Source organism: Salmo salar, chromosome 27 (assembly GCF_965601325.2).
Source record: "Salmo salar chromosome 27, fSalSal1, whole genome shotgun sequence".
Lineage (NCBI taxonomy): Eukaryota > Metazoa > Chordata > Actinopteri > Salmoniformes > Salmonidae > Salmo > Salmo salar.
This window is the reverse complement of record NC_138317.1, coordinates 4,062,149-4,134,237: the sequence shown is the minus strand read 5'-3', so window position 1 is coordinate 4,134,237 and position 72,089 is coordinate 4,062,149. Positions and strand designations below refer to the sequence as shown.

The window sequence follows — 72,089 nt, the reverse complement described above, 5'->3', positions numbered from 1 at the left end:
TTGAAATAAATGGGAAGCGGTGTTTCATCACGTGGCATCTTGTGCTAGTGTATCATGCCCGTAAGACAACGTCCAGGTTGCAACCCAATCTGTTTTCTATACTGAGTATTGCCAACCCAGACACCAGTGGCGATTTTAGCATGTACATCTTGGTGGGGCCAAAAAATTTAACAAGTCGAATGCATGCCAGCAAAGCCACTACACAACACAACACTAAACAATACATTAATTGCACTATAACGGTGACAAACGGTGCCCACAAACGGCCTACCTAAAGCAATGCCAACATCTTACCACTGCTACACCTGGCTATCAGCGGAGCCTTGTCTGGCAGCGAAACAGTTCATTCAGCCTGTCACGTTGTAAGTGAATGGAAACAGGCACAGGAATTCGGTGACGTAGACCTCCGAAACTGGTGCATGGAATGAGCAGCAGTACCAGGGCATCCGTGACTGTACCCCCCCTTGTTGCAGTGGAATGACACCAGCCTCGGGGACGACCACAGGGATGCGTTGCGGGTCGGTCAGGGAGCCGATGGTGAAAATCCCTGGTCAGTGAAGCATCCAGGATGTCCACCAAAGGAACCCAGCACCGCTCCTTTGGGCCGTACCCCTCCCCTGATGCGCTGCACCAGCAGTGGGACGACACCGGCCTTGAGGATGACCACAGGAACGCGGTGTGGGTTGGTCAGAGCCAGTTGCAGCTGCCGAAGTTGCGTCGGCTTTGGACGGACCAGTTGCAGCTGCCAAAGTTGCGGCGGCGTCGGACAGGCCAGTTGCAGCTGCCAAAGTTGCGGCGGTGTCGGATGGGCCATTCCCGCTCTCTCCATTTAGAGTTGGTTATTTTGTCACATTGTATAAATGATTAGAGACAGGTGCAGGAATTTGTAATAGGGGGGTTTAATACTCCACCCAAAATATACAACATGCCATGAAATGGCACTGGGACGATGCACAAAACAAACACGCATACAAAAACACAGGGATGTAACCCAAACAAAAGAGCGAGGTAAAACCTCTAGTAAATACACGGGACGAGACCCGCAATATTTTACACGGGACGAGACCCATAAAAACAAGTTCACAATACACGCAGCACAAAAGCCAAAATAACAAAGCACAGGTACTAACAGACCAACGGACATGGGAACAATAACCGACCAGACAATGGTGAACAGAGGGCACATGTATACAATTACTAATCAGGGGAATTGGAATCAGGTTGCGTAATGAGACAGTTCGGTGACGCCTAGAGGCCAGTGACGTAGACCTCCGGAACTAGTGCATGGAATGAGCAGCAGCAGTACTGGAGGAATCCGTGACACAGCCTCATTTACTGCCTTAGAAAACAGAACTGAAATGGCTGACTTGCTTTAAACAAATGTGGTTTCTGATGACAATTGAGATGTACACACTATGGCAAAAGGGGACGATAAGCGGATAAGTGGCAATCCGCTAGGATGGACATAGTCAATATACATACTAGTTTAGCACTTTTGAAATGTACAGCAACAGAATTCAGAACATGGGCCGTTCTTACTGTGTTCTCCCTGTACACCAAGTCAGAACCATAGGATAAAAAGGGGCATATAAGCTCTTACAATATTCAATGATTACATGTCTCTAAAACAGGTTATAGGCACCACCAAATCAGAACAGTACGCGAAATTAAGAGGGGAAAACAGACCAAATTATTATGGTGAGTATACATATCATCCTGGCATATTACATAATTTATGCATCAGCATACAATACATTTTTAGACTCACCTTGTGCTGTGCTCACTTGAACAGGAAGGTGGCGTGGCGGTATTTCTGTCTGGCATTCTCTGGATTTATGGTGCTTTCAAAACAACTGGGAACTCAGAAAAAAACAAAGTCGAATCATGATGACATCATTGATCTTCAGGTTCTAGCTCTAGAAAGAGGCCGGATTTACAATTTCGAGTTGGATGACTGTTGAAAACGTATTTTCACAGTCGGAGCTCATTTATTCCCGACTTCCCAGTTGTCTTGAACTCACTGAAGTCAAGTTTTCGCAGTTCCGAGTTAACAGTGGTTTTGAGCGTGGCACAAATCATGCTTCATTGACAGCATGGCCAATGTTGAATGTTTATAATTTTAAACTTTTAAAAGAGCCCCTTAATCCCAGATTTGGGCACACAGCTACTCCACTGTCACTGATTCCTTCCAAACCACTCATTATTGAGTTTGCGATTTCCAACTTGTTGTGTAATGACAACTTTTGCAATGACGATCTACAGTAACTTCAACAGCACTGTCTGGGGTAGCACAATGGTGCAGCCGGAAGACAGCTAGCTTCCGTCCTCTGGCTACATTGACTTCAATACAAAATCTAGGAGGCTCGAAGGCCTCAGCCCCTTCCATAGACAGACATGGTAATTATGACCACGTCCGGAGGATGTCCTCCAACCAATCAAAGCTTTTGCAGTATGAACTGACATGTTGTCCATCCAATCATAGAATTAGGATCAGATAATTAACCTATTGAGTTGTATTGGGATTGTGCCACAGAGCATTATGGGGGTTCTATGTGTTGAGATGCTTAGCGATATTGTTGGATAGAGATTAAGAGTGAAACGTGATAGTTGAGAATTGTTTTGATATTATTCAATTCAAATTTGTTTTTTCAAATTACAGGAGACTGAAGAGGTATATTATAAATTGTTTTCTTTGTTTTAGAACTTTATTTTTCTGTCCAGTTAGTGCAATTTATTAAAATTAGAATGACCAACACTGCCGAAAATGTTGTGGTCTTTTTTTGAAGAACCCCTTTCATTCTCTGGGGTACACAGAAAGGGTGTGCATTAAAAGTGAGGGTTGACCTCTGCCTGAGATCAGTTTCATGAAGAAGGATGAAAAGGTGAGGGCATTCAATACCACCTTGTATCAAAAGTATAGCTGGTTAACAGGGAGCCGTTCATCAATACGCCTGTATTGCTGGCCTTGCCTGCGTTTTTGGGCATGCAAGCATTTGCTTTTAGAGGACACGACGAGATGGAAAGTTCCGCCGACAAGGGCAACTACAAGGAGCTTGCAGAGATAATTGCACGTTACGATGCTTTATTTGCTGAACATATCGAACTTTCGACTGTCTTTACTGGGATGTCGAAAACAATTCCGAATGATTTGATAGCTTCCATCGCATCATCCATTAAAAGATTAAAGAGAGAGTTTGACTCAGCTGATTTTTTTCACGTTAGCTCTAGTAGGCTTTCCACTTTCCTCCGGTATTTATTTAGCAAAGATGATAACACTCCAGACAGACACAAGCAAAAACTCATGATATAAATGTTGCAGAAGCTTAGGCTTCACCTAAACATTAGAAATCTGACATTCTGTATGGGATGAAAACGAGGCTTTTTTTCCGTGTGATCAACTGTAGGCTACTAACAAGAGCAGCTCCATACAGCCTATGCGCCTGGTCCATCTGGTCAGGGTAAACTAATTGGTAGCGTTATGTATTTATAGACCATTTGTGTGTAAGGAGAAAATGTCAATGTGATCAAATTTTGTTTATATTCAAAATTGGGCTGGCTAGGCTGCCTATATATTTTTAATCCATAATGATTAACTGGAATTAATCAATCAACATAGTAGTGATGATGGATGTGAGTAAATGTTTTGTAAGGCCTACAGTTGCATAGACCTGCATGATCAAATCAAATCACATTTTATTTGTCACATGCGCCAAATACAACAGGTGTTGTGAAATGCTTACTTACAAGCCCTTAACCAACAATGCGGTTTTAAGAAAATACCCCCAAAAATCACAAATAAAATACAAAAAAATTAAGAGATAAGAATAACAAGTAATTAAAGAGCAGCATTAAATAACAATAGCGGGGCTATATACAGGGGGTACCAGTACAGAGTCATTGTGTCGAGGTAATTGAGGTAATATTTACGTGTAGGTAGAGTTATTAAAGTGACTATGCATAGATAATTACAGAAAGTAGCAGCAGCGTAGAAGAGAGGGGGAGGGCAATGCAAATAGTCTGGGTAGCCATTTGATTAGCTGTTCAGGAGTCTTATGGCTTGGGGGTAGAAGCTGTTTAGACGCCTCTTGGACCTAGACTTGGCACTCCGGTACCGCTTGCCGTGCAGTAGCAGAGAGAACAGTTTATGACTAGGGTGGCTGGAGTCTTCGACAAATTTTAGGGCCTTCCACTTACACCTCCTCGGATAGAGGTCCTGGACGACAGGAAGCTTGACCCCAGTGATGGGCCGTACACACTACCCTCTGTAGTGCCTTGCGGTCGGAGGCCGAGCAGTTGCCATATCAGGCAGTGATGCAACCCGTCAGGATGCTCTGAATGGTGCAGCTGTAAAACCTTTTGAGGATCTGAGGACCCATGCCAAATCTTTTCAATCTCCTGAGGGGGAATATGTTTTTTCGTGCCTTCACCACGACTGTCTTGGTGTGCTTGGACCATGTCAGTTTGTTGGTGATGTGGACGCCAAGGAACTTGAAGCTCTCAACCTGCTCCACAACAGCACCGTCGATGAGAATGGGGGCGTGCTCGGTCCTCCTTTTCCTGTAGTCCACGACCAGCTCCCTTGTCTTGATCACGTTGAGGGAGACGTTGTTGTCCTTGCACCACACGGTCAGGTCTCTTACCTCCTCCCTATAGGCTGTCTCGTCGTTGTTGGTGATCAGGCCTACCACTGTTGTGTCATCAGCAAACTTAATGATGGTGTTGGAGTCGTGCCTGGCCGTGCAATCATAAGTGAACATGGAATACAGGCGGGGATTGAGCACGCACCCCTGAGGAGCCCCCGTGTTGAGGATCAGCGTGGCAGATGTGTTGTTACCTACCCTTACCACCTGGAGGCGGCCCGTTAGGAAGTCCAGGATCCAGTTGCAGAGGGAGGTGTTTAGTCCCAGGATCCTTAGCTTAGTGATGAGCTTTGAGGGCACTATGGTGTTGAACGCTGAGCTGTAGTCAATGAATAGCATTCTCACATAGGTGTTTCTTTTGTCCAGGTGTGAAAGGGCAGTATGGAGTGCAATAGAGATTGCATCATCTGTGGATCTGTTGGGCCGGTATGCAAATTGGAGTGGGTCTAGGGTTTCTAGGATAATGGTGTTGATGTGAGCCATGACCAGCCTTTCAAAGCATTTCATGGCTACAGACGTGAGTGCTACAGGTCAGTAGTCATTTAGGCAGGTTACCTTAGTGTTCTTGGGCACAGGGACTATGGTGGTCTGCTTGAAACATGTTGGTATTACAGACTCAGTCAGGGAGAGTTTGAAAATGTCAGTGAAGACACTTGCCAGTTGGTCAACGCATGCTTGGAGTACACGTCCTGGTAATCCGTCTGGCCCTGCGGCCTTGTGAATGTTGACCTGTTTAAAGGTCTTACTCACATCGTCTGCGGAGAGCGTGATCACACAGTCGTCCGGGACAGCTAGTGCTCTCAATCATGTTTCAGTTTTTACTTGGCTCGAAGCAAGCACAGAAGTTATTTAGCTGGTCTGGTAGGCTTGTGTCACTGGGCAGCTCACGGCTGTGCTTCCCTTTGTAGTCTGTAATAGTTTGCAAGCCCTGCCACATCCGACGAGTGTCGGAGCCGGTGTAGTACAATACAATTCGATCTTAGTCCTGAATTGACGCTTTGCCTGTTTGATGGTTCACCATTCCGGGTTAGAGTCCCGCTCCTTGAAAGTGGCAGCTCTACCCTTTAGCTCAGTGGGAATGTTGCCTGTAATCCATGCCTTCTGGTTGGCGTATGTACGTACAGTCACTGTGGGGACGACATCCTCGATGCACTTATTGATAAAGCCAGTGACTGCCATCGGAAGAATCCCGGAACATATTCCAGTCTGTAGTTTAGCATCTGCTTCATCTGACCACTTTTTTATAGACTGAGTCACTTGTGCTTCCTGCTTTAATTTTTGCTTGTAAGCAGGAATCAGGAGGATAGAATTATGGTCAGATTTGCCAAAAGGAGGGCGAGGGAGAGCTTTGTGCGCGTCTCTGTGTGTGGAGTAAAGGTGTTGTAGAATAATTTTCTATCTGGTTGCACATTTAACATGCTGATAGAAATGAGGTAAAACTGATTTAAGTTTCCCTACATTAATGTCCCCGGCCACTAGGAGCATTGCCTCTGGATGAGCGTTTTCCTGTTTGCTTATGGCGGTATACAGCTCATTGAGTGCGGTTTTAGTGCCAGCATCGGTCTGTGGTGGTATGGAGACAGCTACGAAAAATACAGATGAAACTCTCTAGGTAGATAGTGTCATGACGTTGGCCTGTGGGTAAGGTTTATGACCCCCCCCATAAATACCTTTCTCCCTTCCCCTCTCTGACCCTACTGAAGGACTGCTGTCCTGAAGGACTGCTGTCCTGTTAAATATAGAGAGTCTGGGAACATCAAACAAATGTGGAAAGGAACCATATTTTGGTAATAGAACCAGTTGGAAATATGCTTTGGAACGTAAGGAGTATGGATGTCAGTTCGGTTGTCATCTGAGACATTATGACTGATGACAGGACGACATAAACTGTACCTGGGAAAGTATACACCCTCTAGTTATCAGAGTCACATGGAATTGTTATGCAATTGAAATGTTTGATATTGAAATTGTTTGTTAGGAGATTAAATGTAATTTTAGCTTCCAAATGAGAGAATTGGGTTTTCATAAGGAAAGTGCCCTGCTTGATCAGTGGCCCACCCCTGTGAAGAGACAGGGGTTATAAACGATGAAACACATCCTTCCCCCTCTCCACTATATAAGCCTTTGATGAGAAGATAACCACATGTTCCAGTACGTGAGGTCTGCAGCCTCTACGTTAGAAGGACACACGTCAAGTACAGAACTAAGCCAACCTCAGCGTGAGCTTTGGTGGCAAATGGTATGAACTTTGAGCTTATTCACTACAGAAGTGATACTTCCTAGCCGTTGAGTTAGCAGCGGCCGCTGTAGACGGGGGCTAGGAAAGGACGGACGACGGATCCAGTCTAACAGACGGACGAAGATACCACCACGTATCCAATTTACCACCAGAGACATTCTTCCGAGGACAGGAAGATCTGTTGGCCAACCCGGCCAGCATCTACGACCAATCTACCGAAGCGCAGCTCAGAGTAAATATTTATTGCATTTTCCTTTTCCTTTTCCAAATGGGCGGTAATTTAGAATGCATAAGATAATGTATTTACGATAGCATAGCTGCTGTTTCTTTGTTCCTAAATCTTCCCGCTCTTTCATTCAAGCCCAACCCCCTTTCCTTTGTGTAACCAGCCATCATGTATGACATCATTTGTATTCGGTGTATTTGTAATTCTGTGTGATTAGTTTAGGTATTTAGTAAATAAATAATTAAACCCAATTTTGTATTGCTGATTCAACTTGTTAGCCAGGGTTCGTGAAGATAGCCAAGAATTTACAACTTTCATTATGAGACTGAAAATAAGATCAGGGTTAATATTGACTGCTATCGATGTAAAGTATTACTAAGTATTTTAAGAGTTTATTCGGAAGATAACGGCTCTATAAACGTTCTTCCGTGGTGCCCCGACTTTCTAGTTAATTACATTTACATGATTAGCTTAATCAGGTAATATTAATTAGAGAAAGAATTTTATAGGTTAGCATGTCATATCACTTAATCCGGCATAGCCAAAGACACGACAATAGTGTGGTCTACAGCTTATCATGAGATACTATACCTCAGGTGAGCAAAACCTCGAGACTTCCTTAGATATCATGCACCAGCTGTTGTTTACAGGACAGATGGCAAAGGCAGATTAGCCACTCGTCGCCTGATCCTCACAAGGCACCCTGATCGTTTTCCGCAAAATCTCAATTTCCTTCTCCAGCGAATGACGGGGATCTGGGCCTGGTCGGGTGTCTGTAGTAGTATATCCCTCCCGTCCGAGTCAATGAAGAAAAACTCTTCGTCTAATCTGAGGTGAGTAATCACAGTTCTGATGTCCAGAAGCTCTTTTCGGTCATAAGAGACGGTAGCAGCAACATTATGTACAAAACTAGTTACGAACAACGCGAAAAAACATACAAAATAGCATGGTTGGTTAAGAGCCGATAAGACGGCAGCCATCCCCTCTGGCGCCATCACGAACATGCTTAAAGCAAGCTCAGCCCTGTGAGTTATATTGTCTATCAGTTGTTGTCTATGTGTCTGGGTAGAGGAAATCCCCCTCCTAATCTAGTCTAAATATAATTTATATGAATAAATATAAGGTAGATGCAGTTTGACAGTGTTTTCACCCCCCAGGGCCAGGAGTTTTTTTCAGGAGTTTAAAATCATGTAACCTGATTATTAAAAACTGGTCCCATCATAGCCCATTTCAAACTTTTTACAACTGATTAATCACGGTCTGTCATGAATCCCGCTTCCTGAGTCTGTTTTCTGCCTGAGTTGCCTGTTTTCTGTCTTGGAGTCTGTTTCCTGAGGTTCCTGAACGCACCCTGTCTGGTAGCCGGGAGACGAAGCTAGGCGGGAGATCTCTCGATTACCAGCACCTGCATCTCATCAGCTATCTGCACACCTGGTCCTGATCATCACCTCTCCACTTCATAAGCTCTGACCTGACATCCATTCCCTGCTGGATTGTTAGCAATGAACAGTATGTTGTGTCAGCGTATCAGCCTCAAGTTTACTAGAGTTAGTTTTGTTGTTCTGTACTTTTTGCTTGCCGTTTACTCTGTCTACAGTCATTCTCCCGGAACATTCACCCCACCCCTGCCTGGTCGTCGGTGGCTTCTGTGACATCATGGGATCTGCCTATTCACTCTCACCAACTCACCTCCGCTGCCCGCTCCGTCTCCTGGATTATTCTGCTTTCACATTTGAGTCTGTAAATAAGTACTCACCTTTGTTCAACTCACCTTGTCTGGGTCTGCTTCTGGGTTCTGCTTTAGAGAATCGTGACATGTTCATACCTTATAGGGTCCAGAGCCTTCCTAGTTAGGTTAACATATGGAGAAACTCCATGCCCCAGGGAGTAAAAATTGCCCCAACGCTCTGGGACCTATGGTGGCACCAGTCTGCTTGCATTTGTCAGTTATCGTCAGGTATGTGGATGATCAGGGCTTTATTCAGGAACGTTTCTTGGGATACTTTGTGTCAAGTGGGCGAGATGCGCAGTCTGTGTTTGACTTTTGAATTTTGAGATGTCTGAGTTTAAGTTCATAGAGAAACTCGTTGTCCAAACCTAGGATGGCGCAGCTGTAATGGAATGTATCTGCTATTTGTATTTACAGCTAAGTCCCCTCCAGTTCACTGATTTAAGAGGTGATGACTACTCCACTGCACTACCTTTGTCAACTTTCTCCTGACATGAACTGAAGCCATGACGTCTCATGTGCCCATTCATCCACTGGCACATTGAATGTTTACCCTCCATGCACTGAGTACCCCTATACATTTTCTCTCATTCTTGTATGTAGTCAATCACATACAGTCACATTATTACACATCAATGATTTTACACCTTGCTTGGACTAACTCATTATTAACTCTTTTGTCTAACTGTGTAATGTGTTGTGTTGTTTTTTTGTCTTCCCAGTCAAATCCTGTCCTGCACTGGTCAAGCCACTGAACACCTCAACTCATGCCTCATACCCTCATTCAATCACTGCTGTGATCCCTTTCCAAAACGGTGTAAGTAGCCCTCTCATTCCCATTGCCCATAATATTGTACTATAAATGTCTTTATTAAATGCTTTAGGTTAAAATAATTAGTCTTTGCCGATTTTTGAAACACACTTTGTCGTCTCTGTGCGTTACACGCCTATAGCGTAGGTCTCCCAGCCTCCTCAATTTTTCAAGTCACCAGCCTCCACTGGTCCCCATGGGTGACAGAACACTGAGCCAATCACGGCGCAACGCCCTGTATTTTCTGCTGGCTTGCCCCACCACCACAGAAAGCACTAAGCTAAGCTGAAACACCTGCATTTTGGAGACTCAATGATACATTTTTTTACATTGGTTGTGAACTGATATGTAACACGTATTAATGGCAAAATAACATGCAAAACAGGCCCAAACATTTCTGCCCCAACTGCTCTGAATGACGGGTTGCCACTGCCAGACAGTCTTTCTTGAGACTAGCAGAACAAAAATATAAACGCAACATGTAAAGTCACCAGACATCAACGGCAACAACGTTGCCTATGGGCACAAACCCACCGTCGCTGGACGAGACAGGACTGATAAACAGTGCTCTTCACTGACAAGTCGCGGTTTTGTCTCACCAGGGGTGATGGTCGGATTCTTGTTTATTGTCGACGGAATGAGCGTTACACCGAGGCCTGTACTCTGGAGCGGGATCGATTTGGAGGTGGAGGGTCCGTCATGGTGTAGGGCGGTGTGTCACAGCATCACAGGGAACTTGTCTGGGAACTGTCTGGGAACTTGCAGGTGCCTTGGTGGAAGAGTGGGGTAACATCTCACAGCAAGGACTGGCAAATCTGGTGCAGTCAATGAGGTGATGCACTGCAGTACTTAATGCAGCTCGTGGCCACACCAGATACGGACTGTTACTTTTGATTTCAACATGGCACCTCTTGGCAAAGAACTCTCTGAGGATCTGAAAAAAAGAATTGTTGCTCTATATAAAGATGGCCTGGGCTATAAGATTGCCAAGACCCTGAAACTGAGCTGCAGCACAGTGGCCAAGACCATACAGCGGTTTAACAGGACAGGTTCCATTCAGAACAGGCCTCGCCATGGTCGACCAAAGAAGTTGAGTGCACGTGCTCAGCGTCATATCCAGAGGTTGTCTTTGGGAAATAGACGTATGAGTGCTGCCAGCATTGTTGAAGGGGTGGGGGGTCAGCCTGTCAGTGCTCAGACCATACGCCGCACACTGCATCGAATTGGTCTGCATGGCTGTCGTCCCAGGGAAGGAAGCCTCTTCTAAAGATGATGCACAAGAAAGCCTGCAAACAGTTTGCTGAAGACAAGCAGACTAAGGACATGGATTACTGGAACCATGTCCTGTGGTCTGATGAGACCAAGATAAACTTATTTGGTTCAGATGGTGTCAAGTGTGTGTGGCGGCAACCAGGTGAGGAGTACAAAGACAAGTGTCTTGCCTACAGTCAAGCATGGTGGTGGGAGTGTCATGGTCTGGGGCTGCATGAGTGCTGCCGGCACTGGGGAGCTACAGTTCATTGAGGGAACCATGAATGCCAACATGTACTGTGACATACTGAAGCAGAGTATGATCCCCTGCCTTTGGAGACTGGGCCGCAGGGCAGTATTCCAACATGATAACGACCCCAAACACACCTCCAAGACGACCACTGCCTTGCTAAAGAAGCTGAGGGTAAAGGTGATGGACTGGCCAAGCATGTCTCCAGACCTAAACCCTATTGAGCATCTGTGGGTCATCCTCAAACGGAAGGTGGAGTGCAAGGTCTCTAACATCCACCAGCTCCATGATGTCGTCATGGAGGAGTGGAAGAGGACTCCAGTGGCAACCTGTGAAGCTCTGGTGAACTCCATGCCCAAGAGGGTTAAGGCAGTGCTGGAAAATGATGGTGGCCACACAAAATATTGACACTTTGGGCCCAATTTGGATATTTTCACTTAGGGGTGTACTCACTTTTGTTGCCAGTGGTTTAGACATTAATGGCTTTGTGTTGTGTTAATTTGAGGGGACAGCAAATTTACACTGTTATACAAGCTGTACACACTACTTTACATTGTAGCAAAGTGTCATTTCTTCAGTGTTGTCACATGAAAAGATATATTCAAATATTTACAAAAATGTGAGGGGTGTACTCACTTTTGTGAGATACTGTATATATATATATATATATAAAAATTACTGAGCCTTTCCATAAGTCCACGCAAGTTTCTTCAACTGTCTTCTGACTGTTATTAGAGGGATGTTGATGTTGTGCCGTGATGCCAGCAGATTACAGATGGCCTTTACCGATTGCTTATCATCTTCATTCATCAGTGAGTCAAGGGCTTGAACAGTCATTGACTCACTCACGCATTGAAAAGGGCGAGGAACGAGATGGAGTCACAATCCATGCCAGGCACACCTGTGAGCTCGAACTCCACCTCCGACAGGCAGAGTCAACATACGTGGCGGGTTCATCAGGTCGTCGGTTCACCCTGACATTTCCATTCCTCTTCTGACAACAGAACTTGACCAACTGCTCACCAGGCACAGCAAGGGCTGCCCGGACCGTTATGCTGTTCTGCTATTCCAAGGATGTGTAACCGAAGAGAGAGACCACGAGTGGGCACAGATACATAGCCTTCCCGCTGTGGACATCTATTTCAGCACCGTTTCGCGCTGCTCTAAGACAAGCATGGAGAAATGAAAATGTTCAAATAGTCCATGATATTCTTAAGATATGTGTTGACTGAATATAAGCAAGTGATGTCTGCTAAATAATCAAGTTGTTTCTCCAGAAATAAATAATTCTAAATAACAAACTGGCTTTATTTACAAATTAGTGTCAAGGGGTGTACTAGAGGCGAAGTCAGGTGCAGGAGAGCAGAGTAATGATAACAGGCACACTTTTATTTTCGTTCCAAAACGAGAGCATTACATGAATCAAACGCGCTCAAAACACGAACATAACAAAAGTAAGGCACGTAACAAAACACCACAATAACATGAAACAATTACACACAAATACATAATGGGAAACAGAGGGTTAAATACGTAAGGCTGATCGAGACCCCCTGACGTTCCATGAACGCCTTCCAAACTCAACGTGAACTGGGGACCCCGATCCGACACTATATCCTCAGGCAGCCCGTATTGCCGGAAGACGTGAGTAAACAGGTCTTCCACAGTCTGTAGGGCCGTAGGAAGACCGGGCAGAGGGAGGAGACGACAGGACTTAGAAAAAAGATCCACAATGACCAAGATCATAGTGTTTCCCTGTGAAAGAGGAAGATCTGTTAGGAAATCCACTGACAGATGTGACCAAGGTCGTTGTGGAACGGGTAAGGAATGTAACTTACCCTTGGGCAGGTGTCTCGGAGCCTTACACTGGACACACACCGAGCAGGAGGAGACATAAACCCTCACGTCCTTAGACAAAGTGGGCCACCAGTAGTTCCCAGTCAGACAGCGCACCGTCCGACCGATCCCCGAATGACCAGAGGAGGGAGACGTGTGGGCCCAATAGATAAACTGGTCATGGACAGCAGACAGAACGTACATACGCCCAACGGGACACTGGAGGTGAGCGGGCTCTGTACGCAATGCCTGCTCAATGTCCGCATCCAGCTCCCACACGACCGGCACTACCAGGCAGGAGGCCGGGAGTATGGGAGTCTGATCCATGGGCCAGTCCTCTGTGTCATACAGCCGGGACAGTGCGTCTGCCTTCTGATTCTGGGAACCTGGTCTGTAGGATAGGGTAAACACAAAACGGGTAAAGAACATGGCCCACCTTGCCTGACGAGGATTCAGTCTCCTTGCTGCCCGGATGTACTCCAGGTTGCGGTGGTCAGTCCAGATGAGGAAAGGGTGTTTAGCCCCCTCAAGCCAATGTCTCCACGCCTTCAACGCCTTAACCACAGCCAACAACTCCCGGTCCCCCACATCATAGTTACGCTCCGCTGTGCTTTCTTCTCGAAGAAGCTCAGCCCAGAGGCGGAGTTTCGGTGGCGTGCCCGAGCGATGTGAGAGCACGGCTCTTATCCCAGCCTCGGACGCGTCCACCTCCACTATGAATGCCAAAGAGGGATCCTGATGGGCCAGCACGGGAGCCGAAGTAAACAGATCTCTTAGCTGCCAAAATGCCCTGTCCGCCTCAGCTGACCACTGCAACCTTACAGGACCCCCCTTCAGCAGTGAGGTAATGGGCGCAGCAACCTGGCCATAACCCCGGATAAATCTCCAGTAGTAATTGGCGAACCCTACAAATCGCTGCACCTCCTTTACCGTGTTGGGAGTCGGCCAATTACGCACGTCTGCAATGCGGTCACTCTCCATCTCCACCCCTGATGTGGAAATGCGATACCCTAGGAAGGAGACGGCCTTCTGAAAGAACAGGCATTTCTCAGCCGTGACATACCGTTCATGCTCCAACAGTCGTCCAAGTACCTTGCGCACCAAGGACACATGCATCGGCGCATGTAGCGGAGTAAATCAGAATGTCATCGATATACACCACTACACCCTGCCCGTGCAGGTCCCTAAAATTTTTGTCTACAAAGGATTGGAAAACTGATGGAGCATTCATCAACCCGTACGGCATGACGAGGTACTCATAATTCCCTGTGGTGGTACTGAACGCTGCCTTGCACTTGTTTCCCTCCCGGATACGCACCAGGTTATACGCACTCCTGAGATCCAGTTTCGTGAAGAAGCACGCCCCATGCATTGACTCAATCGCCGTGGCGATAAGAGGTAGTGGGTAACTGTACCTCACCGTGATTTGATTGAGACCTCTATAGTCTATGCATGGGCGTAAACCTCCATCCTTCTTCACAAAAAAGAAACTCGAGGAGGCGGGTGAAGTAGAGGGCCGAATGTACCCCTGACACAGGGATTCAGAGACATATGTATCTATAGCCACCGTCTCCGCTTGCGACAGGGGATACACGTGACTCCTGGGAAGCGCAGCGTTTGCCAGGAGATTTATCGCACAATCCCCCCGTCGATGAGGTGGTATTTGAGTTGCATTCTTTTTACAGAAGGCGAGAGCCAAATCGGCATATTCTGGGGGGATGTGCACGGTGGAGACCTGGTCTGGACTTTCCACCGTGGTAGCACCAACGGAAACCCCTACACACCTCCCTGAGCGGCCTCGTGACCACCCCGTGAGAGCCCTCTGTTGCCAGGAAATAGTGGGGTTATGCAGAGCCAACCAGGGAAGCCTAGTACCACAGGAAACGCAGGAGATTCAATGAGGAAAAGACTGATTCTCTCCTTATGACTCCCCTGCATAACCATGGCCAAGGAGATGGTGGCCTCCCTGATTAGCCCGGACCCTAATGGTCGACTAGCTAGAGCGTGTACCGGGAAGGGTCTAACTATAGGAAAAAATGGGATCCCTAACCTAATGGCTAATGCTCTGTCGATAAAATTCCCAGCTGTGCCTGAATCAACGAGCGCCTTATGCTGGGAATGTGGGGAAAACTCAGGGAAACAAACAGGCACAAACAGTTGATCAACAGAGAACTCTGGACGAGTGTGGTGCAAACTCACCTGGGGTGACGCCAGAGTGCCCTGCCTGTTGCCTCGACTCCCAGAGGAACCAACACGGCACCGAGAGACGCATCCCACTGGAATTCTCTCCAGATGGGACGGGTGGAGACAACCCCGGTTGTGCTGGTCGAGGCACTGGAGAGACTTCCTGTCTCTCCCAGCGGTCCATGGTCTGGACAACGCGGTCCATCATGGCACCAATATGATGTAACATGGCCGAATGTTCCTGGACCTGCTCCAGCTGACTCCATTTGCGGTGTGTAATTCTGTCAAGGGGTGTACTAGAGGCGAAGTCAGGTACAGGAGAGCAGAGTGATGATAACAGGCGCACTTTTATTTTCGTTCCAAAACGAGAGCATTACATAAATCAAACGCGCTCAAAACACGGAACATAACAAAAGTAAGGCGCGTAACAAAACACCACAATAACATGAAACAATTACACACAAATACATAATGGGAAACAGAGGGTTAAATACAAGTAGATTGATTGGGGAAATGAAAACCTGGTGTGTATGAAACAAGACAAGACCAATGGACATATGAAGAATGGAACGGCGATGGCTAGAAAGCCGGTGACATCAATCGCCGAACGCCGCCTGAACAAGGAGAGGAGCCGACTTTGGCGGAAGTCGTGACAATTAGTGAGAATGACTCACCCACGTTCAAGAATTGCCTTTTTCCTCGCTCACTCCAGGTTAAAAGAAAACAAAATCTCCAAAATATCGTTACTTTTTAAACAAAGCGATTATTATTATTAATTAATTTAGAATTATATAAAAGCCACTTAGGATCTGTGAGAATATCTGACAATATCTAATGGAAAATGCCCCTTAGGTATTAATATAGAGTCCTTCAATCCTCAAAATGTCATTATTGGTGGAGAGTCACATCATTGAAAAAAATATTTGTAGATATTCTGTTAAAAATGGTCTAGGTCTTATTTATTTAAAGAGCATATTGAAGTTAGAAGCAAAAGCCTGCAACTATTTCAGCACCGTTTCACTCTGCTCAGACACAAGCATGGGGACTGGTCTTGATAAATCAATGAGATTTTCTCCATTTGGGTATTGGTTAGACAAAAATTAGAAAATTAGGGTGCAAATATGCTATGCTCTTAGTGTAACCTTATTTAACTAGGCAAGTCAGTTAAGAACAAATTCTTATTTACAAGGACAGCCTACTCCTTCCTCCAGTTGTACAGCACCATATTTTCCATTCCCAACCTAACGGAAACCCTTATGGTTTCGTTTTTTGTTTTTCTCTAAATAGAAACACCATATTAATCAAATTAATTAAGCCAAATTTCTTAAAATCAATCCCATATACTATGTTATTACAAAAAATATTTTAAATTCTCTGCTAATGCCAATATGGAAGACTATCAAATGCTTCTCAAAGATGCCCTCTGGTGGTCAAACTAGCAATAACTTGCATTAACAGAAAAAATGGCTGACAAATAGATTACGTGCCACAGAATGCTGCAGCAGCCCCCAAGGTGTGCCGCAGTATGACACAACTTTTAAAGGAGGAACCACTGTATGAACTGTAACTCAGTAAAATTGTTGAAATTGTTGCATGTATATTTTTGTTCAGTATATGTCCATTGCACTGCACACAATTTAAACTTAGTCTTGAATGATGCATGCCAGTATATACCAGAGATAAGGGACTGTTGATATTGCAACCACAAAACTCAAACACCGGTTTCTCCACTATCCTATGAACGAAATCGCATGCCGCTTTTTTTCTTCAAGCCCTCAAAAACTGTTGTCCGATAAAGATGATAATCTGTATGCATCGGACAATTTATTGGTGATGATGACCAGATGACCTGTCCCCAGAGCAACCTATACTGGTCTTATATGCACTTTTGATCACCTGAGTAAGCTCCACTCATTGCACTGGCGCCGTCGTAGCCTTAACCACAGCATACAGTGCATTCGGAAAGTATTCTGACTGTTTTACTTTTTCCATATTTTGTTACGTTGCGGTTCAATAGTTTTTCCCCCCCCATCAATCTACACACAATACCCCATAATGACTAACCAAAAACTGTTTTTTTTTAATGACATTTACATAAGTACCCTTTACTCAGTACTTTGTTGAAGCACATTTGGCACCGATTACTGCCTCGAGTCATCTTGGGTATGACGCTACAAACTTGGCACACCTGTATTTGGGGAGTTTCTCCCATTCTTCTCTGCAGATCCTCTCAAGCTTTGTCAGGTTGGATGGAGAGCATTGCTGCACAGCTATTTTTAGATCCCTCCAGAGATGTTCGATCAGGTTCAAACCCGGGCTCTGACTGGGCCACTTAAGGACATTCGGAGACTTGTCCCGAAGCCACTCCTGCGTTGTCTTGGCTGTGTGGTTAGGGTCGTTGTCCTGTTGGAAAGTGAACCTTTGCCCAAGTCTGAGGTGCTGCAGAGATGGTTGTCCTTCTGGAAGGTTCCCCCATCTCCACAGAGTAACCCTGGAGCTCTGTCAGAGTGACCATCAGGTTCTTGGTCACCTTCCTGACCATGGCCCTTCTCCCACGATTGCTCAGTTTCCTAACTTCTTCCATTTAAGAATGATGGAGGCCTTTGTGTTCTTAGGGACCTTCTTGGTACCCTTCCCCAGATCTGTGCCTCGACACAATCCTGTCTCCGAGCTCTGCAGACAATTCCTTTGACCTCATGGCTTGGTTTTTGCTCTGACATGCACTGTCAACTGTGGGACCTTATGTAGACAGGTGTACGCCTTTTCAAATCATGTCCAATCAATTGAATTAACCACAGGTGGACTCCAAGTTGGAGAAACATCTCAAGGATGATCAATGGAAATAGTATGCACCTGAGCTCAATTTCGAGTCTCAAAGCAAAGGGTCTGAATACTTATGTTAAGTTATTTCTGTTTTTTATTTTTAGTAAATTTGCAAAAAATTGTTTTCACTTTGTCATTATGGGGTATTGTGTGTGGATTGTTGAGGGAAAACATTTATTTAATCAATTTAAGAATAAGGTTGTAACGCAACAAAATGTGGAAAAAGTCAAGGGGTCTGAATGCACTGCATGTTCACCAATTTCCCCTTATACTTTCAATCAGTTAAATGTTTTAATTTTCAAGGCCTGAGGTACTTTTTCAGTCACATTTTTTGAAGCCCAAGAAATAAACACATAACTTCCAAGTACATATGGAAATTAAATTTATGAATTACTTTTTGGAGGGTTACTGTCAAAATAATGTACACATTTTTTTTTTGGACATCGATGACAGGCGCATATTGTGGAGACTACTCGCGTTTTACTATTTTCCCCATATGCAAAGAGGAGTTCTCCCTGCAGGGAAGAGTCCCGTTATCGGGGCCTACCTCCAGCCTCATGGTAGTAGCAAAGATGAGGAACAGACAGCGACCGTGGCCTCCCCCCTGAGTAAGGGCTGCAAGGCTATTGCTGAGACAAAACCAAAGGTCTCAGACTGGAAGGCGTTTCACAGCTACCTGAGAAAGAAGGTGAGATCTTCCTCAGAGAAGACCTCCAGGGTCGAGGCCAGGGAAAACTGCTGCCTGCCTTACTGGCAGCTGTTCAGACTATTTTACAAAAGAAAATCGATTGACATATTTTTTTTAAATAAAAAATACTTTAACTCATGTTTCTTTTAAATTAGTTCAAATAAGAAATAGATAGGTAAGTTATAGGTTCAACAACAGTTGAACACTCACACACATACAAAAAAAGCATAAAAAGGAGCTGAGGCCGAGATGCAAAAATATTTAATTCCATACAATTTAATTCCATTCAATAATGTGTTTAGCACTTTAACATTTCACTCTGCACTGGCACTTTTTTAAATTATTTTACATATGGAACTGGCTGATGGACTAAATAAGGGTTATGACTACAGATAAGGAGAAGTTTGGACATAAGTAGCTTGTTATTAACAAATTAACTAATGAATTAATACTTTATTGTCCCATAGGGAAATTTGTCTGCAACAACATATCCAAATTCCACTGTGGGACAATGAGGTGTTCATTCATTCATAATTAAGTGCAAGCTATTTATGTCCAAGCATCCCCTTAATTGTAACTCTTATTTAGTCTTTCAGCCAGTTCCATACTAAAAAGAATCTAATCCCTATTATAAATACAGCATCAAACACCTTTGCTGCAGTAAAGGGAAGACAGTTTGCCATAAAACAAAAATCAACATAGTATCATGAAAAAGTACCCAGTTGTCATACTTTAGTAAAAGTATAGATACCTTAATAGAAAACAACTCAAGTAAAAGTCACCCAGTAAAATAATACTGCTGTAAAAGTCTAAAAGTATTTGTTTCTAAATATACTTAAGTATCAAAAGTAAATGTAAGGCTCGACGCAGGAGAGTGGAAGCAGGTACAGGGAGTAGACATTTCATTTAACCAACGAACAGGACAGCGCTAGGACGGGAACACACAATGACATTAATGCAGACACGGGGAACCCACAGTGGCAACTGACAGATAAAGGGGAGGCAATCAAATAATGATGGGGTTCATGTGAGTCCAATGATGCGCTGCTGTGCGTGATGGTGACCGGTGATTTCAGCGCAGGTGCGCGTAACGATGGTGACAGGTGTGCGTAGTGTAGGCAGTCTGGCGCCCTTGAGTGCCAGAGAGGGAGAGCGGGAGCAAGCGTGACAGTAAACGTAGAAATCATATATAACGCAAAGCATACGGCACCATTTTCTTGTTTTGAAAATGGACGGTAGTGAGTCTGCCAGATCGGAGGAAATAGGGATGATGTTCTCTTGATAAGTGTGTGAATTGGACCATTTTCCTGTCCTGCTAAGCATTCAAAATGTAACAAGTACTTTTGGGTGTCAGGGAAAATGTATGGAGTAAAAAGTACATTTATTTTCATTAGGAATGTAGTGAAGTAAAAGTAAAAGTTGTCAAAAATATAAATAGTAAAGGACAGATACCTAAAAAAAATGACTTAAGCGATTACTCACCTTGAACTGGACAATGATCTTTTCTTTAATGAGTCCAATGTGAAGGATATACTGCTTTGTCAAGACAAGGCCCAAATCCCCATCATCAGCATGAAGAAAAGATGACGGAAAAGGGGGAAGATGGCGGGGTGCCTTGTAAGAATTCGCCGACGAGTAGGTAAACCACCACTTCCCTCCGTATTATTGGCCAACGTGAAATCATTGGAAAACAAACTGGATGATCTACGATTAAGCCTATCCTACCAACGGGACATTAACCTGTTAGGGCTAGGGGGCAGTATTGACACGGCCGGATAAAAAACGTACCCGATTTAATCTGGTTACTACTCCTGCCCAGTAACTAGAATATGCATATAATTATTGGCTTTGGATAGAAAACACCCTAAAGTTTCTAAAACTGTTTGAATGGTGTCTGTGAGTATAACAGAACTCATATAGCAGGCCAAAACCTGAGAAGATTCCATGCAGGAAGTGGCCTGTCTGACATATTGTGTTTCATCTTGGCTCTTTTTATTGAAGACTGAGGATCTTTGCAATAACGTGACACTTCCTACGGCTCCCATAGGCTCTCAGAGCCCGGGAAAAAGCTGAACGATATCGAGGCAGGCTCTGGCTGAAACACTTTATCGCTTTTGGCAAGTGGCCGATCAGAGTACTATGGGCTTAGGCGCGTGCCCGAGTCGACCGAATGCTTTATTTTCTTTCGTCTGTTTACCTAAACGCAGATTCCCGGTCTGAATATTATCGCTTTTTTATGAGAAAAATTGTATAAAAATAGATTTTAAACAGCGGTTGACATGCTTCGAAGTACGGTAATGGAATATTTAGATTTTTTTTTGTCACGAATTGCGCCATGCTCGTCACCCTTATTCACCCTTTCGGATAGTGTGGATTATTTTGAACCAAACCGACATTTGTTATTGAAGTAGAAGTCCTGGGAGTGCATTCTGATGAAGACAGCAAAGGTAATAACATTTTTCTTATAGTAAATCTGACTTTGATGAGTGCTAAACTTGCTGGGTGTCTAAATAGCTAGCCCTGTGATGCCGGGCTATCTACTGAGAATATTGCAAAATGTGCTTTCACCGAAAAGCTATTTTAAAATCGGACATATCGAGTGCATAGAGGAGTTCTGTATCTATAATTCTTAAAATAATTGTTATGCTTTTTGTGAACGTTTATCGTGAGTAATTTAGTAAATTCACCGGCAGTGTTCGGTGGGAATGCTAGTCACATGCTAGTCACATGCTAATTTAAAAAGCTGGTTTTTGATATAAATATGAACTTGATTGAACAAAACATGCATGTATTGTATAACATAATGTCCTAGGGTTGTCATCTGATGAAGATCAACAAAGGTTAGTGCTGCATTTAGCTGTGGTTTGGGTTTATGTGACATTATATGCTAGCTTGAAAAATGGGTGTCTGATTATTTCTGGCTGGGTACTCTGCTGACATAATCTAATGTTTTGCTTTCGTTGTAAAGCCTTTTTGAAATCGGACAGTGTGGTTAGATTAACGAGAGTCTTATCTTTAAAATGGTGTAAAATAGTCATATGTTTGAAAAATGTTAGTTTTTGCATTTTTGAGGAATTTGAATAACGCGCAACGGCTGTTGAGTACCACCTAGCCCATAGAGGTTAAAAACTGTAATACTTTATGTTTCACAGAGACATGGCAGACTGACGACACAGATAATATAGAGCTGGCTGGCTTCTCCGTGCATTGGCAGGACAGAGCAGCTACGTCTGGTAAGACAAGGGGCGGGCGTGTGTGTCTATTTGTCAATAACTGCTGGTGCGTTATGTCTAATATTAAAGAAGTCACGAGGTATTGCTCGCCTGAGGTAGAATACCTCATGATAAGCTGTAGACCACACTATCTACCTAGAGAGTTCTCATCTATATCACTCATAGCCATCTATTTACCACCACAAACCAATGCTGGCAATAAGACCACACTCAACGAGCTGTATAAGGCCATAAGCAAACAAGAAAATGCTCATCCAGAAGCGGTGCTCCTTGTGGCTGGGGACTTTAATGCAGGCAAACTTAAATCCGTTTTACCTAATTTCTACCAGCATGTCAAATCAAATCAAATTTTATTGGTCACATATACATGGTTAGCAGATGTTAATGCGAGTTAATCACATGTGCAAGCAGAGGAAAAAAGCTCTAAACCACCTTTACTCCACACACAGAGACGCATACAAAGTTCTCCCTCGCTAACCATTTGGCAAATCTGACCATCATTTTAGCTTACAGGCAACAACTGAAGCAGGAAGTACCAGTGACTCGCTCAATTCAGAATTGGTCAGATGACGTGGATGCTACGCTACAGGACTGTTTTGCTAGAACAGACTGGAATATGTTCCGGGATTCATCCAATGGCATTGAGGAGTATACCACCTCAGTTACCGGCTTCATCAATAAGTGCATCGACAACGTCATCCCCACAGTGACCGTACGCACATTTCCCAACCAGAAGCCATGGATTTCAGGCAACATCCTCACCGAGCTAAAGGCTAGAGTTGCCGCTTTCAAGGAGTGGGACACTAATCCGGACGCTTATAAGAAATCCCGCTATGCCCTCAGACGAACCATCAAACAGGCAAAGGGTCAATACAGGACTAAGATTGAATCCTACTACACTGGCTTTGACACTCGTTGGATGTGGCAGGGCTCGAAAAATACTACGGACTACAAAGGGAAACCCAACCGCGAGCTTCCCAGTGACACGAGCCTACCAGATGAGCTAAATGCCTTTTATGCTCGCTTTTAGGTAAGCAACACTGAAGCATGCATGAGAGCACTAGCTGCTCCGGACAACTGTGTGATCAAGCTCTCCATAGCCGACATGAGTAAGACCTTTAAACAGGTCATCATTCACAAAGCCGCGGGGCCAGACGGATTACCAGGACGTGTACTCAAAGCATGCGCGGACCAACTGGCAAGTGCCTTCACTGACATTTTCAACCTCTCCCTGACCGAGTCTGTAATACCTACATGTGTCAAACAGACCACCATGTCCCTGTGCCCAAGAAAGCGAAGGTAACCTGCCTAAATGATTACCGCCCCATAGCACTCACGTCAGTAGCCATGAAGTGATTTGAAAGGCTGGTCATGGCTCACATCAACACCATCAATGCCAGAAACCCTAGATCCACTCCAATTCACGTTGTTTTACTTTTTTTTAATTTAGTAAATATTTTGTTAACTCTATTTCTTGAACTGTGTTGTTGGTTAAGGGCTTGTTAAGTAATCATTTCACGGTAAGGTCTACACCTGTGATTTGATTTGAACAACTTTCCCAGAACTATACAGTGAGGGAGTATACCATACCAGATATTATGTCTGTTTTTCTCCCCAAACGAACAGACTTGTTCTGGGGATCCATGCCAATACTCTGTGGCTGCTGCGGTAACGGGAAAAAGCATGTTTGGACCTGGTATCAAATCAGTGGGGAAAAACATCCTCTTTAGTCTTTTAGTGGCTCAGACATTTTTTTTTTAAGCTCCGAGAGGATTGTGTTCACCTGCCTCAGTGCCTCTGCAGATTTAGCATAGCATACATTCTTTTGATATTGAAAAATACATGCTACTCTTATGTTTGGTTTCCTTCTGGCCCATTCTTAATGAAAAACAGTTCATCATTTGTCATCTGTGTATAGCCTCAGGCTTAGTCCAGACTCAATTTGTAATGTCTGTAGTTTAGCCCACACTGTGACAGTGCCAGGGGTGCCATATAACATTCACAGAAACACAGCCAATGAACAGAGGGTCCAGGGATAGAAATGCTCCGCTGAGACCCTCTTTCTCTGTAGCTGCTTAATCACTTGCATGACGTTGCCAACTGCATTCCCACTGAACACAGACATCAATTCAACCTCTATTCCATGTTGGTTATTAAAGTGACACTGGTCACTTGAATAATGTTTACATGTTTTACCCATTTCATATGTGTATATATACTGTATTCTAGTAAAGGCCTATCCTATTTTACTATTGCTGTACGTATACTATCCTATGTATTCTTCCGATATACTACATATTCTATCCATATACTGTCCATAATGTGTATACATCCCATTAAATATATATATTTATACTCCAGAGTCCGACATTGCTCGTCCTTATATTTCTTTATTCCATTCTTTACGTTTTAGTTTTGTGTGTATTGTTGTATTTTATTAGATATTACAGCATTGTTGGAGCTAGGAACACAAGCATTTCGCTACATCCCCAATAACATCGGATAAATATGTGTATGCTACAAATAACATTTTATTTGATTTGAAACAACATTGATTCAACCAGTGTGTGCCCAGTGGGTTCATTTCACAGTTCAATGCTTTTTTCAGTAGGCATTTTACTCAGCTTGTATGCAAATGTATTTTGGAGGGAAAATTGAGCCTTTATTTATATAGCTTAAACGTAGTACGACTGCACTTCAAAGCCACGAGTTCTCACTTGCCAATTTCTTATTGATAGCTTGAGAGCAGAGGCTTCTAACCTTGAATTTAGCAAGGCGGCGGCTGCGAACAAACCCCAACCTCCATCTCTTCGTTGGTTCTGTAGCAGAGAATTCATGTGCATTCCCCAATGAGAGATGATTTGTAGTGGAGTCCGAGCAGCGAGCTCCTTGTTGGCGGTTCGCGTCTTGGCAAGGGAGTGTGTTTTCCACCGCGTTGCTATGGAACGCGGGAAACAGCAGATGTAGGTTAGGTTAGACCTGGGCAGCTGCTGCAGAGGCCCATGCAGAGACAGACCTGCACTGTCTGACGGAGGGTATCGGCTGGGAATGGGATCAAAGGTCTGTCAACGCTAGGCAGGTTTCAGTGCTCTAAACCTGCTGAACCTCCCACCTCCATCTAACCTAACAAACACCTCACAAACACTCACCAAGGAGTTATGGATGAGGATAAAGAACTGTCACACTGCCACAGTTTGGTTCTATAGAGGTGCAGACATTTATTTTATATTAAGTGTAAGGTAATGTGAGTTAAATGGGGGATAAATCATGACTTGGAGGTCACCTGTGTTCATGTTTACTGCTGTTAAAATGTGGTTTGGTAATATTCAAGTACCGGCACACAACCTCCAAAACATGTCCTGATATGACCTAAAGGTTGAGCCAAACTAAGAGAGCCTTGTGTTATAGTCTGGTAGACCAGTGACAGCATTGGAAACTCTGACGAGAAGGAAATAGAACTCCACTTCAGAGTGGCAGTGAAATGAACTAACATATTACTGTAATGCGGTTTGACTGAATATCCTGTCTGGCAGTAGTCCACACATTGGAGTAGTCCACACACTGTGAGCCTTCAACACTGTGGGTAGAGCAAGCTGAAGACACTGTAGCCATTTAGCTAAAAGAGAATGGACATGAGCTACCTAAGTTTATTCAATCAAACTGGAGACCTAAGGTCAGGTCAAGGTCAATAATAGACAGCAAGAAAAATAGAACATTGATTCCTATGCCAAGAAAATGAAAATACGGCATCTTTAAAAGAGTAGAATACTGAAAGTCTTTAATTAAGGCTTTTAACATTATACATAGAGGGTTTTTGATAGAGATCTTTAATTGAGAAGGGATCAAGTTCCCTTCCTTGTCATTAAATATCAGCATTCCCCTGGGTTTATTTGTTGGGAATCATTTTCCATTTCATAGCTTGGCCCTTTTCTCATACCGTGCTTCCAGGAATGAAACTTTCACCTTGGTTCTTGATATAGCTCCATCCTGCAGTCCCTTTTATCATCCAATGATGCCTTTAAAAATGTCAAAAAGTGCCAGTCGAAAACGGGTAAAAATTGTATTAGTGTATCAGTATTGACTGCTCTCTTCTTTTTCCAGATACAATGGTACAGTACCCCTCTTTCCTATAATTGCACTGTATTGTCATTAGGAATATACAGTAACTGAATATACAGTACCAGTCAAAAGTTTGGACACACCTACTCATTCAAGGGTTTTTCTTAATTTTATACTATTTTCTACATTGTAGAATAATGGTGAAGATGTCAAAACTATGAAATAACACATATGGAATCATGTAGTAACCAACAAAGTGTTAAACAATTAAAAATATAGTTTTAGATTCTTCGAAGTATCACCCTTTGCCTTGATGACAGCTTTGCACACTCTTGGCATTCTCTCAACCAGCTTCACCTGGAATGCTTTTCCAACATTCTTGGAGAAGTTCCCGCTTTTCATTCACTCTGTGGTCCAACTCATCCCAAACCATCTCATTTGGGTTGAGGTTGGGTTATTGTGGAGGCCAGGTCATCTGATGCAGCACTCCATCACTCTCCTTCTTGGTCAAATAGCCCTTACACAGCCTGGAGGTGTGTTGGATCATTGTCCTGTTGAAAAACAAATGATAGTCCCACTGATCGCAAACCAGATGGAATGGCATATCGCTGCAGGTAGCCATGCTGGTTAAGTGTGCCTTGAATTCTAAATAAATCACTGACAGTGTTACCAGCAAAGCACCCCCACACCATCACACCTCCTCCTCCATGTTTCACAGTGGGAACCACACATGCGGAGATCATCCGCTCACCTACTCTGTGTCTCAAAGACACGGCGGTTGGAACCAAAAATCTCAAAGCAAGTCTCTTCTTCTTATTGGTGTCCTTTAGTAGTGGTTTATTTGTAGCAATTTGACCATGATGGCCTGATTCACGCAGTCTCCTCTGAACAGTTGATGTTGAGATGTGTCTGTTACTTATTTATTTGGGTTGCAATTTCTAAGGCTGGTAACTCTGCAGAGGTAACTCTGGGTCTTCCTTTCCTGTGGAGGTCCTCATGAGAGCCAGTTTCATCATAGCGCATGATGGTTTTTGTGACTGCACTTGAATAAACTTTAAAAGGTCTTGAAAGATCTTCATGTCTTAAAGTAATGATGGACTGTCGTTTGTCTTACTTATTTGAGCTGTTCTTGCCATAATATGGACTTGGTCTTTTACCAAATAGGGCTTTCTTCTGTATACCTCCCCTACCTTGTCACAACACAACTGATTTGCTCAAACGTATTAAGAAGGAAAGGAATTCCACAAAATAACTTTTAACAAGGCATACCTGTTAACTGAAATGCATTCCAGGTGACTACCTCATGAGGCTGGTTGAGAGAATGCCAAGAGTGTGCAAAGCTGTCATCAAGGCAAAGGGTGGCTACTTTGAAGAATCTCAAATATAAAATATATTTTGATTTGTTTAACACTTTTGTGGTTACTACATGATTCCATATGTGTTAATTCATAGTTTTGATGTCTTCACTATTATTCTACAATGTAAAAAATAGTACAAATAAAGGAAAATCCTGGAATGAGTAGGTGTGTCAACTTTTGACTGGTACTGTACATCATTTGGTATGCATAGCTATTGATAAAGTGCAAACAGTATTTAGTTAAGAGGGCTTTATATTTTCACCAGTCCAGTCATGGCTTTAATCCGTTTTTGGAGCAAATGCTGTAAATCTTAAAAAAAAAAAAAAAAAAATCATGATAAATTCCTTGCTGATTGGATTGTTCAGTTTTGTTCCCTTTTACATCCATGACACACAACAGCCAATCTGTTTGTTCCTTGGAGTCACAAGCAGGACAAATAAACAGAGCACATACGAAGAGCCTCCACTGAAATCTCTCTCAGCTGCGTGGTTGATTGTAGTTCTCAGCCTCCCCAGCAGGGGCATTGTAGTTTCTGAGGCATACTTCCTTCTTCTCAATCTCTTCAAACTCTGTCACAGAGATGTCCTGGGGAATCTTCTCCTCTGAGTTGCTGCGTCCAGACAGCTTGTCTGGGTGCTCCATGTCATTGAAGCGTTCGGCCACACACTGTGCAGTCAGCCTGGCCTCGGGGTCGTGGTCCCAGCACTCGTCTATCGTGCCGCACACCACCTGGATGCCCTGAGGGAGGAGCAGCGGAGCACAGAGACTTACAGTCAGCAGTGGTACACAGATACTGGAGTCGATAGAGAGAGAGGTTGGCCCTAATCAGATTATCCTATGAAAAAAATAGCTGTTGTAAAACATAAATAAAATGTGCAAGGAAATTATGCAATAATCCATCTGAGAATGTGTGCATTATGCATAATGAAAGCAGGTCTTGTTACTTACTGGGTGGTTGATCCAGCTGCTGGGGATCTCTGGTCGTCCCCTGTCTCTGAGAACGCTGTCCTTCATACTCTCCACACACGGGTGCTCCCTCACCTTACCGAAGGGGGGCTCGTAGTCCTTTACCTCTGTACACAAACACACACAGAGCCGAACATTTAAAACAGGAGCCAGAGAGATACAGAAGTCAAAAGGTACGTTATAGGTTTATACAGTAGGTTCATAAACACACAGACAGAGCCACAGAACATTGTACTGTTTTGTGAATATTCAAATGTAGTTCTGGCCTCACTAAATGATTTTCCATGAAAGTGGACAATAAAGTATCATATCATATTGTATACTCAAACAGGAACAGAGAGATACAGAGGTTACAGAAGTAAAAAATGACATATGTTTTAGGTTTATAGGATCAGGGGCCAGGGAAAACCTGCCTGAGAGAAACAATCAATATTATTGCATTAGATCTCAGTGAAAATGTGCTTGAAACAACTCACCAACTCAGCGGTGGCTCAGTGTCAGCTATCTTATAACGCGGCATCCAAGATGCTCGTCAAACCGCATGCAGAAGTAAAGTTTACTCAAGGCAGAATTTCAAAGAGTTGGCTTGAGATGATGCAGTCTGGAAACTTTAGTCAATGGTTTGCAGAGAACTATTTATCTTTACATTGATCTGATCTGTACTTTGGGTAGAGCAACAAATCAAACTCAAGTTCACTTTGAAGAGTGGAGCTCTCGTATAAAAACATTTGTTTCAGAAAGGCCAAATTGGGTACCTAAAGTAGTCTGACAAATTCTGTGTAAGAACCAAGCGCTAAATGAAACTAAAAGTCATTTTCCAGATTTCCGACGCAAAAAAAAATGGTATGCCAGTAAGTAAATTATCCTCAATAGCTCCATATTGCAAAAACATTGTTGGAAAATAACATTGAACAGACATGAGACAGAGCCAACTGAAAACAACAGGGTTATTCTGGCGCAATGGCACTGTGGCATTAAGAAATACATCCACAATGAATACCTGTACTGTACTGAAACTATTGTTTCACTTTTGCATTTGTTTAGTACTGCCATCGTGAATAGAATGAAGACATGGAAATAGTAAATGCATCATAATAAAACCTTTACCATCTCACAACACAATCAATCAAAACAATGATGAGTTGACCTGTTAAGTAAGCGGAGTCAAAAGGCCCAGCAGTCAGAAATGTGATTTTCCTGTTTTTTTATGAATATTTCCACACTATGAGGTTGGAATAACCACGGTGAAATTGTGTAAGAGCTGCTTGAAATTTCAGCCTGTTTTGATGGGATGGAGTTTGGCCTGCCAATTTTGACATCACCAGGCGGTAAATGAGTTAATAGACCAATAAGAAAGAGTTCCAAATCTCTCCAATAACAGCAAATGTTCAGTTTTCCCCACCTCAGTCAGAACACTCCCAGACAGTCCTAGCTAAATTCTTGCTTGAGAAATTGCTCTTTGCTAAGAAGCAATTTTTGTTTCTTTTTGACCATTTTAATTGAAGTAAGGTATTTAATGGGGTGGCAGGTAGCCTAGTGGTTAGAGTGTTGGACTAGCAACCAAAAGGTTGCAAGATCAAATCCCTGAGCTGACATGGTAAAAATCTGTCGTTCTGCCCCTGAACAAGGCAGTTAACCCACTGTTCCTAATCTGTCATTGAAAATAAGAATTTGTTCTTAACTGACTTGCCAAGTTAAATAAAGGTAAAATTAAAATTGTTACCCAGAAATGATTTGATATTGAGATAAAAATGGCTGCATTGGACCTTTAAAGCTGATCAGTTATTTCCCTGTACAGTACTGTAATACTGTTCAACTGAATTCTGGCTGACAGATGAGAAACGCACAGTCCCTGCCCAGAAGAGAGGCCTCACAGGAAGTCCAGATGAACACAGACAGGAATCGGATGCTAGGTCACGGCTTGAGCCAACAGCTGACTCTACAGGCATGAGCTTCCTGTTTTTGACAAGAAGATTTCCCTTGTTTCAGTGTTTTAGCAAAAGTACACCCACCTGCCCACCCATCTGTCATTATTCAAGCGAGTAAAGGAATAGAGGTTATTTATTTTATTCCTGGTGTCCCGTGTAGCTCAGTTGGTAGAGCATGGTGCTTGCAATGCCATGGTAGTGGGTTTGATTCCCATGGGGGACAAGTATGAAAATGTATGCAATCACTACTGTAAGTCACTCGAGATAAGAGCATCTGCTACAATGTAAACAGTTTCAGGGTTGTGTGATGGGAGCCTATAAAAAAAAGACAAAATTGTTTATTGTCTTATTCGAAAACATATGCCATATGAATAAATTGCATATTTTGGGAGCTATTGTTTTCGAATAAGATGATAAACAATTTTGTATTTTTTTTATAGGCTCCCATTTATAGGCTCCCATGCTAAGTCCACACTTAAGGTCATTTTGTGGTCTCCACACAAGCAGTGTTTGCTAAAAAGGAAGGAATGGTCAATATTGGTTTAAGAGAGAAACGTTTTTCAAGCCAACCAACCTAACATTAAATGCTGCAATGGATGAGACAACAACAAGACAAGAGAATGTAGATAGTGGTTTGAGAAAAAAGTTTTAACACTGACTGGATATATTTCTGAGAACTGCTCATGCAAAGCAAGTGAGTTACAGTTGAAGTCGGAAGTTTACATACACCTCAGCCAAATACATTTAAACTCAGCAATTCACAATTCCTGACATTTAATCCTAGTAGAAATTCCCTGTCTTAGGTCAGTTAGGATCACCACTTTATTTTAAGAATGTGAAATGTCAGAATAATAATAGAGAGAATGATTTATTTCAGGTTTTATTTCTTTCATCACATTCCCAGTGGGTCAGAAGTTTGCATAAACTCAATTAGTATTTGGTAGCATTGCCTTTAAATTGTTTAACTTGGGTCAAATGTTTTGGGTGGCCTTCCACAAGCTTCCCCCAATAAGTTGGGGGAATTTTGGCCCATTCCTCCTGACAGAGCTCGTGTAGCTGAGTGAGGTTTGTAGGCCTCCTTGCTCGCACACGCTCTTTCAGTTCTGCCCACAATTTGTCTATGGGATTGAGGTCAGGGCTTTGTGATGGGCACTCCCATACCTTGATTGTGTTGTCCTTAAGCCATTTTGCCACAACTTTGGAAGTATGCTTGTCCATTTGGAAGACCCATTTGCGACCAAGATTTAACTTCCTGACTGATGTCTTGAGATGTTGCTTCAATATATCCACATATGTTTCCTGCCTCATGATGCCATCTATTTTGTGAAGTGCACCAGTCCCTCCTGCAGCAAAGCACCCCCACAACATGAAGCTGCCACCCCCGTGCTTCACGGTTGGGATGGTGTTCTTCGGCTTGCAAGCTTTCCTCTTTTTCCTCCAAACATAACGATTGTCATTATGGCCAAACAGTTTTATTTTTGTTTCATCAGACCAGAGGACATTTCTCCAAAAAGTATGATCTTTGTCCCCATGTGCAGTTGCAAACCGTAGTCTGGCTTTTTTATGGCGGTTTTGGAGCAGTGGCTTCTTCCTTGCTGAGCGACCTTTCAGGTTATGTCGATATAGGACTCGTTTTGCTGTGGATATAGATACTTTTGTACCTGTTTCCTCCAGCATCTTCACAAGGTCCTTTGCTGTTGTTCTGGGATTGATTTGCACTTTTTGCACCAAAGTATGTTCATCTCTAGGAGACAGAACGTGTCTCCTTCCTGAGCGGTAAGACGGCTGCGTGGTCCCATGGTGTTTGTACTTGCGTACTATTGTTTGTACAGATGAACGTGGTACCTTCAGACATTTGGAAATTGCTCCCAAGGATGAACCAGACTTGTGGACGTCTACAATTGTTTTTCTGAGGTCTTGGCTGATTTCTTTTGATTTTCCCATGATGTCAAGCAAAGAGGCACTGAGTTTGAAGGTAGGCCTTGAAATACATCCACAGGTACACCTCCAATTGACTCAAGTGATGTCAATTAGCCTATCAGAAGCTTCTAAAGCCATGACATCATTTTCAGGAATTTTCCAAGCCATTTTAAAATACAGTCAACTTAGTGTATGTAAACTTCTGACCCACTGGAATTGTGATACAGTGAATTATAAGTGAAATAATCTGTCTGTAAACAATTGTTGGAAAAATTACTTGCGTCATGCACAAAGTAGATGTCTTAACCGGCTTGCCAAAACTATAGTTTGTTGACAAGAAATTTGTGGAGTGATTGAAAAACGAGTATTAATGACTCCAACCTAAGTGTATGCAAACTTCCGACTTCAACTGTAAATGAGGATGACCTGTTCAGTTAAGGTCAGTTAATGATGTTATAAAGTATTTTTAAAGCACATATCACGTTCCTATTGACTCACATATCTGTATTAGAACTGTTAATGAAGAAATCACCTTTTATGATAACTGACAAATTGACACATCGAGATTCATCATACATCAGAGTGGTCAGATGACGCAGATGCTAAGCTAGAGGACTGTTTTGCTAACACAGGCTGGAATATTTTTCATGATTTTCATCCAATGGCATTGAGGAGTATACCACATCAGTCACTGTGTCACGTCCTGACCAGTAAAGGGGTTATTTGTTATTATAGTTTGGTCAGGACGTGGCAGGGGGTATTTGTTTTATATGGTTTGAAGTGTGTGTTTATGTAGAGGGGAGTTTTATTTATGTTTCTGGGTTTTTTGGTTTAGTTCTATGTTGTACAGTTCTATGTCTGTTTCTAGGGTGTTTATTTCTATGTTTATTATTTGGGATTGGGGCCTTCAATTGGAGGCAGCTGGTTATCTTTGCCTCTGATTGAAGGTCCTATAATTAGGATTTTGTTTGTTTTGGGGATTGTGGGAGATTGTTCTTTGTATTGCTGTGTGAGCCTACAAGACTGTTTGTTGTCCGTTCATCGTTTTCTTGTTTTGTTTCGTGTTTAATAAAAATGAGCATTCACATACCCGCTGCGCCTTGGTCCAATATTTACGACGGCCGTGACACACTGGCTTCATAATAAGTGCATCGATGACGTTGTCCCCACATTGACCGTACGTACATATTCCAACCAGAAGCCATGGATTACAGGCAACATCCGCACTGAGCTAAAGGGTAGAGTTGCCGCTTTCAATGAGCAGGACAGTAATCCAGACGCTTATAAGACATTCTGCTATGCCCTACAATGAATCATCAAACAGGCAAAGCGTCAATACAGGACTAAGATTGTATCCTACTACAGATGTGGCAGGGCTTGCAAACTATGGATTACAAATGGAAAGCCAGCCGCGAGCTGCCCAGTGATTCAAGCCTACCAGACAAGCTAAATGACTTATATGTGTGCTTCAAGGCAAGTAACACTGAAGCATGCATGAGAGCACCAGCTGTTCCGGATGACTGTGTGATCACACTTGCCGTAGCCGATGTGAGTAAGACCTTTAAACAGGTCAACCTTCAAAATGTACCAGGATGTGTACTCAGAGCATGCGCTGACCAACTGGTAAGTATCTTCACTGATATTTTCAACCTGTTCCTGATCGAGACTGAAACACCTACATGTTTCAAGCAGACCACCATAGTCCCTGTGCCCAAGAACGCTAAGGTAACCTGCCTAAATGACTACCGACCCGTAGCACTCGCATCTGTAGCCGAAAAGTGCTTTGAAAGGCTGGTCATGGTTCACATCAACACCATCATCCCAGAAACCCTAGACCCACTCCAATTCCCATACCGCCCCAACAGATCCACAGATGACACAATCTCTATTGCACTCCATACTGCCCTTTCCCACCTGGACAAAAGGAACACCTATGTGAGAATGCTGTTCATTGACTACAGCTCAGCGTACAACACCATAGTGCCCTCAAAGCCCATCATTAAGCTAAGGACCCTGGGACTAAACCCCTCCCTCTGCAACTGGATCCTAGACTTCCTGACGGGCCGCCCCCAGGTGGTAAGGGTAGGCAACAACACATCTGCCACGCTGATCCTCAACACTGGGGTCCTCAGGGGTGTGTGCTGATTCCCCTCCAGTTCTCCCTGTTCACCCATGACTGTATGGCCGAGCACTCCAACACCATCATTAATTTTGCCGACGACACAACAGGGGTAGGCCTGGTCACCGACAACAATGAGACAGCCTATAGGGAGGAGGTCAGAGACCTGGCATTGTGGTGGCAGAACAACAACCTCTCCCTCAACGTGATCAAGACAAAGGAGCTGATCGTGGGCTACAGGAAAGGAGGGCCGAGCACACCCCCATTCACATCGACGGGGCTGTTGTAGAGCGGGTCGAGAGCTTGTCCACATCACCAACAAACTATCAAGATCCAAACACACCAAGACAGTCATGAAGAGTGCACAAGAACGCCTATTCCCCATCAGGAGAAAAGATTTGGCATGGGTCCTCAGATCCTCAAAAAGTTATTCTGCTACACCATCGAGAGCATCCTAACTAGTTGCATCACCGCCTGATATGGCAACTGCTCGGCATCCGACTGCAAGGCGCTACAGAGGGTAGTGCTTACGGCCCAGTACATCACTAGGGCCAGCTTCCTGCCATCCTGGACCTCTATACCAGGCGGTGTCAGAGGAAGGCCCTAAAAATTGGCAAAGACTCCAGCTACCCGAGTCATAGAATGTTCTCTCTACTCCCGCATGGAAAGTGGTACCGGAGCACCAAGTCTAGGTCCAAAATGCTCCTTAACATCTTCTACCCCCAAGCCATTAGAATGGTGAACAGTTAATCCTTACCCCGCACATTGATTCGGTACCGGTAGCCCCAGGATACAGCCTCGTCATTTTCATTTTATTGTGTTACTTTTTTTGTTTAGTTTATTTAGTAAATCTTTTCTAAACTTGTATTTTTCTTGAAACTGCAATGTAGGTTAAGGGCTTTTAGGTAAGCATTTCACTGTAAGGTCTAAACCTGCTGCATTCGGCGCATTTGACAAATTCAGTTTGATTTGATTTGAACAAGTGAATCAAGAAAATGTCTCAACATTCCCGCTCTGTAGTTCACCATCGACTTCCTCTTGCTGGTTTGTAATGTTGATACAGTACATTTTTGGCAGCTCAGACATGGGTTTCCATAGGTTTAGACTACATGGCCAGCCTCTCTCTCTCTCATGCTATTAACCATCAGGTCTCAGTCTGGTTTCCTGGTTCAAAGACTGACCTGTTTAAGTTCCTGTGCTACCACAGTCATATGTTTGTTACTATGACTCATTCTAGAGACTCCTGTTCAAACTGTACCCTGTGGTTGAGAAAGCATGCCACCACCTGAGTATATCTGAACCACCTGAGTATATCTGAACCATAACTTGCCAGTTCTGATGTTATCGCGGGTGTAGCGAAATAAATGCTTATGTTCCTAGCTCCAACAGTACAGTAACACCTAACAATACAATTTGACCAATGTAAACCCACAGACATATAGTACCCCTCATGCACATAGGAATGTGGTATTACCTGTATTCATCATACAGTAGTTTGTACTGGTTATTTTCTAGTACACTATCTGCAGTATAGTAGATATTAGGATTTCAGTCAACTTAAATAATTCAAGAAAACAGATCCTCATAGAGCTAACAAAAGTTTGCTTCTGATCCGAGCCAAAAAAAGTAACATGAATCTGTTTGAGACAGCTTGACAATCACGCTTGACACTCTTTCCTCCCTCTTGGAGAACGATAAACTATTCTATTCTACTTCTCTCCTCTGATGGTTTTGATTAAGCTGAGAATTTGTGGCGATGGCTCTGACCTTGTTTTATCTTCCTCACAGGTTGTTAAAGCCCTGGATGACAGACAGGCAGCCAGCCAGACAGGCAGCAAACAAGCCAGGAAGCCAGACACAGACAGCCATACAGCCAGCCAGACAGACAGGAAGTCATACCCTTACAAAATAACACATGAATTTCATGTGAACACATGTAAAGTCTTCCAAAAACACTTGTTTTCATGTGATCATGTGATCTTATGTGGAAGAAAAAAATGTCACCTTTATTTAACTAGGCAAGTCAGTTAAGAACAAATTCTTATTTACAATGACGGCCTACCCCAGCCAAACCCAGACGATACTGGGCCAATTGTGTGCCGCCCTATGGGACTCCCAATAACGGCCGGATGTGATATAGCCTGGATTCAAACCAGGTACTATAGTGACACCTCTTGCACTGAGATGCAGTGCCTTAGACCGCCTCTCGGGAGCCCAACAAATTCATGTCGTAACATGTAAAGCAACATGTGATAACATGAAACTACACGTGAAAACTTGTGATCACATGTGAAGTGTTACAAAACACATGTTTTCACATGATTTCATGTGAAATTTCATGTGAAATCGTGTGATTTTCCACATGTGAAACCATTTTCTGTAAGGGTACAGACAGACAGAAAAGACAGACAGACAGCTTGCCAGACAGCTTGTCAGACAGCTTGCCAGACAGAATGCCAGACAGAATGCCAGACAGAATGCCAGACAGCTAGCCAGACAGCTAGCCAGACAAGACAGACAGCATGGGGCCCATTCAGGCTTGAGGTGAGGCCATGACATCTGGATAGCAGCTGCCCTCCTCCACTCTACTCTAACCCTGTCTTCTCCCTCAGGGGAGTGAAGGAATTTCTCCTACAGTGGGACGGTCAACACCACTGTTCTCCCATTCCTCCCTAAACCAGCCAGTGAACGCCCTCCTGTCTTTCCTGCTCCTAATTCCAGCCGTGCAAATTATATGGGAAAGACATTTCGGGAAAAGAGATGGCCGTATTTATTACTTTCTCCCATAGTTGATTCTTTTTACTTGTCCTTACTTTTACTTTGAGGATAAAGAATGCATTGTGACGGCTGCTGCTCCTTTCTCTGAGGTTGCGACTGGCCCTGTTGATAGACAGGCGCGTTCGTACCGCGTGACAGATCCCAGATCATACGGAAGGCCCCCGAAACTGTGACAAAGTGGCTGACTGACTGACTGCCTGTGTTATGTGGCAGTCTTCCAGGCAAGGCAGCGAGACAACGGGAGCTTCTGACATCTGTCTGCTGAGGCACTGAGGCAGGTGGCGGCTGAGACAGACAGACAGACAGACAGACAGACAGACAGACAGACAGACAGACAGACAGGGAAGCCATGGCGGCTTCACCTACCCACTCATTATAATGATGCACTGAGATGTGTCAGTCTGACTGTGTTTGGGGAAGAGGGGAGTGTTTGTGTTTTCTAAGTTGAGAGGAGTTTTATGCCATCTGCTGTGTGTGTGTGTGTGTGTGTGTGTGTGTGTGTGTGTGTGTGTGTGTGTGTGTGTGTGTGTGTGTGTGTGTGTGTGTGTGTGTGTTCTCAGGTGAACAGAGTTTTATGCCGGCAATATTGACTCACCGAACTGGGTTGATAGCATGGGAAGTTTTTATTGAAAGGATGACAAGTAGTAAAAATACATGTACTGTATGTAGCTGTGTGAATGCCAGTTTCGCAGACATAGATAGCAGCATTTGTGGAGTTAGTCATTCTAACTCTGCAAACATTTTACCCCCCAAGGGAATTTCCAAACAAACTGTCAGTGCAGCACAGTAATGTTATTACACAAAATAAGGCAGCTTCTTGTTGTATCAAGGTGGGAGACTAGCTAAATTCCAACAGTGATTTAACCTTTCAACATGGGAAAGTCTCCTTGGGCTTTCCTAACGCACAACACATTTCACCCCTCCACTTTTATCAGAACAGATGCCAATCTATGGGAAGACGAGTGGTATTGGTGGGCGAGATCAGACTAAGCCAAAACACATGGATTATCCCAATTGCTTCTCTCCCCACCGGTCCTATTACCATCCAGGGATAGGAAGGCGCCGCGCTTCCCCTCTCCCGTAAATCTATGCTATCCTGTCCTCTCACCACTGTCTGTCTACAGTGCCAGCTGGAATAGTCGTGGATGGTGGATGTACGTAATGTCATGACATGGGGAGATTCATTTATTACTGTAGAGTATAGGCCTCAGCACAAGATACTGCTGAGAGAGACAGACAGACAGAGAGAGGGGGATAAAGGGAGAGAGAGACAAACAGACAGACAGAGATAGAAGAGGGAGGAAGACAGGGAGACAGAGAGAGAGAGAAAGCGAGAGAAAGAAAGAGAGAGGAAATTGACTATTTTCATTTCAGAGGTGTACCCAATGGGCACACATACAGTATTCTTTCACCCCATGCCATTGGAAGGAAAAAGTGAGAGGGTATAACAGGCTGATCATTCGGCCATGTTCCTTCAGAGGGCTCTGTGGCAGCGCTAAAGCGGTGACAGCACTAAAGGGGCCCCTAGGTACCAAAGGGAAAACAGGAAATGGCCGCGCTGGAAGCAGGCAAGCACCAACACTAACATTCAATCAACATTCTGACACAATGGTCAAACAGGATCACCCACAAGACAAAATGGACCACAGAGACAGAGGGAAGTGAAAAACAAATTCCTCTGTTATATAAAATATGTCCCTGTGGCTTGCCGTAGGATTCCCATTGGATAATCACCCATTTATATTATTTGCCCATATCCTGGCCTTGTTGTTCAGAGTGATGACAAACAGGAAGAATGGTACATTAGTGAATAGAAGGCTCTTGTTCTTTGAGAACTAACAGAGAATGAATTGTTTTTTGACACGTTTTGGTTTCTCTGAAATGTTTCCCACACCACAGTAAGTAATGGAGATGTGAGACAGTGGCTGTGTGAAAGTGCACACTTCGGGAGAAGGGTGGAAAAACAGGACACACCCACTCCCTTTACTTCCTTTGAGTGAAGGGCATCATGGGAAAAGGTGACCAATGTGCATAATAGGTGTCCATTACACTATAAACACCTTAAAGCGGTACTACCCGCCCCTGTTACGGTAAAAACTTGAGGGATGGGACTGGAGAAATCTAACCACTCCCAAATTCATTGAAAGAGCTATGGATGCAAGGACTGACCATCCATGATATCAAAATGATGGTTGTAACAATTTTTTAGGCTATATAGAGTTTGTTTACATTGACTTTGTTTACCAGCATTGGAGTAAAACAAGCTTAATGGACCTTTACAGAGAAGTACACCTATTCCTTTATATCACTTACACAAGGTCACTACTTCAAATCGAAATATTGTCTGTCAATTGGCTACTGTCTAATGCAGCTCGGTCACGTGATTGGTCAGACATCATGTGGTGTTACTTTACCTCCAATGGCATTGCACCTGGAGGTGATCTCCCACAGTACCAGGGCCATGGAGTAGACGTCTGTCTGCTTGAACGACTCGATGTTCTCCAGGTTGATCCTGGACTCCAGCACCTCAGGGGCCATGTACCTGGCAGTGCCCACCTGTAGTGTGAGACTATTCTGTTTTATTCTGTTCTGTTCTACGCCATTCTAATGCTATTGATAGTAGAATATGCATGATTGCTACTAGTACCATGTAACAGTACAATTCAACTGCAGTTTTAACTGACAGCCTGGGCTGTTTGTCTAATCACTGTAATAAAACTAAAGGCCTAGCAGCACTTGCTCTATGGATATCATTAATTTGTTGTCCAGAAGAGGAACCAGTAAGAGAAAATGAGCCAGACACTAGTGTGTCTGAAATGGAACCCTATTCCCAAAATAGTGCACTACTTTTCACCAGAGCCCTATAAGCTTTGGTCAAATAAAATGTCTCCCTTTTCCTATATAGTACCCTAATCATAGAGAATATGGTACCATTTTGGATGCAGCCTAAGTAGAAAGGAGAGACAAGAGAAGAATCTGTACCTGTCCACTGTTGGCCAGCTCGTCCACAGACAGCGAGTTGTCCAGACGCAGACCCAGGCCAAAGTCACACAGGACGCAGGTGAGGTCCCCTTTCACCAGGATGTTGGAGCTCTTGATGTCCCGGTGGACAATTGGCACCTTGTAGCGTCCGCACAACGTGTGGTCACTGTGCAGGTGGGCCACGCCCCTCGCCAGCGACCCGCCCAGCACCCACAGGTCGTCCCAGCTGATGACGTGGCACGTCAGGTACTCCTGGAGGTTGCCCTGGGGGTGGTAGGCTGTGATCAGCCAATACTGTTTCTCCACCTTACGTTCCTCCGCTGTCAGGAAGTGCAGGACGTTCTCGTGGCGCAGGTCAGCGTCCGAGAAGATGTCCTTCTCGTTCTTCCACGAGGCATACTCTTCATCGGCGAAAATCTTGACGGCGACGGTCTCGAAGGGCTCACCGGCTCCCGTGGCGCCCTGCTTCAGCTTGGCCTTGTAGACCTCAGCGAAGCGGCCCTTGCCCACCTGGGCGTCCAGCTCAATGGGGAGGAGCTCCGTGTTGTGGTTGAGGTTGTTGGCGTGCGTGGAGCTGCTGTCCGAGCCGTCGTCGTCCATCATGATGGCGCGGGCGTCGCTGAAGTCGAGAGGCGTCTTCTTGCGCTTGGCACCGGCGTGGCGCTGGTGGTAGATGCGGTACCAATAGAAGGATGTGATGACCAGCATGGCCAGAACCAGCAGAGGAACCAGGCTGACCAGGATCACCGACACCACCTGGGAGTCCAGGGAGTCTGGGGTGGAGAGGAAAGACAAGAGAGAAAAAGAGAGACAAGGCAGATGTTATAGATTAGTTATACATTACATTGCATACTCAGTAAAAATATTGTAGAATATACCTATTTTATTTCACCTTTATTTAACCATGTAGGCTAGTTGTGAACAAGTTCTCATTTGCAACTGCGACCTGGCCAAGATAAAGCATAGCAATTCGACACATACAACAACACAGAGTCACATGGAATAAACAAAACATACAGTCAATAATACAGTAGAAAAAAGAAAACAAAAAGTATATATACAGTGAGTGCAAATGAGGTAAGATAAGGGAGATAAGACGTTAAATAGGCCATGGTGGCGAAGTCATTACAATATAGCAATTAAACACTGGAATGGTAGATGTGCAGAAGATGAATGTGCAAGTAGAGATACTGGGGTGCAAAGGAGCAAGATAAATAAAATAAATACATAAGGGGATGAGGTAGATAGATGGGCTATGTACAGGTGCAGTGATCTGTGAGATGCTCTGACAGCTGGTGCTTAAAGCTAGCGAGAGAGATATGAGCCTCCAGCTTCAGTGATTTTTGCAGTTCGTTCCAGTCATTGGCAGCAGAGAACTGTAAGGAAAGGCGACCAAAGGAGGAATTGGCTTTGGGGGTGACCAGTGAGATATACCTGCTGGAGCGCGTGCTACGAGTGGGTGCTGCTATGGTGACTAGTGAGCTGAGATAAGGTGGGGCTTTACCTAGCAGAGACTTGTAGATGACCAGTGGGTCATCCAGTGGCCAACCAACGAGACGGGCCAACCAACGAGAGCGTACAGGTTACAGTGGTGGGTAGTATATGGGGCTTTGGTGACAAAACGGATGGCACTGTGATAGACTTCATCCAATTTCTTGAGTAGAGTGTTGGAGGCTATTTTATAGATGACATCGCCGAAGTCAAGGATCGGTAGGATGGTCAGTTTTACGAGGGTATGTTTGGCAGCATGAGTGAAGGATGCTTTGTTGCGATATAGGAAGCCGATTCTAGATTTAATTTTGGATTGGAGATGCTTAATGTGAGTCTGGAAGAAGAGTTTACAGTCTAACCAGACACCTAGGTATTTGTAGTTGTCCACGTATTCTAAGTCAGAGCCGTCCAGAGTAGTGATGCTGGACGGGCGGGCAGGTACGGACAGTGATCGATTGAATAGCATGCATTTAGTTTTACTTGCATTTAAGAGCAGTTGGAGGCCACGGAAGGATAGTTATATGGCATTGAAGCTCGTCTGGAGGTTAGTTAACACAGTGTCCAAAGAGGGGCCAGAAGTATACAGAATGGTGTCGTCTGCGTAGAGGTGGATCAGAAAATCACCAGCAGCAAGAGCGACATCATTGATGTATACAGAGAAGAGAGTCGGCCCGAGAATTGAACCCTGTGGCACCCCCATAGAGACTGCCAGAGGTCTGGACAACAGGCCCTCCGATTTGACACACTGAACTCTATCAGAGAAGTAGTTGGTAAACCAGGCGAGGCAATCATTTGAGAAACCAAGGCTGTCGAGTCTGCCAATAAGAATGTGGTGATTGACAGAGCCGAAAGCCTTGGTCAGGTCGATGAATACGGCTGCACAGTAATGTCTCTTATTGATGGCGGTTATGGTGTTGTTTAGGACCTTGAGCGTGGCTGAGGTGCACCCATGACCAGCTCTGAAACCAGATTGCATAGTGGAGAAGGTACAGTGGGATTCGAAATGGTCGGTAATCTGTTTGTTAACTTGGCTTTCGAAGATCTTAGAAAGACAGGGTAGGATAGCTATAGGTCTGTAGCAGTTTGGGTCTAGAGTGTCACCCCCTTTGAAGAGGGGGATGACCATGGCAGCTTTCTAATCTTTGGGAATCTCAGACGATATGAAAGAAAGGTTGAACAGGCTAGTAATAGGGGTTGCAACAATTTCGGCAGATAATTTTAGAAACAGAGGGTCCAGATTGTCTAGCCCAGCTGATTTCTGGGGGTCCAGATTTTGCAGCTTTTTAGAACATCAGCTATCTGGATTTGGGTGAAGGAGAAATGTTGGGGGCTTTGGCGGGTTGCTGTGGACTTTACAGTGTCCCAGAACCTTTTTGAGTTTGTAATACAGGATGCAAATTTCTGTTTGAAAAAGCAGGCCTTAGCTTTCCTAACTGCCTGTGTATATTTGTTCCTAACTTCCCTGAAAAGTTGCATATCACGGGGGCTATTCGATGCTAATGCAGAACGCCACAGGATGTTTTTGTGCTGGTCAAGGGCAGCCCCCCAGTTAGGTATATTCTACAATACTTATACAATTATACACCTCTACAATATTAGAACTCCTCAGTGCTCATACTATAGTCTAAAACTTTAGCATATTTTCACAATAGCCTTTTCACTCACTATGAGTAGCTGGACCGGCCACAAGGGTCAAGATCAAAGAAGTCTGTTTGTTTATTGACCTTAAGTGCCCACTGCATAGAAAACAATGACCACAAAGGACTTTGTGGGATACAATTTTTTATTTAACTAGGCAAGTCAGTTAAGAACAAATTCTTATTTACAATGACGGCCTACCCCAGACGACACTGGGCCAATTGTGCGCTGCCCTATGGGACTCCCAATCACAGCCGGATGTGATACAGCCTGGATTCAAATCAGAGACTGCAGTGACACCTCTTGCACTGGGATGCAGTGCCTTAGACCACTGTGCCACTCGGGAGCCCTCAATACATGACGAGTGCAGTAGCCTATAATTAGACATTTTACATTTTAGTCATTTAGCAGATGCTCTTATCCAGAGCGACTTACAGTAGTGAATGCATACATTTCTTTCTCCGTACTGGTCCCCCGTGGGAATCGAACCCACAACCCTGGCGTTGCAAACACCATGCTCTACCAACTGAGCCACACGGGATTTAAGTTGTGCTTGAACGCCATACACACTATACATTACACTCCAATTCCCTTCAGCACTAGGAAATCAATAGGAAGTAGCCAAGTAGCTATGTTGTCTCAGAGCATCTTGCTATGCGCAACATAGCCTGCTCCTTTCCAGCAAAGCAGTGGAACCTAACACTTCCATGAGGAATGTCAATAAGCATCTGGAAGCTACAAAGCTGAAGTTAGCGTGTTGGTCTGTTAAACACACCAAGGCTGAACCATGCCCCAGTCAACCACATATTGTGTTCCCTTTATAGACCTAGTCTATGTCTGATTCTTATGCTCTTAAGGAGTGATGTCTGTGTCTGCTAGTCCCAGTAATCTGGTGAAAGTTCATGCATATGCTATGTTTACAATCCTATTTCTGGGGATGGCTGAAGACTCTTAAAAACATAATAAAACACAACATGTCAGATCAGTTAGGATTTGAAGGGTTGTAAATGAGTCGTTAACACGTTGTCTGAACAGGCAGACTATCAGTGCTGGGGTGACTGCTGGTGTTCTATAATTACAGACAGAGATACTGTATTAGGCACATGTTTGGCAGTTAAGGATTGTGTGTGTTCCTGCGTACGTGCATGCATTTGTGTGTGTGTGTGTGCATACAGTACAGCAAGTGCCCGTCAAGCCCACATTCGCATGCTCTTTTTTTCAGTCAGGAAACCACATGTCTGAAATTTTCAACGTGGCCCCAGTGGAGTTTGTTTTGGTTTTCGCAGAGTGAGAGAGAGAAGCGATCTGTCACATCAAACCTGTCTCTGTGCCTCTGCCATCTCTCAGTGAATACGGCCCACAGAGGAACGTTTTCTAGTTACTACCCCCTTAGGTTCGGGGCCAGGTTCGAGAACATTGATTGTATTAATACACGCATGTGCTGTTTTTCACCTTTTATTTCCGTGTGTTACACTACGCACATAATGCTTCAAGTGGGCAGTGTTGTCACATGTTTTGTGGTGAGCATGACGTTAGACAGTTTGCAGCAGAGCTATCCATCCTCCACGGTGAGGGGGAAATGTTTTTCCGTGACGTTGTTGATCGTCATGTGCAGATGCTTTCAATTTTGGGCTCTGGAAGGCCTGGTCTCGAAAATGTACCTCTGTGTTATTACTGCTTGGATGCTGTAGTCAAAATACATAAGATTCCATGGCCAAGATTAGAACGAGAGACTACAGCCAAAATGCCTCCACGATGCAAAACCTGTTTGCAATCTTGTATTTGGAGGGTGTACAACAGCGCACACATGTTAACATTCAATACGTGACACCTTACATGACAACCTAATAAGGAATTGCATAAACGTTCATTACTTTTGAGTTACGTCAAAGATGTTGGTAAACTATATCCTCAATTGTAATGCCTAGCCTACATTACACAGTCTTAGCGATGACATAACTGGTGACATAGCACCACATAAGGACTCGCAGAAGGTGAAGAAGTCATGGTCATTGCACTCGTATGACCAATCATAATGCCCACAAAAGGCTATCTTCAGTATGACATAACAGGTGACATAGCACTACATATGAGGTGACATAGCACTACATAGGGACTTACAGGGAGTGAAGAACACGTGGTTGTTGCACTCGTCCTCGGAGCAGGAGCAGATGAAGAACTGGGAGCCCATGCCATTCCTCTCCCTCATCTCACACTTGCTGTTGTTATAGTCCTCCAGCATCAGACCATGCAGCTTATGGGCTGGGTTGTGGCATATCGTGTCTATGGTGACGTTGTCAACTTTCTTTCTCCTGGAAACAAGACGACAGGAGCCATTAATTACCCTACAATGAAGTTATGAATGAAGTTTTATAGACAGTAACAAAAGGGAAAATAACTTGACTAATTAACAAATTGCAGTCTAAGCCTTATGGTAATGATTTGATACAGAGGTAATCCTGAAGGTGCACAAATGAACCTACAGATGGGCTACTCAGGTCTCTTGCTGGGTGGTGCGTAGATTATGTAGTGGAAGCCATTTTAAGAGGTTTTGCTGTGAACATGACATTAGGAGTTCTGCTGACTTCAGTTCCTACTGCTGTAAATCAAACATCAAAATCAAATACAATTTATTGGTCACATATGCATATTTAGCAGATGCTATTGCGGGTGTAGCGAAATGCTTGTGGTCCTAGCGCCCCAAAAAACTTCAATGAGAAACAGTGGCATTGCCTTCCGCTTCGAACAGGAGGCCAAATCTATTTCTCTACTTTTCTAACATTCAAATTTCGCAACTATATTTGGGTTAGTGGGTGGGGCACTTTTGGGTTTGGATACTTAGTTAAACCTTGTTGACAGCAAGTGTAGTTTTTAAATGACAAATCACCAAGCAAGATTATGAATTTCCGCTCTGTCACTCACTAACATGGTCGTAGTGTGTCACCTGAACCCACTACTACTGCTCTCCTAAGGTCAAGTTTAAAGGTAATTTCAACTCTCAATGAAAGATGATGAGGGGTGCTGTAGTCACTCACCAGATGCTGACACACACGTCATCTGGATGAGGGCAGATGGATGTGATGCTACAGTCGGCCATACAGCTCCCTGTGCCCGTACAGCTGGTAGACTCCACGTCACAGAACTTACACAGACGCTTCAGCTTCAGCATGTTCATTGACGAGGCCCCTGGGGTGGAGACCGAAAGAGATAAAGGGAAAGACATGTTAGATTGATAGTTTACAAAAGGGATATGGTTATTTGAGGCAGTCAATAGTTGGTTCATTAAGGTTACTCATGTGTCATCTCATCCAATACGTTCACTCTTACTGCAGCACTTTACTTCATGCCAGCAGCATACCACCCTACATCGCACTGCTGGATTGCCTCTGATGCTAAGCAGGGTTGGTCCTGGTTGTTCACTGAATGGGAGACCAGATGCTGCTGGAAGTGGTATTGAAGGGCCAGTAGGAGGTACTCTTTCCTCAGGTCTAAAAAATATCCCAATACCCCCAGGGCAGTGATTGGGGACATTGTCATGTGTAGGATGCTGTCTTTTGGATGGAATGTTAAACGGGTACCCTGACTCGCTGTGGTCACTAAAGAGCCCATGGTACTTATCGTAAGAGTAGTGGTGTTAACCCTGGTGTCCTGACTCTCTGTGGTCACTAAAGAGCCCATGGTACTTATCATAAGAATAGGAGTGTTAACCCTGGTGTCCTGACTCTCTGTGGTCACTATAGATCCCATGGTACTTATCATAAGAATAGGAGTGTTAACCCTGGTGTCCTGACTCTCTGTGGTCAGAGTAGGGGTGTTAACCCTGGTGTCCTGACTCTCTGTGGTCACTATAGATCCCATGGTACTTATCGTAAGAATAGGAGTGTTAACCCTGGTGTCCTGACTGTGGTCAGAGTAGGGGTGTTAACCCTGGTGTCCTGACTCTCTGTGGAATGAGTAGGGGTGTTAACCCTGGTGTCCTGACTCTCTGTGGTCACGATAGATCCCATGGTACTTATCGTAAGAGTAGTGGTGTTAACCCCGGTGTCCTGACTCTCTGTGGTCACTATAGATCCCATGGTACTTATCGCAAGAATAGGAGTGTTAACCCTGGTGTCCTGACTCTCTGTGGTCACTATAGATCCCATGGTACTTATCATATGAGTAGAGGTGTTAACCCTGGTGTCCTGACTCTCTGTGGTCACTATTGATCCCATGGTACTTATCGTAAGAATAGGAGTGTTAACCTGTTGTCCTGACTCTCTGTGGTCACTATAGATCCCATGGTACTTATCGTAAGAATAGGAGTGTTAACCCTGGTGCCCTGACTCTCTGTGGTCAGAGTAGGGGTGTTAACCCTGGTGTCCTGACTCTCTGTGGTCAGAGTAGGGGTGTTAACCCTGGTGTCCTGACTCTCTGTGGTCACTATAGATCCCATGGTACTTATCGTAAGAATAGGAGTGTTAACCCTGGTGCCCTGACTCTGTGGTCAGAGTAGGGGTGTTAACCCTGGTGTCCTGACTCTCTGTGGTCAGTGTAGGGGTGTTAACCCTGGTGTCCTGACACTCTGTGGTCGCTATAGATCCCATGGTACTTATCGTAAGAGTAGTGGTGTTAACCCCGGTGTCCTGACTCTCTGTGGTCACTATAGATCCCATGGCACTTATCGTAAGAGTAGTGGTGTTAACCCCGGTGTCCTGACTCTCTGCGGTCACTATAGATCCCATGGCACTTATCGTAAGAGTAGTGGTGTTAACCCCGGTGTCCTGACTCTCTGTGGTCACTATTGATCCCATGGTACTTATCGTAAGAGTAGTGGTGTTAACCCCGGTGTCCTGACTCTCTGTGGTCACTAAAGATCCCATGGCACTTATCGTAAGAGTAGTGGTGTTAACCCCGGTGTCCTGACTCTCTGTGGTCACTAAAGAGCCCATGGCACTTATCGTAAGAGTAGTGGTGTTAAACCCGGTGTCCTGACTCTCTGTGGTCACTATAGATCCCATGGTACTTATCGTAAGAGTAGTGGTGTTAACCCTGGTGTCCTGACTCTCTGTGGTCACTAAAGAGCCCATGGTACTTATCATAAGAATAGGAGTGTTAACCCTGGTGTCCTGACTCTCTGTGGTCACTATAGATCCCATGGTACTTATCATAAGAATAGGAGTGTTAACCCTGGTGTCCTGACTCTCTGTGGTCAGAGTAGGGGTGTTAACCCTGGTGTCCTGACTCTCTGTGGTCACTATAGATCCCATGGTACTTATCGTAAGAATAGGAGTGTTAACCCTGGTGTCCTGACTGTGGTCAGAGTAGGGGTGTTAACCCTGGTGTCCTGACTCTCTGTGGAATGAGTAGGGGTGTTAACCCTGGTGTCCTGACTCTCTGTGGTCACTATAGATCCCATGGTACTTATCGTAAGAGTAGTGGTGTTAACCCCGGTGTCCTGACTCTCTGTGGTCCCTAAAGAGCCCATGGCACTTATCATAAGAATAGGAGTGTTAACCCCGGTACCCTGACTCTCTGTGGTCACTATAGATCCCATGGTACTTATCGCAAGAATAGGAGTGTTAACCCTGGTGTCCTGACTCTCTGTGGTCACAATAGATCCCATGGTACTTATCATATGAGTAGAGGTGTTAACCCTGGTGTCCTGACTCTCTGTGGTCACTATTGATCCCATGGTACTTATCGTAACAATAGGAGTGTTAACCTGTTGTCCTGACTCTCTGTGGTCACTATAGATCCCATGGTACTTATCGTAAGAATAGGAGTGTTAACCCTGGTGCCCTGACTCTCTGTGGTGAGAGTAGGGGTGTTAACCCTGGTGTCCTGACTCTCTGTGGTCAGAGTAGGGGGTGTTAACCCTGGTGTCCTGTACTCTCTGTGGGTCACTATAGATCCCATGGTACTTATCGTAAGAATAGGAGTGTTAACCCTGGTGCCCTGACTCTGTGGTCAGAGTAGGGGTGTTAACCCTGGTGTCCTGACTCTCTGTGGTCAGTGTAGGGGTGTTAACCCTGGTGTCCTGACTCTCTGTGGTCACTATAGATCCCATGGTACTTATCATAAGAGTAGAGGTGTTAACCCTGGTGTCCTGACTCTCTGTGGTCACTATAGATCCCATGGTACTTATCGTAAGAATAGGAGTGTTAACCCTGGTGTCCTGACTGTGGTCAGAGTAGGGGTGTTAACCCTGGTGTCCTGACTCTCTGTGGAATGAGTAGGGGTGTTAACCCTGGTGTCCTGACTCTCTGTGGTCACTATAGATCCCATGGTACTTATCGTAAGAGTAGTGGTGTTAACCCCGGTGTCCTGACTCTCTGTGGTCACTAAAGAGCCCATGGCACTTATCATAAGAATAGGAGTGTTAACCCCGGTACCCTGACTCTCTGTGGTCACTATAGATCCCATGGTACTTATCGCAAGAATAGGAGTGTTAACCCTGGTGTCCTGACTCTCTGTGGTCACTAAAGAGCCCATGGCACTTATCGTAAGAGTAGTGGTGTTAACCCCGGTGTCCTGACTCTCTGTGGTCACTAAAGATCCCATGGCACTTATTGTAAGTGTAGTGGTGTTAACCCCGGTGTCCTGACTCTCTGTGGTCACTAAAGAGCCCATGGCACTTATCGTAAGAGTAGTGGTGTTAACCCCGGTGTCCTGACTCTCTGTGGTCACTATAGATCCCATGGTACTTATCGTAAGAGTAGTGGTGTTAACCCCGGTGTCCTGACTCTCTGTGGTCACTATAGATCCCATGGCACTTATCGTAAGAGTAGTGGTGTTAACCCCGGTGTCCTGACTCTCTGTGGTCACTAAAGATCCCATGGCACTTATCGTAAGAGTAGTGGTGTTAACCCCGGTGTCCTGACTCTCTGTGGTCACTAAAGAGCCCATGGCACTTATCGTAAGAGTAGTGGTGTTAACCCCGGTGTCCTGACTCTCTGTGGTCACTAAAGATCCCATGGTACTTATCGTAAGAGTAGTGGTGTTAACCCCGGTGTCCTGACTCTCTGTGGTCACTAAAGAGCCCATGGCACTTATCGTAAGAATAGGAGTGTTAACCCTGGTGTCCTGACTCTCTGTGGTCAGAGTAGGGGTGTTAACCGTGGTGTCCTGACTCTCTGTGGTCACTATAGATCCCATGGTACTTATCGTAAGAATAGGAGTGTTAACCCCGGTGTCCTGACTCTCTGTGGTCACTATAGATCCCATGGTACTTATCATAAGAGTAGGAGGTGTTAACCCTGGTGTCCTGACTCTCTGTGATCACTATAGATCCCATGGTACTTATCGTAAGAATAGGAGTGTTAACCCTGGTGTCCTGACTCTCTGTGGTCAGAGTAGGGGTGTTAACCCTGGTGTCCTGACTCTCTGTGGTCACTATAGATCCCATGGTACTTATCGTAAGAATAGGAGTGTTAACCCTGGTGCCCTGACTCTGTGGTCAGAGTAGGGGTGTTAACCCTGGTGTCCTGACTCTCTGTGGTCAGTGTAGGGGTGTTAACGCTGGTGTCCTGACACTCTGTGGTCGCTATAGATCCCATGGTACTTATCGTAAGAGTAGTGGTGTTAACCCCGGTGTCCTGACTCGCTGTGGTCACTATAGATCCCATGGCACTTATCGTAAGAGTAGTGGTGTTAACCCCGGTGTCCTGACTCTCTGTGGTCACTATAGATCCCATGGTACTTATCGCAAGAATAGGAGTGTTAACCCTGGTGTCCTGACTCTCTGTGGTCACTAAAGATCCCATGGCACTTATCGTAAGAGTAGTGGTGTTAACCCCGGTGTCCTGACTCTCTGTGGTCACTATTGATCCCATGGTACTTATCGTAACAATAGGAGTGTTAACCTGTTGTCCTGACTCTCTGTGGTCACTATAGATCCCATGGTACTTATCGTAAGAATAGGAGTGTTAACCCTGGTGCCCTGACTCTCTGTGGTGAGAGTAGGGGTGTTAACCCTGGTGTCCTGACTCTCTGTGGTCAGAGTAGGGGTGTTAACACCAGTGTCCTGACTCTCTGTGGTCTCTATAGAAGCCATGGTACTTATCATAAGAGTAGGGGTGTTAACCCTGCTGTCCTGACTCTCTGTGGTCAGAGTAGGGGTGTTAACCCTGGTGTCCTGACTCTCTGTGGTCACTATAGATCCCATGGTACTTATCGTAAGAATAGGAGTGTTAACCCTGGTGCCCTGACTCTGTGGTCAGAGTAGTGGTGTTAACCCTGGTGTCCTGACTCTCTGTGGTCAGTGTAGGGGTGTTAACCCTGGTGTCCTGACTCTCTGTGGTCACTATAGATCCCATGGTACTTATCATAAGAGTAGAGGTGTTAACCCTGGTGTCCTGACTCTCTGTGGTCACTATAGATCCCATGGTACTTATCGTAAGAATAGGAGTGTTAACCCTGGTGTCCTGACTGTGGTCAGAGTAGGGGTGTTAACCCTGGTGTCCTGACTCTCTGTGGAATGAGTAGGGGTGTTAACCCTGGTGTCCTGACTCTCTGTGGTCACTATAGATCCCATGGTACTTATCGTAAGAGTAGTGGTGTTAACCCCGGTGTCCTGACTCTCTGTGGTCACTAAAGAGCCCATGGCACTTATCATAAGAATAGGAGTGTTAACCCCGGTACCCTGACTCTCTGTGGTCACTATAGATCCCATGGTACTTATCGCAAGAATAGGAGTGTTAACCCTGGTGTCCTGACTCTCTGTGGTCACTAAAGAGCCCATGGCACTTATCGTAAGAGTAGTGGTGTTAACCCCGGTGTCCTGACTCTCTGTGGTCACTAAAGATCCCATGGCACTTATTGTAAGTGTAGTGGTGTTAACCCCGGTGTCCTGACTCTCTGTGGTCACTAAAGAGCCCATGGCACTTATCGTAAGAGTAGTGGTGTTAACCCCGGTGTCCTGACTCTCTGTGGTCACTATAGATCCCATGGTACTTATCGTAAGAGTAGTGGTGTTAACCCCGGTGTCCTGACTCTCTGTGGTCACTAAAGATCCTATGGCACTTATCGTAAGTGTAGTGGTGTTAACCCCGGTGTCCTGACTCTCTGTGGTCACTAAAGAGCCCATGGCACTTATCGTAAGAGTAGTGGTGTTAACCCCGGTGTCCTGACTCTCTGTGGTCACTAAAGAGCCCATGGCACTTATCGTAAGAGTAGTGGTGTTAACCCCGGTGTCCTGACTCTCTGTGGTCACTATAGATCCCATGGTACTTATCGTAAGAGTAGTGGTGTTAACCCCGGTGTCCTGACTCTCTGTGGTCACTAAAGAGCCCATGGCACTTATCATAAGAATAGGAGTGTTAACCCTGGTGTCCTGACTCTCTGTGATCACTATAGATCCCATGGTACTTATCGTAAGAATAGGAGTGTTAACCCTGGTGTCCTGACTCTCTGTGGTCAGAGTAGGGGTGTTAACCCTGGTGTCCTGACTCTCTGTGGTCACTATAGATCCCATGGTACTTATCGTAAGAATAGGAGTGTTAACCCTGGTGCCCTGACTCTGTGGTCAGAGTAGGGGTGTTAACCCTGGTGTCCTGACTCTCTGTGGTCAGTGTAGGGGTGTTAACGCTGGTGTCCTGACACTCTGTGGTCGCTATAGATCCCATGGTACTTATCGTAAGAGTAGTGGTGTTAACCCCGGTGTCCTGACTCGCTGTGGTCACTATAGATCCCATGGCACTTATCGTAAGAGTAGTGGTGTTAACCCCGGTGTCCTGACTCTCTGTGGTCACTATAGATCCCATGGCACTTATCGTAAGAGTAGTGGTGTTAACCCCGGTGTCCTGACTCTCTGTGGTCACTAAAGAGCCCATGGCACTTATCGTAAGAGTAGTGGTGTTAACCCCGGTGTCCTGACTCTCTGTGGTCACTAAAGATCCCATGGCACTTATCGTAAGAGTAGTGGTGTTAAACCCGGTGTCCTGACTCTCTGTGGTCACTAAAGAGCCCATGGCACTTATCATAAAAATAGGAGTGTTAACCCCGGTACCCTGACTCTCTGTGGTCACTAAAGAGCCCATGGCACGTATCGTAAGAGTAGTGGTGTTAACCCCGGTACCCTGACTCTCTGTGGTCACTAAAGAGCCCATGGCACTTATCATAAGAGTAGGGGTGTTAACCCCGGTACCCTGACTCTCTGTGGTCACTAAAGAGCCCATGGCACTTATCATAAGAGTAGGGGTGTTAACCCTGGTGTCCTGGGAAAATGACCAATCTGGTCCTCATACCATCATGGCCACCTAATCATCCCCAGCTTCCAATTGGCTCATTCATTCCCCCTCCTCTCCCTGTAACTATTCACCAGGTCATTGCTGTAAATGAGAATGTGTTCTTGGTCAACTTACCTGGTAAAATAAGGGTTACAAATAAGAAGAAAATGCACTATTACAAATGAGTACAGTTCACTCTCTGAGGGTCTAAAACAGAAGATAAGAACTTTGACCGGGATTTAATTTGATCGTGGTAAATGTTGCAGATGTTGGCTCAATTACCTTTAAATGTCAAGCGCACTATATAGCACAGTTTTGGATTGAACCCCGGTGTTTGATTGCTGTTATATGGGCCTAAACTGTATTAACCTAACAAAGATGATAACTTTGCTCGACATGGGAAACTGACATTTCCCTCCAATTACACAGACAAACCAAAGGCTACAAACACCAGAAAGGTGAACTTTAACATCTAATATATTAATATGGACATTTCCTGCACTGGAAAAGTATGGTCTGTTGAACATCAGTGAGTACAGTGAAACCTTAACCTCATATCTCAGTCCAGACTACGTGAAGGAATGTATCATTACTGAGAGACTTGACAATTTCACTTTGAAAATAATATGTGAAATAGACAAAACTAATGTTCCTTATGGTACTATGTAGCTAAGTATAATTATTCCAAGAGACAGTTGTTTAAATAAGTGATACATTATTTTAAAAAATCATTCATTCTCCAATCCATTAATTTCAATTTAACATGTACATTCATTTTTCAACCATGTCAACTATTTCCCCAGAGCCTAAATTCTACTGTGAACAATCAGCACATTCCGCAGTGCCATCCATCTACCATGGTCGTGTTCAGACTTGACTTCACACGGGGAGTCAGTGGTGGGATGTGTCCCTGTTTGTGTATGATAGTCATCTCTACTAAGACAACCGCCAGACAAGACAATAAAAACAAACAAAGGGAACATTGAACATCAGTATATCTTTCAGTCGTGTAGTCTTCAATTTGCAAATTTGTGTCTTGCCGATTGACTTTGTGAATATCAAAGACCAGGACATAATGTTGGAGCGTGTATTTGTGAGAAAGAGAGAAATTGAGAGATTTCACACCAGGGAGAGTACTACCACATCACTCCCTTCTTTCTTATTTGCTCTCCTTCCAGACCTTTATGGCGTGTCTTTAGCATGAATAAAAACAGAACCTGACTGAAATCAGAAATCAGACGCTCTTAATAGCTAAAACAGAGATGAGGTGAAATGAAGTAAAAAGAGATGAAGGAGGGAGAGATCTTACAGACTCAATTGAGGTCACCGCCACATAACCACACTAAATCTAAGTGTAACAGACTGCACACATAGGAAGAGAAAGTTCAACCTGTTACTTGCATCAGCAGTGTCCTCGTGACACAACCGATAGTGAAAGTGGGTTATTGGCCGTTAACTGGGCCTGTCTGCATGTGCAGCTCAAGGATTTCCTCTTGAAGAATTTCCGTCGCAGAGAGCTGAGTTCAGCCAAGCGAAATGGGTTAGGATTGGGGTTGTGTCCCAAATGGAACCCTATTTCATAAATAGTCGTTTACTATATAGAGAATAGAGCGCCATTTTAGACGCAGCCTGGGTCCCCAGTGTATTGGACCGGCTGGCAGGGGGGCGAACCTGATAAAGCCACTTTGTCAGGTCATGTGACCAGCCATGTCAAAATAATCACCCCTCCCTCCAAAATCGGTACAGGAGAGAGAGCAAATGAGGTTCTCTTCCCTCCAACTTACTCACAGTGCAGTAATATACTCTACGTTAGAGAATATCAAGGTTACTGACTTAGGAGAGAATGTTGTACTTGTGCACCAGGACATAAAGCCTACTGTAGCTGCCTGTTCACAATCTGCAGGTTGGAGTAGAGCTGTGGCTTGAAGCAACAGAAATACAACCTGCAAGTCTGAAAACCAGAGTGACTGGAGCAGATCTAGAGAAGCCACATGCACTGCAGGTGGCAGCATTCACACAGCAGTATAGACAGTGAAGTATCCACGGTGTCAGGATATTGCAGACGGATATTAGGCTATATTCTGTTATTCCTGTTTTTACGGTGTACTGTACATGTCTGTGTGCTCAAACCAATAAAGACATTAAGATTAAGTACTGCAGAGGTGTACAATTTAGAATTTGGCATGAGGTGAAGTTTGTAGTCTGTTATAGAGCTATAACAGAACGGCTAAGAATTATCTTGGGCTGAGAGCTGGTAGTCGAGAGAGGTTGTGGAGTGAAAAGTAATTATATCATTAGAAAAACTCCTCTCAAAATGTATGCCATTTAAGCCCAAGGAGACGGGCTATGGTGGGGATGAATGCTGTTAATTGTCACCCATGCCAAAATATAATTGCAGATGTGGGGGAGAGAGGATTATAAGAAGTCAAAGCTGTTTGGTGCCATTGGGACTGGGTTGGAGTTGGAGACAGGGGCAAATAGATGACAATTTATGATGCGTCTACCTTGCAAATTATAGACCAAATATAATTCCCACTTCCAGTGTCAACAATGTACATAAGAATGAAAAGTCCCATTGGTAGGACCACCATGCAGGTTTTCTCTTGCAACAGGTGGTGTAGCCAAACCTCCTCCCACTGTGTTAAGCAAGCACTTTAATACATAGGCCTACTTCCCGTTTGCAGAAACATCATGGCACACTCAAATTATTTTCTTATATGATTTCCTCTTGGAAAATACTAGCGCTCAATTGAAGTATTGAAAATAGTTAGTCATTATGCTCATACAGTCATTCCATCCCCACTTTAGTAAAAAAAATGGATTTGGGTATAAATGTACCACAGTTCCTGAGTTCCTGATATTGAACAACACTGACTGCGTAATTTGCACACATTAAATACTATGCATTCAAATTCGCAGTAACACAAGCCAATCAATATATTTGCGAGTTTTAGCTCAAATGAGATTAACATTTTGCCTTCCACCAAAATCTAGAGCTGGATCATGTTTGACCACCTGCTACAAAAATCTGAATGGCAATTAGAAGTTATAATTTGGGGAAACAGAAACACGTGTCAATGTTACAATAACCTCATAAATGTTTCAATAATGACTTTAAGCCAACGATAACACTATAGCCGACCACCAACACTCATAGGCTACCTGAAACAACGTTTTAACTCACCCTTCTGTTCTAGCAGAACACTACCAAAGAGTATCGTTCCACACCAGAAAGCAGAAAACCGAAGTAGCTCCATTTAGAAACGGATTACAAACTACTCTTCTTTTCATTTACTAAAAGCTTGATTATAGTAAATATCCAGACTTTAATTCGAGACGTTCTTCGGATTTATTTTTCCGTCTGCCTGTTGCTCTCATGCGTCTCAAGCAACCCTGGGTTAAAGTAAATAGTGCAGTCAGAATTTGCCGTATTTGAGTCAGACAGTATGTATGCACTTTCATGAAACAGGAAATCTTCAGAAAGGGCAGGACTGTTTTTTTTCTTTAGGCTACTTCCGAACTGCTGGGTTTGTAGCTCACTGGTCTTGAAACATGTTATTATGAGCACAGAGTTTATTGGAAGGCAAAACTTGAAATGACACGCTCCAAAATAGATGACAATGATTTCGAAAGAAGTGAGGAGAAGTATACATCCAAATAAAACATATGATTTGAACACTTCTCTACTTACAATTATGCAACATTTTGAATCATTCTTTCCATTTTTACACACTTCACTGTACCATGTACCATAACACACACATTATTGATCAGACAAAATACAGCTGTGTCTGATGTTCACAAACATAAGAACAAATGACATAACTTCTTTACTTGCTTCATTAGCACTTTTTCACATGGACCTCTGAAACAACTTGTAAAAGACTCCAGTCACCCAAGTCATAGACTGTTCAGTCTGCTACCGCACGGCAAGCATACCAAAGCGCCAAGTCTAGGTCCAAAAGGCTCCCTAACAGCTTTTACCCCCAAGCTATAAGACTGCTGAACAATTAATCAAATGGCCACCCAGACTATTTACATTGACTCCCCCTGTTTTTACACTGCTGCTACTTGCTGTTTATTATCTATGCATAGTCACTTTCCCCCTAACTACATGTACAAATTACCTCAACTAACCTGTACCCCCGCACATTGACTCAGTACCGGTACCCCCTGTATATAGTATTGTTATTGTTATGTAATTTTATTGTGTTACTTTTTATTTTACTTTTAACTTTCGTTTATTTAGTAAATATTTTCTTAACTCTATTTATTGAACTGCGTTTTTGATTAAGGCCGTGTAAGTAAGCATTTCACACCAGGGTCTACACTTGTTGTATTCGGTGCATGTGATAAATAAAATTTTATTCGATTTGATACATTGCATATGTCTCTTCCTGAGGAAAGCTATCATTCATCAGAGGGGGGCAGTAAAGGTGGTGAGCGCTCCTTGATGTTCCTAGGTGTTGTTTTGATGGGTGGTACTCAGGGGTTAAGTCTACTGTAACATAAATAACTGGTCTATTGCTGGGCTGCCAGCATATGTTTTTGCTTGGCATACTCAAACCATGATGTCAGGCTTTAGAACCTGGGGTGCAACTTTCACTGGGGACGGGGGACGGAGGGACATAATCCCCCCACATTCTGAAATTGCATTTTTGTCTTCCCCCCAGTTTTATCATCATTGCACTGTGATACACTCGGGCCCCACTTCCAAAATCCATCGCCCCCCTGTACACGCGTGCCACGTCTATTTCTATGGGCAATAGCACTGTTCATGACAAACTGTTCACACCCTCTTGTTGGTGGAGAGAATTTTGCAATTTTAAGGCTTATTTCCTGCAATTCTACACATTTTGTCATTGGATGCAAATAAAATTGTACAGTTTAAAGCTAATTTTCTTGCAATTCTATTAATTTTGCCATGTCTAATGTGTATTCATGTGAGTGACAAAAATATTACAACAATACCTATGTGATAAAAAACCAATGTAATAAAACTAGCTGACATGGGGTTGTTGATCTGGACATTTTTGACAAGTTAGAAATAGCTCTCTAATGTATGCAATGACAAGAGGAACTGATTATGCACTACCCAATTTCCAAATTGCACCTTGTGCATTCTACTATTACAACTTTAAAAAGTAAGTATAAAGCTGGAGTGAGTTCCTTTAATGCTTATTTACAAGACCCTAACCAGCAATGTAGCTAAAAAACAAGAATAAGAAATAAAAGGAAGAAGTAATTAAAGAGCAGCAGTAAAATAACAATAGCGAGACTATATACAGGAGGTACCGCACTATAAGGGCACAGGGCGAGACCCAGATGCAGACACGGGAGGCAGATGGTAAGATCATAACAAAGTCAGAGTCCAGGAGGTACAGGGTGGCAGGCAGCTCAAGGTCAGGGCAGGCATTATGGTCAGGCAGGCGGGTTCAGAGTCAAGGCAAGCAAGTGTCAAAACCGGGAGGACTAGCAAAAACAGAGAAAAGGACAAAACAGGAGCAAGGAAATAACACACTGGTTGACTTGACAAGACAAGACGAACTGGCAACAGACAAACAGGGAACACAGGAATAAGTACCCAGGGACTAATGAGGAAAACAGGTGACACCTGGAGGTGGGTGAAGACAATTACAAAGACAGGTGAAACTGACAGGTACAGAGTCAATGTGAGGTGGCACCGGTTAGTCGAGGTAATTGAGGTATAGTGCCTTGCAAAAGTATTCATCCCCCTTGGCGTTTTTCCTATTTTGTTGCATTACAATCTGAAATTTAAATGGATTTTTATTTGGATTTCATGTAATGGACAAACACAAAATAGTCCAAATTGTTGAAGTGAAATGAAAAAAATAACTTGTTTAAATTTTTTTCAATTAAAATTAAAACGTAAAAGTGGTGCGTACATATGTATTCACTTTCCTACGAAGCCCTAAATTAGATCTGGTGCAACCAATTACCTTCAGAATTCACATAATTAGTTAAATAAAGTCCACCTGTGTGCAATCTAAGTGTCACGTGATCTCAGTATATATACACCTGTTCTGAAACTTTGAACATCCCACGAAGCACCATTAAATCCATTATAAAAAATGTAAAGAATATGGCACCACAACAAACCTGCCAAGAGAGGGCCGCCCAAAACTCACGGACCAGGCAAGGAGGGCATTAATCAGAGGCAACAAAGAGACCAAAGATAACCCTGAAGGAGCTGCAAAGCTCCACAGCGGAGATTGGAGTATCTGTCCATAGGACCAATTTAAGCCATACACTCCATAGAGCTGGGCTTTAGGGAAGAGTGGCTAGAAAAAAGCCATTGCTTAACCTCTCTTGGGTAGGGGGCAGTATTTTCACGGCCGGATGAAAAACGTACCCAAATTAACTTCTTTGGGATAGGGGGCAGTATTTTCACGGCCGGATAAAAAACGTACCCGATTTTAATCTGGTTACTACTCCTGCCCAGAAACTAGAATATGCATATAATTAGTAGATTTGGATAGAAAACACTCTAAAGTTTCTAAAACTGTTTGAATGGTGTCTGTGAGTATAACAGAACTCATATGGCAGGCCAAAACCTGAGAAGATTCCATGCAGGAAGTGCCCTGTCTGACAATTTGTTGTCCTTCTGTTGCATCTCTATCGAAATTACAGCATCTGTGCTGTAACGTGACACTTTCTAAGGCTTCCATTGGCTCTCTAAAGCCGCCAGAAAGTGGAATGGGGTGTCTGCTGTCTCTGGGCAAAGTATAGGAGCAGAGTTTGTAAGTGGTCAGCCTGGGGACAGTGACACTGGAGATGCGCGTTCACGAGACTTCTTCATTTTTTTCTTTCAGTCTTTGAATAAATACAACGTTGCTCGGTTAGAATATTATTGCTATTTTACGATAAAAATAGCATAAAAAAAGAATTTAAACAGCGTTTGACATGCTTCTAAGTACGGTAATGGAATATTTTGAATTTTTTTTGTCACGAAATGCGCTCGTGCGTCACCCTTCGGATAGTGACCTGAACGCACGAACAAAATGGAGGTATTTGGATATAACTATGGATTATTTGGAACCAAAACAACATTTGTTGTTGAAGTAGAAGTCCTAGGAGTGCATTCTGACGAAGAACAGCAAAGGTAATCCAATTTTTCTAATAGTAATTCTGAGTTTAGGTGACCCCGAAGTTGGCGGATGTCAAAATAGCTAGCCGTGATGGCCGAGCTATGTACTCAGAATATTGCAAATGTGCTTTCGCCGAAAAGCTATTTTAAAATCGGACATAGCGATTGCATAAAGGAGTTCTGTATCTATAATTCTTAAAATAATTGTTATGTATTTTGTCAACGTTTATCATGAGTAATTTAGTAAATTCACCGGAAGTTTTCGGTGGGTATGCTAGTTCTGAACATCACATGCTAATGTAAAAAGCTGTTTTTTGATATAAATATGAACTTGATTGAACAAAACATGCATGTATTGTGTAACATAATGTCCTAGGAGTGTCATCTGATGAAGATCATCAAAGGTTAGTGCTGCATTTAGCTGTGGTTTGGGTTTATGTGACATATATGCTTGCTTGGAAAATGGCTGTGTGATTATTTGTGTCTATGTACTCTCATAACATAATCTAATGTTTTGCTTTCGCTGTAAAGCCTTTTTGAAATCGGACAATGTGGTTAGATTAAACGAGAGTCTTGTCTTTAAAATGGTGTAAAAAAAATCCAAAAATCCATTTCAATTCCAGGTTGTAAGGCAACAAAATAGGAAAAATATCAAGGGGGTGAATACTTTTGCAAGCCACTGTAATATTTACGCGTGGGCAGAGTTATTAAGGTGACTATGCATAGATAATAACAGCATAGCAGAGGCATAAAAGGGGGTTGGGGTGGGCAATGCAAATATGCAAGTAGTCTGGGTAGCCATTTGATTCGATTTTCAGGAGTCTTATGGCCTGGGGGTAGAAGCTGTTTAGAAGCCTCTTGGACCTAGACTTGGCGCTCCGGTACCGCTTGCTGTGGGTTAGCATAGAGAACAGTCTATGACTAGGGTGGCTGGAGTCTTTGCCAATTTTTAGGGCCTTCCTCTGACACCGCCTGGTGTAGAGGTCCTGGATGGCAGGAAGCTTGGCCCCAGTGATGTACTGGGCCGTACACACTACCCTCGGTAGTGCCTTGCGGTCAGAGGCCAAGCACTTGCCATACCAGGCAATGATGCAACCAGTCAGGATGCTCTCGATGGTGCAGCTGTAGAATCTTTTGAGGATCTGAGGACCCAAGCCAAATCTTTTCAGTCTCCTCAGGGGGAATAGGTTTTGTCGTGCCCTCTTCACGACTGTCTTGGAGTGTTAGTTTGTTGATGTGGACACCAAGGAACTTGAAGCTCTCAACCTGCTCCACTACAGCCCCGTCGATGAGAATGGGGGCATGCTCATCCTCCTTTTCCTGTAGTCCACAATCACCTCCTTTTTCTTGATCACGTTGAGGGAGAGGTTGTTGTCCTGGCACCACACTGCCAGGTCTCTTACCTCCTCCCTATAGGCTGTCTCGTTGTTATCGGTGATCATGCCTACCACTGTTGTGTCATCGGCAAACTTCATGATGGTGTTGGAGTTGTGCCTGGCCGTGCAGTCATGAGTGAACAGGGAGTACAGAAGGGGACTGAGCATGCACCCCTGAGGTGCCCCTGTGTTGAGGATCAGCGTGGCGGATGTGTTGTTACCTACCTTTACCACCTGGGGGCGGCCCGTCAGGATGTCCAGGATCCAGTTGCAGAGGGAGGTGTTTAGTCCCAGGGTCCTTATTGATGAGCTTTGAGGGCACTAGGGTGTTGAACGCTGAGCTGCAGTCAATGAATAGCATTCTCACATAGGTGTTCCTTTTGTCCAGGTGGGAAAGGGCAATGTGGAGTGCAATAGAGATTGCGTTATCTGTGGATATGTTAGGGCTGTATGCAAATTGGAGTGGGTCTAGGGTTTCTGGGATAATGGTGTTGATGTGAGCCATGACCAGCCTTTCAAAGCACTTCATGGCTACAGACGTGAGTGCTACGGGTCGGTAGTCTTTCAGGCAGGTTACCTTAATGTTCTTGGGCATAGGATTATGGTGGTCTGCTTAAAACATGTTGGTATTACAGACTCGGACAGGGAGAGGTTGAAAATGTTAGTGAAGACACTTGCCAGTTGGTCAGCGCATGCTCGCAGTACACGTCCTGGTAATCACAGTACACGTCCTTGTGAAAGTTGACCTGTTTTAAAGGTCACATCGGCTGCGGAGAGCGTGATCACACAGTCGTCCGGAACAGCTGGTGCTCTCATGCATGTTTCAGTGTTGTTTGCCTCGAAACGAGCATAGAGGTAGTTTAGCTCGTCTGGTAGGCTTGTGTCACTGTGCAGTTCTCGGCTGCGCTTCCTTTTATAGTCTGTAATGGTTTGCAAGCCCTGCCACATCCGACGAGCGTCAGAGCCAGTGTTGTACAAGTGAATTACAGTGTCCTCTGTAATTATTGGGATAGTGAAGCATTTTTTCTTCTTTTGGGTCTATACTCTAAAAGTGTCACGCCCTGATCTGTTTCACCTGTGCTTGTGATTGTCTCCACCCCTCCAGGTGTCGCTTATTTTCCCTGGTTTATTTATCCCTGTGATTCCTGTCTCTCTGTGCCAGTTCGTCTTGTATGTTCAAGTCAACCAGCGTGTTTTTCTCGTGCTCCTGCTTTTCTATTCTCTTTTACCGTCCTCCCATTTTTTACCTTTGCCTGTTTTTCATTCCCGCCTGCCTGACCATTCTGACTGCCCTGAACTCGAGCCTGCCTGCCTGCCTTTCTGTACCTCTGGAACTCTGAACTGGTTTTGACCTTTTGCCTGTCCACAACCATTCTCTTGCCTACCCTTTTTGGATTGTTAATAAACATCTTGGACTCTAACCATTTGCCTCCTGTGTCTGCATCTGGGTCAACCCTTGTGCCCTTACATTACGAACTGGCCATGACAGAGGCAGCAGACCTGGACCAGCTCCGCCACTCTGTCTCCCTGCAGGGAGGCATGAGGAGCTACTGCTGGACTTTCTGGAAGGGTTTTGTTCCTTGACGGAACGCCACGACCAGGGGTTTAAGGCTATTATTGAGCAAATCAGGGAGTTAGCTCATAGGCAGCCTGCCACCTCTGAGAACCCCCAACCACTCAGAAACGTTTTCCCTGTGAGTGGTGAGGTTTTACAGCCTACCCCGGCTCCCCGAGATCCGCGCTTACCTCCTTCGGAGCGATACTCTGGGGATCCTGGTACCTGCCGGGGTTTTCTTTCTCAATGCTCCCTTATTTTTGAGCTACAGCCATCTTCCTTTCCTTCGGGCCGATCTAAGATAGCATATATTATTACGCTAATGTCGGGAAGGGCGCTCTCCTGGGTGACGGCTGTTTGGGAGCAACAATCTGCCATTTGTCGTCATCTGGAGGACTTTATGGCAGAGGTGAGAAATGTTTTCGATTCTTTGGTATCCGGGAAAGAGGCGGCCCATAAACTGCCGGATTCACATCAAAATTCTCGTAGTATGGCAGACTACGCTGTTGACTTTTGCACGCTGGCCGCCGAGAGTGCCTGGAATCCGGAGTCCCTTTTTGATCCCTTCCTTCACGGACTATCTAAGGAGATAATGGATGAGCTAGCCGCTTGGGAATTGCCGGTGGACCTCGATTCCCTCATCGCCCTCACCATTAAAATTGATGGGTGGCTAAGGGAACGCAGGAGTGAGAGGAGGTCTGGCCTGGGTCACACTCGTTCATCCGCAGTGGCTAGCTCACCTTCGAAGGAATACGGAAGTCCCCGAAGGCTATTTTTCCGAGAGGATCCGAAGCCACCCGAGCTCCCTCGAGAATCATCAGCGACGGGTGAGTCAGATACTCCGGAACCTATGCAACTGGGCAGAGCTAGATTGTCGCCTAAGGGACGTTCACATAGGCTGAGTTCCAACAGCTATCTGTACTGTGGGGCTGCAGGACATTATATAGCCACCTGCCCAGTTAAGAGACATAGCTCTATAGTAGTCACAAGTACTCTGGTGAGCCAGATTGGGAATCTTCTTAATCCCATTAACCGTACTCGCTCCTTTGTTATACTGCTGTGGGGAGACCAGTCTAAATCTCATTGACTCTGGGGCAGATGAGAGTTTTATGGATGCTACTCTAGTTTCTAAATGAGGTATTCCCACTCAACTTCTCTCTGTTCCCATGGACAATAGAGCACTGGACGGACGATCCATTGGTAGTTACCCACAGCACTGTTCCTATTAACCTGTTAGGGCTAGGGGGCAGCATTTGCACGTCTGGATAAAAAAAATGTACCCGATTTAATCTGGTTACTAATCCTACCCAGTAACTAGAATATGCATATACTTATTATATATGGATAGAAAACACTCTAAAGTTTCTAAAACTGTTTGAATGGTGTCTGTGAGTATAACAGAACTCATTTGGCAGGCAAAACCCTGAGACATTTTCTGACAGGAAGTGGATACCTGATGTGTTGTATTGACTTTAAACCTATCCCATTGAAAAACACAGGGGCTGAGGAATATTTTGGCACTTCCTATTGCTTCCACTAGATGTCACCAGCCTTTACAAAGTGTTTTGAGTCTTCTGGAGGGAGATCTGACCGAACAAGAGCCATGGAACGATGATGTCCCATTAGACACCTGGTGCGCGAGTTCATGTTGGGTACCCTCGTTCCAATACGTTATAAAAGAGTATGCATTCGTCCACCTTGAATATTATTCATGTTCTGGTTAAAAAAGGCCCTAATGATTTATGCTATACAACGTTTGACATGTTTGAACGAACGTAAATATATTTTTTCCCCTCGTTCATGACGAGAAGTCCGGCTGGCTTAGATCATGTGCTAACAAGACGGAGATTTTTGGACATAAATGATGAGCTTTTTTGAACAAAACTACATTCGTTATGGACCTGTGATACCTGGAAGTGACATCTGATGAAGAGAATCAAAGGTAATGGATTATTTACATAGTATTTTCGATTTTAGATCTCCCCAACATGACGTCTAGTCTGTATCGCAACGCGTATTTTTCTGGGCGCAGTGCTCAGATTATTGCAAAGTGTGATTTCCCAGTAAGGTTATTTTTAAATCTGGCAAGTTGATTGCGTTCAAGAGATGTAAATCTATAATTCTTTAAATGACAATATAATATTTTACCAATGTTTTCTAATTTTAATTATTTAATTTGTGACGCTGACTTGACTGCCGGTTATTGGAGGGAAACGATTTCCTCAACATCAATGCCATAGTAAAACGCTGTTTTTGGATATAAATATGAACTTGATAGAACTAAAAATGCATGCATTGTCTAACATAATGTCCTAGGAGTGTCATCTGATGGAGATTGTAAAAGGTTAGTGCATCATTTTAGCTGGTTTTATGGTTTTGGTGACCCTGTCTTTGACTTGACAAAACATTACACACAACTCTTGTAAATGTACTGTCCTAACATACTCTAAATTTATGCTTTCGCCGTAAAACCTTTTTGAAATCGTAAAACGTGGTTAGATTAAGGAGATGTTTATCTTTCAAATGGTGTAAAATAGTTGTATTTTTGAAAAATTTGAATTTTGACATTTATTTGGATTCAAATTTGCCGCTCTTGAAATGCACCTGCTGTTGATGGAGTGCACCACGGGTGGCACGCTAGCGTCCCACCTAGCCCATAGAGGTTAATCTACGGGTTTCAGGAAATCACAGTGAGATAATACAGCTGCTTCTCATTGAGTCTCCGCATGTTCCAGTTGTTTTGGGATTTTCCTGGCTTAAAAAACACAACCCCATTATTGATAGGACCACAAGTTCAATCCTGGGTTGGAGTCTGTTTTGCCATTCCCATTGCCTCAAAGCAGCGCAGCCTACACCGAGACAGACTCCTTAGGGCTTAAGTCAAGTCTCAGATTTCTCTACCCTCCCCACAGAGTACCACAACCTCCTGGAGGTTTTCAGCAAGGCACGGGCTACTTCTCTTCCCCTGCATCGTCCTTATGATTGTGCCATTGATCTCCTCCCAGGTGCCGGAGACCAAGGCCATGGAGGAGTACATAGAGGAGTCTCTGGTTACTGTTGCTGTCCGTCCGTCTGCTTCTCCTCTTTGTGGAGAAGAAGGACAAGACCCTGCGTCCGTGCATTGACTACCGGGGTCTTAATGATATTACGATTAATAATCATTACCCCTTACCACTCCTCTCCTTTGAACCTCTCCAGGGGGCAACCATTTTTTCCAAGCTGGACCTTCGGAATGCCTGGTTCGGATACCTGGTTCGGATACGCGAAGGAGATGAGTGGAAGACAGTATTCAACACAGCCAGTGGACATTATGAGTACCAGGCCCTGGTAAACGATGTGCTTCGGGACATGCTAAACCAGTTTGTGTTTGTATACCTTGACGACATCCTGTATTTTTCCCGGTCTGCCCAAGAACATGTTCTGCATGTCAGACAGGTCCTTCAGCGATCTTGGAGAACCAATTATTCGTAAAAGCCGAGAAGTGTGAGTTCCACCGCTCTACCATCTCCTTTCTGGGATATGTCGTTGCTGAGGGAAATGTCCAGATGGATCCTGGAAAGGTGAAAGCAGGGGTGGATTGGCCTCAACCCACATTCAGGGTGCAGTTGCGACATTTCCTAGGTTTTGCTAACTTCTACCGCCGTTTCATTCGGGGTTACAGCACCCTGGCGGCCCTCCTCTCTGCACTCACCTCTCTCAAAGTACAGTTTACATGGTCTCCTGCTGTCAACTTTGCCTTTGTGGACCTGAAGCATCGGTTCACAACAGCACCCATCCTCATCCATCCGGACCCGTCCCGTCCCGTCAATTTGTGGTTGAGGTTGAAGCTTCTGAAGTTGGAGTGGGGGCCATCCTGTCCCAGCAATCTGCCCAGGACCAAAAGCTTCATCCCTGTGCCTTCCTGTCCCATCGACTCAACTCTGCAGAAAGAAACTACGACGTGGGTAACCGAGAACTCCTGGCGGTCAAGATGGCACTGGAGGAGTGGAGACACTGGCTGGAGGGAGCTGAACATCCGTTTTTGGTCTGGACCGACCACAAGAATCTGGAATATCTCCGCACAGCCAATCGCCTTAATTCCAAGCAGGCCCGGTGAGCTCTGTTATTTACTAGGTTCAATTTCACCATCTCCTACTGCCCAGGGACCAAAAACGTGAAGCCGGACACTCTGTCCCGTCTATACAGATCCTCTGCCACTCCCTCTGAATCTGAGACCATCCTCCCTGCCTCTTGTTTGACGGCTTCTGTTGTTTGGGGAATTGAGGCTCTGGTCCGCAAGGCTCAGCCTTCCCAGTCGGACCTTGGGCCCGGCTAACTGTCTGTTTGTGCCTGATGCGGTCCGGTTTAAGGTCCTGGAATGGGCTTACTCCTCCAGGCTTACCAGTCATCCTGGTACTCACAGGACCCTGGCTTTCCTCCGTCAACACTTCTGATGGCCTACTATGGTTCCTGATGTCTCGGCCTTGGTCGCCGCATGCATGGTATGCGCGCAAAGCAAGATTCCGCGGCAAGCTCCGTCTGGCCTCCTACAGCCACTTCCTGTCTCTCATCGGCCCTGGTCCCATATTTCTCTGGATTTCGTCATTGGGCTTCCCCCGTCAGATGGTAACACCACCATTCTGATGGTGGTGGAGAGGTTTTCCAAAGCCATGGAATCCATGGACTCCCGGTCAACATGTGTCTCGGATCGGGTCCTCTGTTCTGGTCCCGATTCTGGAAGGCATTCTGCATCCTTATCGGGTTGTCGGCCAGTCTGTCCTCCGGGTTTCATCCCCAATCCAACGGCCAGTCGGAGCGAGCCAATCAAGACATGGAGACGACACTTCGTTGTCTGGTTGCTAGTAACCCCACCTCCTGGAGCCAGCAACTGGTCTGGGTGGAATATGCTAGGAACACTCTTCCCTGCTCGGCTACTGGACTCTCCCCCTTCGAATGCTCCATGGGGTATCAGCCTCCGCTCTTCCCAGAGCAAGAAGTTAAGGTCAACATACCCTCAGTCCAGATGTTCGACCGCCGTTGTCGGTGTACCTGGAAAAGAGCTCGGGCGGCTCTTCTCAAGACCACCTCCAGGTATCGTCGACAAGCGGACCACCACCGGACTCTGGCTCCCCGCTATCGGATTGGGGAGAGGGTATGGTTGTCCACCACGGGACCTGCCCCTCCGGGTGGAATCCAGCAAACTTTCCCCCCGTTTCATTGGTCCTTTCCCCATTTCTAGAGTCCTTAGTCCCACTGCTGTTTGCCTGCTGTTACCCCGTACCCTCCGTGTTCACCCTACTTTTCATGTGTCCAAGATTAAGCCCTTGTCTCACAGTCCTTTGTCTTCTGTCTCTAAGCCTTTCCCTCCCCCCGTGTCATTGACGGTCAGCCAGTGTACACGTTGAGATGCCCCCTGAGGGTTCGACCATGGGGCAGGGGTTTCCAGTACCTGGTTATGGCCCAGAGGAGAGGTTCGTGGTTCCCGCTAATGCGCCCAGGTAGGACGCCGGGTGGGGGGGGGATAAGAGAGAGGGGGGGGGGGTACTGTCACGCCCTGATCTGTTTCACCTGTCTTTGTGATTGTCTCCCCCCACCTCCAGGTGTCACCCGTTTTCCCAATTAGTCCCTGGGTATTTATTCGGGTGTTCCCTGTTGGTCTGTTGCCAGTTCATCTTGTCTTGTCAAGTCAACCAGCGTGTTTTTCCCGTGCTCCTGCTTTTTCTTATCTCTCTTTTGCTAGTCCTCCTGGTTTTGACCATTGCCTGCCTTGACTCTGAACCCGCCTGCCTGACCATTCTGCCTGCCCTGACCTTGAGCCTGCCTGCTACTCTGTACCTCCTGGACTCTGACCATGTTCATGATCTCTTGCCTGCCCCTTGGATTATAATAAATATCAGAGACACGAGCCATCTGCCTCCCGTGTCTGCATCCGGGTCTCGCCCTGTGCCCTCATCATAACTTTCTCACTCATCTTCATTCACGATTCATTCAGGATTATCCATAAACATGGTAGCATCCACATTCATGTAGAAGTGTTTCTAAACATATTCTATTCTTCTTTACAATAAAAGTGACCCCAAAAGGACCCTAACATTGTTTAGAAATGCATGAAATGAGCTTTAGATGCCCCAAAAATTTGGAGGAAGGACCCCCAGACCCCCCGACAGTTTATGTCCCCCTGACAACCCTGACCTTGAGACCTGAGCCTTGTAACTCTATACAGATGACGTCTCTACCTCTCTACACAACCAGGTATGGCTGCCTTTCATTGGAGTGCAATAACACTCACATAACACATGCATAATAGTTATTTTTCTGTATTTATCTCATTGGTGAGAATTTCTGTATGAAAGATAATTTGTTTATAATGTGCAAACCTTTACGTTTTGTGGTGAGTGTATGTGTGTGTGTGTGGGTGCGCATGTGTGTGTGCACATGCGTGCACGTGCGTGCACGTGAGTAGAGTAGAATAGAGTAGAATAGAGTAGAATAGAGTATTACTTTATTAATCCCAATTTGGAAAATTGTTTATCACAGCATTCATCATCAATGACTTAGAAGGACAGGACACGCAACAATGACCAACGCATAAAATAAACAACATATATCAAGACACATAAAGGCACCTGCACCATAGTATCCCTAAAAGAACAGAGCGCATGCATGTGTACTGTGTGTGTGTGTGTGTGTGTGTGTGTGTGTGTGTGTGTGTGTGTGTGTGTGTGTGTGTGTGTGTGTGTGTGTGTGTGTGTGTGTGTGTGTGTGTGCGTGCGTGCGTGCGTGCGTATGTGTGTGTGTCATATTTTCAGCACAGTAAGATGGCCAAGCCACAAGGCGGAGGCCACAGAGGCTGTGAAGTAAGTCATAAACACAGTTCCTGCTGACCTATGCACGTAGGACAACACACGGTCAAACACAGCCTCCTCATTCAACACAACCTGTAAACACAAACCTGTTCTAACTTTGTTTTAATAACTTTATCTACTTCACCTCAATAAAGAAATACACCCATGTGCCCAAAGAAATCATACACATCTGTATTAATATTATGCCCTCACATGAGCTTTAAAGAGAAAGACAGGTTTCAGTTTCAGTCACAGCTTACATTTGCAATGTTTTGTCAGATAAACAAGAAGTAGGCAAACATCCTGATTGGAATTTTGTTCAATAGCAGGTGCTTGACATTCACGTAAGCCTCTCAGGCCAAGTCTGCAAACAGAGAAACCGATGACAAATCTCTGTATGCCTTCCTTACTAAAACACTGATGACAAACAACCACAACAAGCACATTTCTAGACATTCTAAAATGTCAGCCTCTTAACACCTCTCTGTCTTAGTTACTTAAGATACTAACTCTCTCCCACATGCATGCAAGCACAAACGTACACACAAAAAGTTGGACCCAAACCCAAATGTACCCGACGACAACCAGAACTAGACCCAATTGAACCCTAGTTACAAAAAAAGTATGTTTATCAGCCAAGTTGCTCTTCTGGTTAATAAATCCCCATCAAAATCCGGCAGTTTAAGCCAAAGATATTTTATTTTTCATGGGCTGTCTCTCTATCCACCAAATCCGCCTGTGTCGGCCTTCCGCAGTGATGTTTGTCAGACCGTGAGAATCCCCTCCCCCAAAAGGCTTAGACTTTTAGAGTGTTTTCATGAATATGTCTTTAAACGTTGGCTAGGCCTTCTATAAGTCAATAAATTCACCTTATTAGCGTAAAATATGAATCTGCTAAAAGCCGTGGTTGGGTCCATTCGGGTCTATCTGCTGTAGTTACATAGACCTGTAACCCGATGACAATCAAACAGGACCCGACCCAGAACCGAGGGAAAGGTTTGAATTTTGGACTGGGGTCCCTGGTTCGGGTGGGACCGTGAAGATCTCTAACACACACACACACACACACACACACACACACACACACACACACACACACACACACACACACACACACACACACACACACACACACACACACACACACATTTATGTTCCCTCCCCTGCATGGCATTCACTGGAATTACACTATATAGAGATTACAGGAACATTTAGAGAAATCACTAGACAGCCAGACATCCCAGTAGAGAACTATAAACAAAGCTAGATAATGAAGTGTCAGTTCTTGAGGTATGGGAGCTGACTTACTGGTATGGTTTTATGTAGTTGTTGGAGAGTTCCCAATGAGTTAGCGTAACATGTAGGGCTGCTCTTCTTACCATCAAGATTAATCAACAGTATGGACGCATGCTATGCTATGAAACGATCAGGATGGAAGCATTTATATTTCAAAAGCATGACACATCTGGAGAAAAGTACATTACAATGTTTGAAAAATGTCCTGAACTCTCTCTTTTGTGTTATTATTATGATTGGTAAAAGAGGTCGTAACAAGGTAATGACACTCACATAACCTCTTAGGTCTGAAACCTGCTTTAGGGACTGCACCCACAACCTAATATGAACTCCTTGTGACCGCATCTTGCCCACAAAGCCACAGTGTAACCATAAGATGGAGATAACACTCTTGCAGCAACTCAAGGGATCGTGACTCACCAACACACTACCCTCAAATCTACCTTATGTGTCTCGCCAATGAGCACTGCTTGCAGTGACAGAGAACTCGGCAGAGTACAACCAGACAAACGGGTGACTGAATGGAGATATGATACATTCCCCTATTGCCGTGCAGCATGTTAAAGTTTGTTC

At 44.5% G+C, this 72,089-nt stretch overlaps 1 protein-coding gene across 2 annotated transcripts; it reads right to left on the bottom strand.

The window, feature by feature from the left end:
• Positions 1-25,661: 25,661 nt before the first annotated feature.
• Positions 25,662-56,833, bottom strand: LOC106588201 (TGF-beta receptor type-2). Of its 2 annotated transcripts, none has more exons than XM_014176959.3 (7): positions 56,542-56,833; positions 46,185-46,335; positions 45,271-45,461; positions 40,021-40,793; positions 39,453-39,594; positions 28,276-28,400; positions 25,662-28,065 (listed from the first exon to the last, which is right to left on the bottom strand). In XM_014176959.3, the coding sequence occupies exons 1-7, from the start codon at positions 56,612-56,614 to the stop codon at positions 27,805-27,807; spliced, it is 1,716 nt and encodes a 571-aa protein (XP_014032434.2). In that variant the 5' UTR covers positions 56,615-56,833; the 3' UTR covers positions 25,662-27,804. The 2 variants fall into 2 exon arrangements, with proteins under 2 accessions (XP_014032434.2, XP_014032435.2); XM_014176960.3 differs by lacking the exon at positions 56,542-56,833 and adding an exon at positions 45,633-45,748.
• Between the last annotated feature and the right edge of the window lie 15,256 nt (positions 56,834-72,089).

Excerpts from the sequence above, each read along its gene's own strand:
- LOC106588201 (XM_014176959.3), bottom strand. The coding sequence starts at position 56,614 with ATGGAGCTACTTCGGTTTTCTGCTTTCTGGTGTGGAACGATACTCTTT. Across the intron at positions 40,794-45,270 it reads CCACGTGTTCTTCACTCCCT|ACTCCCTGGACTCCCAGGTG; the intron begins GTAAGTCCCTAT and ends TCTCCACCCCAG. Across the intron at positions 39,595-40,020 it reads AGCTGGCCAACAGTGGACAG|GTGGGCACTGCCAGGTACAT; the intron begins GTACAGATTCTT and ends CTCACACTACAG.